At 42.3% G+C, this 72,089-nt stretch overlaps 1 long non-coding RNA gene across 1 annotated transcript; it reads left to right on the top strand.

Annotated features, from left to right (window-relative positions):
- The first annotated feature begins 17,650 nt into the window (after window positions 1-17,650).
- On the top strand, window positions 17,651-48,251 carry LOC145879500 (uncharacterized). Its single transcript, XR_014392293.1, has 2 exons — window positions 17,651-17,963; window positions 43,372-48,251. It is a non-coding gene; the product is annotated as an uncharacterized LOC145879500 (long non-coding RNA).
- Window positions 48,252-72,089: the final 23,838 nt, after the last annotated feature.

The raw sequence follows: 72,089 nt of genomic DNA, 5'->3' as shown, positions 1-72,089 counted from the left end.
ATGACTTGCCCACACTGAGCTTTTACTTTTTTTTTTAACAAACATCGATTCTTGATACACATCCTGGAGAGTCCACTGTTTTGTTATCTCTAAATGATTTATTGGCTTTGAGACATTTTAAAACACACAGGAAGACTCCTATCATATGCTGGTGATGAGACACTCACGGTCTTCTGGGAAAATACAGAAAGATATGTTTTTTTAAATTAAGTTAACAAAGCGTATTCACCGTCCCTGTTTTGCTAAAAAGCTACGGGATGGGGCAGGTGAAATGTAACCACTCTGAAATTCATAGACAGAGCTATGGATGTAAGGACTGACCATCCATGATATCAAATGTATGGTTTTAAACATGTTTTGAGGCTATATAGTGTTTATTTACATTTACGTTGTAACAAAAGTGGCTTGTAAAATAAGATTTTATTCTGGGTTCTAATAGGGCATGACAGTTGAACTAAGCTCAAGAGACATTTCAAAGTTATATTCTTCAAGAATCAATGGGTATGCAGCATATCATTAATATATAAGTAAGTAAAAAAAAGGATGTAGCAACTAAGGATTCTAACTTTAACTTTTCAATTGGATAAATGTATAAATAAGGTGCAAGAAACACAGCGGAATCTGTCCAAACATCTTGATGTTTCACGGGTTGTCTCTCACACAGCTCAAGGCTGTGGAACCCATATGCTGTAGTAGAGGTAGACACGATATGTTGAAATATATCAACTCCAACAGACTCCAACTGATTCAAAATCAGTTAAAACACTCAAAGCAAACATGTCAGCTTCGTCTCTAATGGCTTTGAACACTCACTGACTATAACAGTTGCCTCAAAGCTGACAGAATACTTTTCGGGAATGCCTCAAAAGCCTTGTTCACACTTGCATTTTGAAATGACTCAGATCATTGTTTTGGGCATATCCGTTTCGAATCTGTTCTTTTCCTGCTGTCTGAAAGGCCAAAAAGCTCATGTTATCAAATATTTCAATCCACATTTCAAACCTGGTTTGAAATCAGATACAAATCTGATTCCTGGCCATGCGACTTGTGTCTGAACAGTGAAATTGTCACATCTGCTTCTGCAACGTCCTGTACTGCTCATCCTGTGTCTCCTTGACCTGCTGCCACTCCCCCAGTACTCTCTCCCTCTCCCTCTCTCTCTCTGTGTGTGTGTGATTGTGTGGGCGGAGACAGGTGTGCTGGAGTCAGAGCAGATCCCCACCAGCTGCAACCTGTTCCATAATCAAGACCTCTACAAATACTCAGCCCTGCCACTTCCACACTGCCAGATTGTAATCTCTGCTCATTCTGCCCGCTCTGACTCTGGTCCCACGTCTCCAGTCCCACGTCTCGTCATCCTGCTACTCTGTCCTGGATTCCCCACTCTACTACTCCCTTGGATTCCCCTCTGGACCTGCTTACCCTGTCTCAACCCCTCTCGCTCCAGCCTCAGCCTCCGCACCTGGTTTCCAGCAGCCCGCCCGAGCTACTCCTGATCTCCCCCCTGTGTTTCAATAAATATCTTAGTTACTTCATCCCAGTCTCCTCGTCTGAGTCTGCTCTTGGGTTCCCCTGTTTCACAAAATAGATTTATTTGCCCTCAAGTGGTTTTTAGACTGTTATTTGGCTGGCTAGCTACTCTGTTTGACAATAACATGTGGTAGATAACTAGCTTGTTAATTGTTTACAAACAAATTAGTAATGTGCTTAAAAGCTAAACCGCTACCTAGCAAGCTAGTTGACTCCTGTGGCTAGCCAAAAATGACTTATTTTGAAAGTTGGATTATCTTATCCTTTGGAAGTTTTAAAAGCCTTCTTACACTATCATTTTGAACATTCAAAGCTGGGAACTGTCCATGGCAGGCATTGTTGTCACCTTAGCTTACTACATAGCTTCTGAGTGATAGGAAGCACAAGCACCACCAGCAATCAGCCTACACCACTGAACACACACCAGTGGTTACTATGACAACTAGTTTAGCCATGTCAGCAAATGACTGCTGTCTGAACACACACGGATTCGGTCACTTGTAACTTTCTGTTTGGTGACAGTCAGTATTCCAAAACAGATTTGAAAAACAAACTGATTTGAGCATTACGGCTTGCAGTGTGAACAAGGCTTTAGATAAGAAGTTGTTTAATCCACTCCTCATCCACTCCAACCAACACACAGTAATCGTTACCTCAGAGGAAGTAGAGGGGTAAGACCTACACTATCAATATGCATTGGCCAAGGTCCAATCCAGTCTATGTAATATGCCAGATCTAGCTACAACAGATTGCTTTATGAAATGACAGTAGATCAGAGTATTAGTGATTTCCAATGATCTTGATAATACAGTGAGTGCCAAAAGTTTTGGGACAGTGAGTGGCACATGATACAATGACTGAGGTTAAAGTGCAGACTCAGCGTTCATTTGAGGGTATTTTCATCCATATCAGCTAAACCGTTTAGAAATTATAGCTCTTTGTTCATAGTCCCCCCATTTTAGGGGACCAAAATTATTGAGACAAATGAACTTACACTGAGTGTAAAAAACATAAGGAATACCTTCCTAATATTGAGTTGCACCCCCTTTTGCCCTCATAACAGCTTCAATTCATCGGGGCATGGATGATACAAAGTGTCAAAACCATTTTGACTCCAATGCTGACTCCAATATTGACACCAATGCTTCCCACAGTTGTGTCAAGTTGGCTGGCTGTACTTTGGGTGGTGGACCATTATTGATACACACGGGAAACTGTTGAGAGTGAAAAACCCAGCAGTGTTACAGTTCTTGACACACTCAAACCGGTGCACCTGGGACCTACAACCATACCCTGTTCAAAGACACTTAAATATTTTGTCTTGCCCATTCACCCTCTGATTGGCACAAATACACACTCCATGTCTCAATTGTCTCAAGCCTTAAAAATCCTTCTTTAACCTGTATCCTCCCCTTCAGCTACACTGATTGAAGGGAATTTCACCTGGATTCATCTGGTCAGTCTATGTCACGGAAGAGCAGGTGTTCCTAATATTTTGTACACTCAGTGTATGTGTATTAAAGTAGTATAACGTTAATTATTTGGTCCCATATTCCTAGCACGCAATGACTAGAATGGCGATACCATTTTAACTGTATTGGAATGCTAGTCTCTGGGAATGACAGTATGGGCATATTGTGTAATCATCAGAGCAGTATTGCACCTCAAATCAAACTGAGCATGCTGTAATTAGCACTTAAAGAGACATTTTGCACTCCTGGCTAAGATTAGGCTATGACATTAGAACGACTGCTACACACCAAAGATTGGATGGGTCTCAAACCAAGACCAACAGATTCTTCTATGAGCTGTCATTCATAGATTACAATATACTGTACAGACATGTTGAAGTAAATAGACCTTATTTCGGTCTAATATTTCGGTCTAATATAAACATAATGTATTGTGGGGAATACACATTTTTTCATGCTGATAGCTTGAGGTGTATAGAAAACCCCACATTTTTATCTGGGCCCATATTTTCTCAACCCATTTTCTGAGAAGATGTCAAAATGTTAGTCACAAGTCCATTAAGGAAATGAAATGTTCACGCTTTCAAGTTGTACCACGTTAGGAAGTTCATTGGGTGACAGATTGATGGTGCTGCATGCCTTTGCATTGTTGTAATACATTTACATTTACATTTACGTAATTTAGCAGACGCTCTTATCCAGAGCGACTTACAAATTGGTGCATTCACCTTATGATATCCAGTGGAACAACCACTTTACAATAGTACATCTATATCTTATTTTTTTGGGGGGGGGGGGAGGGTGGGGGGGGTTAGAAGGATTACTTTATACTATCCCAGGTATTCCTTAAAGAGGTGGGGTTTCAGGTGTCTACAGAAGGTGGTGATTGACTCCGCTGTCCTGGCATTGTGAGGGAGCTTGTTCCACCATTGGGGTGCCAGAGCAGCGAACAGTTTTGACTGGGCTGAGCGGGAACTGTGCTTCCGCAGAGGTAGGGGGGCCAGCAGGCCAGAGGTGGATGAACGCAGTGCCCTTGTTTGGGTGTAGGGCCTGATCAGAGCCTGAAGGTACGGAGGTGCCGTTCCCCTCACAGCTCCGTAGGCAAGCACCATGGTCTTGTAGCAGATGCGAGCTTCAACTGGAAGCCTGTGGAGTGTGCGGAGGAGCGGGGTGATGTGAGAGAACTTGGGAAGGTTGAACACCAGACGGGCTGCGGTGTTCTGGATGAGTTGTAGGGGTTTAATGGCACAGGCAGGGAGCCCCGCCAACAGGGAGTTGCAGTAATCCAGACGGGAGATGACAAGTGTCTGGATTAGGACCTGCGCCGCTTCCTGTGTAAGGCAGGGTCGTACTCTGCGAATGTTGTATAGCATGAACCTACAGGATCGGGTCACCGCCTTGATGTTAGCGGAGAACAACAGGGTGTTGTCCAGGGTCACGCCGAGGCTCTTAGCACTCTGGGAGGAGGACACAATGGAGTTGTCCACCGTGATGGCGAGATCATGGAAAGGGCAGTCCTTCCCCGGGAGGAAGAGCAGCTCCGTCTTGGCGAGGTTCAGCTTGAGGTGGTGATCCGTCATCCACACTGATATGTCTGCCAGACATGCAGAGATGCGATTTGCCACCTGGTTATCAGAAGGGGGAAAGGAGAAGAGTAATTGTGTGTCGTCTGCGTAGCAATGATAGGAGAGACCATGTGAGGATATGACAGAGCCAAGTGACTTGGTGTATAGCGAGAATAGGAGAGGGCCTAGAACTGAGCCCTGGGGGACACCAGTGGTGAGAGCACGTGGTGCGGAGACGGATTCTCGCCACGCCACCTGGTAGGAGCGACCTGTCAGGTAGGACGCAATCCAAGAGTGAGCCGCGCCGGAGATACCCAACTCGGAGAGGGTGGAGAGGAGGATCTAATGGTTCACAGTATCAAAGGCAGCAGATAGGTCTAGAAGGATGAGAGCAGAGGATAGAGAGTTAGCTTTAGCAGTGCAGAGAGCTTCCGTGACACAGAGAAGAGCAGTCTCAGTTGAATGACCAGCCTTGAAACCTGACTGATTTGGATCAAGAAGGTCATTCTGAGAGAGATAGCCGGAGAGCTGGCCAAGGACGGCACATTCAAGAGTTTTGGAGAGAAAAGAAAGAAGGGATACTGGTCTGTAGTTGTTGACATCGGAGGGATCGAGTGTAGGTTTTTTGAGAAGGGGTGCAACTCTCGCTCTCTTGAAGTCAGAAGGGACGTAGCCAGCGGTCAAGGATGAGTTGATGAGTGAGGTGAGGTAAGGGAGAAGGTCTCCGGAAATGGTCCGGAGAAGAGAGGAGGGGATAGGGTCAAGCGGGCAGGTTGTTGGGCGGCCGGCCGTCACAAGACGCAAGATTTCATCTGGAGAGAGAGGGGAGAAAGAGGTCAAAGCATAGGGTAGGGCAATGTGAGCAGGACCAGCGGTGTCGTTTGACTTAACAAACGAGGATCGGATGTAATACCTACATTTCTGTGTGTTAGATAGGGCTGACTGATCTGTATGTATGGCCAATGCTGTGATCCACAGTTCCAATCTTTGTGTGAAAGAGAAGGATAATATCCATTACCTAGTAATTAGTCTAGTTGTCAATGGTGAGCCTTGACAGTGAATCTTCCAACCTAGGCTCCATTGTTTTAGTCATCATTCTTGAATGACGCCTTTTGTTGGTTGTATTGGCTCTCAATCCCATATACGGTACTTTTCATCGTAAGATGATATTTGCCAAACTGTTTAATTTTATTAAGAGAAAATTACAATGTGCAGTTCAGTGATAGGTTACCCCGCCCATGTTAGCTCACACAAATATGTTCTTTGGCACTTTAAAAGATTGTAAATATTGGTCTAAATCGGTCATAGCAAGTTGATATTATCTGCTTGTTCCAACTTCAATAGCAATAGCAGTGACAGATGAATAGGAACAGGCCAGCTCTATTGGAATTCCATTCAACACAATCACTGAGACAACAATAGTGCCAGTTGGTCAATAGTGCCAGTTGGTCAATGGTGCCAGTTGGTCATTCCGGACACACACACCATTGAATTACATATACACTGAACAAAAATATCAATGCAACATGCAAAAATGTCTCAGATATTACTGAGTTACAGTTCATGTAAGGAAATCAGCCAATTGAAAAAATTCATTAGGCCCTAATCTATATATTTCACATGACTAGGATTACAGATATACATCTGCTGGTCACAGATACAAAAAAAGTAAGGGCGTGGATCAGAAAACCAGTCAGTATCTGGTGTGACCACCATTTGCCTCATGCAGTGCAACACAATGGCTGTGCGAAGTTGCTGGATATTCGTGGGAACTGGAACACGCTGTCATACACGTCGATCCAGAGCATCCCAAACATGTTCATTGGGTGACATGTCTCATGAGTATGCAGGCCATGGAAGAACTGGGACATTTTCAGCTTCCAAGAATTGTGTACAGATCCTTGCGACATGGGGCCGTGCATTATCATCCTGAAACATGAGGTGATGGCGGTGACTGAATGGCACGACAATGAGCCTCAGGATCTCATCACCGTATCTCTGTGCATTCAAATTGCGTTGATAAATTCAATTGTGCTCGTTGTCTGTAGCTTATGCCTGCCCATACCATAACCCACTGCCATCATGAGGTGCTCTGTTCACAACGCTGACATCAGCAAACCGCTCGCCCACATGACGCTATACACGCTGTCTGCCATCTACCCGGTACAGTTGAAGCCAGGGTTCATCCTTGAAGAGCACACTTTTCCAGTGTGCCAGGGGCCATTAAAGGTGAACATTTGCCCACTGAAGTCGGTTACAACGTCGAACTTCAGTCAGGTCAAGACTCTGGTGAGGATGATGAGCCCGCAGATGAGCTTCCCTGAGACGGTTTCTTAAAGTTTGTGCAGAAATTCTTCGGTTGTGCAAACCCACAGTTTCATCAGCTGTCCGGGTGGCTGGTCTCAGATCATCCTACAGATGTAGAAGCCAGATGTGGAGGTCCTGGGCTGGCATGGTTACACGTGGTCTCTGATTGTGAGGCCTGTTGGACGAACTGCCAAATTCTCTAGAATGACGTTGAAGCGGCTTATGGTAGAGAAATTAACATTAAACTCTCTGGCAACAGCTCTAGTGAACATTCCTGCAGACAGCATGCCAATTGCACGCTCCCTCAAAACTTGAAACATCTGTGGCACTGTGTTGTGTAACACAACAGCACATTATAGAGTGGCCTTTTATTGTCCCCGGCACAAGGTGCACCTTTGTAATGATCATGCTGTTTAATCAGCTTCTTGATAAGCCACACCTGTCATGTTGATGGATTCTCTTGGCAAAAGGAAAAAATGCTCACTAACAGGGATGTAAACAAATTTGTGCACAACATTTTAGAGAAATAAGCTTTTTGTGCGTATGGAACATTTCTAGGATCTTTTATTTCAACTCATAAAACACGGGACCAACACTTTTCATGTTGCGTTTATATTTTTCTTCAGTTTAGAATCCCAGGATCTGTAACAGGATCAATAAGATGATAAGATGGGATAGGTACTGTAGGGCTGCAGTCCTAAGATGTCCATGAAAGTAGGGTTTGTGTGTGGAATGGGTAGTATCAATACGACATAAATAGATTTTCTCATATGTATGGCTGGTTTTTGGCCCTTACCTGTTTTACATTCAAAGCTGGCTCATCCTCTAATAATATTTTAGCATAATGCAGTTTATTCTGTTATTTTTGATTAGTTTACAGTAATGGTAGCCCTCTAACTGTTCAATCAATTTATATCTTATGACTATTAGCTTGCCTCCAACAAAGTTCACAACCAGGGATGGATGTTGACGTTTGTTATTTGTTCATTAATGGACATCTGGCATGAAGTACTGACTAGCATCTGAGAATAGCTTTAGACATCCTGAGCCAGAAGAGACAAATGTGACGAGCAGTGAGGCATAGAACCAAGCTCCGTCATGATTGATACAGGTGCCAACATGAGAGGTCAGATTCATGACTCAAAACCAAGGGCCATTGATTTCCCTGCCCTTTAAACAAACAAAGGGACATCCCTCCACCAGGCCTCCTCTTCACTGCTTTAAGCTTTGACTTCTACCAACCCCAATGACATTACTACAAATGTCCAACTTCAGTGCAGAACCTGAGGCCTCATGTCCACTACTATGTAAAGAGACAGCTAACTACTGCAGCTAACTAGACAGCTAACTACTGCAACTAACTAGAGATCAAAATCGAATCAAATGTTATTTGCCACATGTTTCATAAACAACAGGTACAGGCTAACAGTGAAATGCTTACTGCATTGTTGGGCACTTCCCAACAATACAGAGAGAAAGAAAATAGAGAAATAATAGAAAAGGAAACACGTAATAACGAATACACAATGAGTAATGATAACTTGGTACATGAGGTACCAGTACTGAGTCGATGTGCAGGGTCCCAAGGTAATCGAGGTAGATATTTACATACAGGAATAAAGTGATAGATAATAAAATGGTAGCAGCAGTGTATGTGATGATTCACAAAAGTTAGTGTAAAAAGAGTCAATGCAGATAGTCTGAATCGCTACTTGGTTAACTATTTAACTAGCTATTTAGCAGTCTTATGGCTTGGGGGTGGAAACTTTTCAGGGTCCTGTTGGTTCTAGACTTGGTGCATTGGTGCAGCTATGTATTGGGTGGCTGGAGTCTTTGACAATTTTTAGGGCCTTTCTCTGACACTGCCTGGTATAGAGGTCCTAGATGACAGCGAGCTCAGCCCCAGTGATGTAGTGGGACATATGCACTAGAAAGCTGTAGAACTTTTTGATGATCTCAGGGCCCATGCTAAATCTTTTCAGGCTCCTGAGGGGGAAGTTGTGCCTTCACGACTGTATTGATATGTGTTAACCATGATAGATCCTTAGTGATGTGGACACCGATGAACTTGAAGGACCCGCTCCACTTTAGCCCCATTGATGTGAATGGGAGGTAAGGGAGACGTTGTTGTCCTGGCACCACACTGCCAGGTCTCTGACCTCCCTACAGGCTGTTTCATTATTGTTGGTGATCAGACATACGACCGTTGTGTCGTCAGCAAACTTAATGATGGTGTTGGAGTCATGAGCAGCCACAGAGTCGTGGGTGAACAGGGAGTACAGGAGGGGACGAAGCACACTGTTGAGGGTCAGCGTGGTGGATGTGTTGTTGCCTACCCTCACCACTTGGGGGTGACCCATCAGGAAGTCCAGGATCCAGTTGCAGAGGGAAGTGTTCAGCCCCAGGGTTCTTAGCTTGGAATGCACTATGGTGTTGAACGTTGAGCTGTAGTCAATGAACAATATTCTCACATAGGTGCTCCTTTTGTCCAGGGGAGAAAGGGAAGTGTGCAGTGCAATAGAGATTGTGTCATCTGTGGATGTATTGGAACAGTACGCAAATTGGAGTGAGTACAGGGTGTCTGGAATGATGATGTTGATGTGAGCCATGACCAGCCATGCAAAGTGTTTCATGGCAACAGATGTGAGCGCTATGGGATGATAGTCAATTAGAAAGGTTTCCTTGGCGTTCTTGGGCACAGGCACTATGGTGGTCTTCTTGAAAGATGTAGGTATTACAGACTGGGTCAGGGAGAAGTTGAAAATGTCAGTGAAGACACTTGCCAGCAGGTCAGCGCATGTTTAAGTATGCATCCTGGTATTCCGTCTAGCCCTGTTGCCTTGTGAATGTTAACCTGTTTTAAAGGTCTTACTCACATTGGCTACGGAGAGCGTGATCATGCAGTCATCCGGAACAGCTGGTGCTGTCATGCATGGTTCAGTGTTGTTTGCCTCGAAGCGAGCATAGAAAGCATTTATCTCATATGGTAGGCTCGCGTCACTGGGCAGTTCTCGGCTAGGTTTCCCATTGTAATCTGTGTGGTTTACAAGCTCTGCCCCATCCGATGAGCATCAGAGCCGGTGTAGTAGGATTCGATCTTAGTCCTGTATTGGCACTTTGCCTGTTTGATGGTTCGTCGGAGGGCTTAGGGGTATTTCTTTTAAGCATTCGGATTAGTGTCCCGCACCTTGAAAGTGGCAGCACTAGCCTTTAGCTCATTGCGGATGTTGCAAGTAATCCATTGCTTCTGGTTGGGGTATGTACGTACGGTCACTGTGGGGATAACGTCATCAATTCACTTTTCAATGAAGCCAGTGACTGATGTGGTTAACTCCTCAATGCCATCAGATGAATCCAGGAACATATTACAGTCTGTGCTAGCGAAACAGTCCTGTAGCCTAGCATGCGCTTCATAGGACCACTTTCACCGGTACTTCCTGTTTGCGTTTATTTTGTAAGCAAGAATCAGGAGGAGAGTTATGGTCAAATTTGCCAAATGGAGGGTGAGGGAGAGCTTTCTTTGCGTTTCTGTGTGTGGAGTAAAGGTGATCTACTGTAGATTTTTTTTGCCTGTAGTTCCACAGGTGGTATGCTGGTAGAAATGAGGTAAAACGGATTTCATTTTCCCTGCATTAAAATCACTGGCCACAAAGAGCGCCGCCTCTGAATGTGCATTTTCTTGTTTTCTTATGGCCCTATACAACTCGTTGAGTGCGGTCAGTGCCAGCATCGGTTTGTGGTTGTAAATAGACAGCTACGAAGAATATAGATAAACTCTCATGGTAAATAGTATGATCTACAGCTTATTGTGAGGTATTTAACTCAGTCGAGCAGAACCTTGAGACTTCCTTAATATTAGAGATTGCGCACAAGCGGTTAACAAAGAGTACACACCTCCCCTTTAGCTTACCTGACACTGACGTTCTGTCCTGCTGATGCATAGAAAAACAAGCTAGATGTACACTGATTATACCAAACATTAGGAACACTTTCCTAATATTGAGTTGCACCATCTCAGAACAGCCTCAATTTGTCGGGACATGGACTCTACAAGGCTTCAAAATCATTCCACAGGGATGCTGGACCATGTTGACTCCAATGCTTCCCATAGTTGTGCCAAGTTGGCTGGATGTCCTTTGGGTGGTGGACCATTCTTGATACACACTGGAAACTGTTGAGTGTGAAACACCCAGCAGCGTTGCAGTTCTTGACACAAAGCGGAGCACCTGGCATCTACTACCAAACCCCATTCAAAGGCACTTAAATTGTTTGTCTTGTCCATTTACCCTCTGAATTGTCTCCTCCCCTTCATCTACACCAGTGGTTCCCAAACTTTTTATAGTCCCGTACCCCTTCAAACATTCAACCTTTAGCTGCGTACCCCCTCTGGCACCAGGGTCAGCGCACTCTGAAATGTTGTTTTTTGACACCATTGTAAGCCTGCCACACACGTTATACAATACATTTATTAAACATAAGAATGAGTGAGAGTCTTTGTCACAACCCGGCTCGTGCAAAGTGACAAAGAGCTCTCATAGGACCAGGGCACAAATAATAATAATCAATAATTTTGCTCTTTATTTAGCCATCTTACATATAAAACTTTATTTGTTCATTGAAAATTGTGAATAACTCACCACAAGTTAATGAGAAGGGTGTGCTTGAAAGGATGCACATAATTCTGCAATGTTGGGTTGTATTGGAGAGAGTCTCAGTCTTAAATCATTTTCCACACACAGTCTGTGCTTGTATTTAGTTTTCATGCTAGTGAGGGCTGAGAATCCACTCTCACATAGGTACGTGCTTGCAAAGCGTATCAGTGTCATAACAGCGCGATTTGCCAAGCCAGGATACTCTGAGCGCAGCCCAATACAGAAATCTGGCAGTGGCTTCTGATTATGTCACTGTATAGTTTTTTTGGCCTTTTCTCCCAGCCATATCCGGGACAGCAAGCAGAATTACAGTGGCAAGAAAAAGTATGTGAACCCTTTGGAATTACCTGGATTTCTGCAAAAATTGGTCATATAACTTGATCTGATCTTCATCTAAGTCACAACAATAGACAAACACAGTCTGTTTAAACTAATAACACACTAACAATTATAGGTTTTCATGTCTTTATTGAACACACAGTGTAAACATTCACAGTGCGGGGTGAAAAAATAATGTGAACCCTTAGATTTAATAACTGGTTGACCCTCCTTTGGCAGCAATAACCACAACCAAACATTTTCTGTAGTTGCCGATCAGACCTGCACAACGGTCATGAGGAATTTTGTACCATTCCTCTTTACAAAAAACTGTTTCAGTTCAGCAATATTCTTGGGATGTCTGGTGTGAACCACTCTAGAGGTCATGCCACAGCATCTCAATCGGGTTGAGGTCAGGACTCTGACTGGGCCACTCCAGATGTCGTATTTTCTTCTGTTGAAGCCATTCTGTTGTTGATTTACTTCTGTGTTTTGGGTCGTTGTCCTTTTTGCATCACCCATCTTCTGTTGAGCTTCAATTGGCGGATAGATAGCTTTACATTCTCCAGCAAAATGTATTGAATAACTTGGGAATTCATTTTTCCGTTGATGATAGCAAGCTGTCCAGGCCCTGAGGCAGCAAAGCAGCCCCAAACCATGATGCTTCCTTCACCATACTTTACAGTTGGGATGAGGTTTTGATGTTGGTGCTGTGAATTTTTTTCTCCACACATAGTGTTGTGTGTTCCTTCTAAACAACTCATCTTTAGTTTAATCTGTCCACAGAATATTTTGCCAGTAGCGCTGTGAAACATCCAGGTGCTCTTTTGCGAACATCAGATGTGCAGCAATGTTTTTTTTGGACAGCAGTGGCTTCTTCCGTGGTGTCCTCCCATGAACACCATTCTTGTTTAGTGGTTTACGTATCGTAAACTCGTCAACAGAGATGTTAGCATGTTCCAGAGATTTCTGGAAGTCTTTAGCTGACACTCTAGGATTCTTCTTAACCTCATTGAGAATTCTGCGCTGTGCTCTTGCAGTCATCTTTGCAGAACGGCCACTCCTAGGGAGAGTAGCAACAGTGCTGAACTTTCTCCATTTATAGACAATTTGTCTTACCGTGGACTGATGAACATCAAGGTTTTTAGAAATACTTTTGTATCCCTTTCCAGCTTTATGCATGTCAACAATTTCTAATCTTAGGTCTTCTGAGATCTCTTTTTGAGACATGGTTCACATCAGGCAATGCTTCTTGTGAATAGCAAACTCAAATTTTGTATAGGGCAGGGCAGCTCTAACCAACATCTCCAATCTCGTCTCATTGATTGGACCCCAGGTTAGCAGACTCCTGGCTCCAATTAGCTTTTGGAGAAGTCATTAGCCTAGGGGTTCACATGCTTTTTCCAACCTACAATGTGAATGTTTAAATGATGTATTCAATATAGACAAGAAAAATAAACTAATAACACACCAATTATTGTAAGCACACAGTGTTTGTCTATTGTTGTGACTTAGATGAAGATCAGATCAAATTTTATGACCAATTTATGCAGAAATCCAGGTAATTCCAAAGGGTTCACATTATTTTTCTTGCCACTGTAAGGCCTCCATAATAGTATGGGTCTTGCCTGTCCTAGCTACTCGGTAGCTCACCATATAAGACACTTCTAGCCCCTTCTTATTAATGGTATCTGTTGCTTTTATACATGTCTTATTACTCGAAAGTCGTCTTAATCCTCACTCAAAAAACTACAGTGGCTTATTTTTCAAATTGGCACATTTTGTTTCTAAATGTCTGAGCAAGAGTGAAGGTTTCATCGAGTTGTGAGATAGTACTTTTGCACATATAACACACTGTGGCTGAGGAAAGGCACTACTCCCAATATAAGTGAACCCCAAATCAATGTAGTTCTCATCATATTTGCGCCTCTTCGATGGTCCAACGTCCCCGTCTGTTGTTCGGTGCTTTCCCAGGTAAGGGGACAATAGCTTGTTGGCTGCATCAGATTCACAACTGTCAGTGTCCATGCTAGCTGGGCTAATAACAAATGTAGAATTACTGATTCTAGCATTGGATGTGCTCGTGGAAGCAGAACAACTTGTGTCGTCGACAGGTGCCGGTGTAGTACTGCTGGTAGTATGTGTCTTTATGGACGCGGGCCTTACATTTTTTTTAACCATTTATCCATTTTCAAGCAAACTGAATGAGCAGCAGCTACGTTTGGCTACATACGGACCGTCAGTGGAATTCCCACGAGAGAGTAACGGTTAATGTGATTGGATGTTAATTATTTGGCTAGGTTACCTGTATTTGACATTGTGTTGTTATTTCGCTGAACACTAGATTGTTGAATTTTATTTTTGGCAGTGAAACGAGGCTACTCAGGCGAGAAAAAAAACTCACCCAAATGTATAGCCCCGTTGAAAAATCTAAATGGAATGTTTGAAAATGTGAATAACTTATATATATTTTTTTATAAATTGATAAAAACAAATGTGAATCACATTTTTATTTGGCGTACCCCCGACGGCATTGTGCGTACCCCTGGGGGTATGCATATCCCAGTTTGGGAATACCTGATCTACACTGATTGTAGTGGATTTAACAAATGACATCAATAAGGAATCATAGCTTTCACGTCGATTCACCAGGTCAGTCTGTCATGGAAAGAGCAGTGTATAATTGTCCTTGTTCAGCCACGACTCCGAGAAAACATAGGACACTACAGTTCTTCAAGTCCCGTTGATAGGATAGTCTTGAACGGCACTCGTCCAGTTTGGCGGTGTATGTACTTGTCGATGTAGTTTTGTCAGGCAGGCCCGCATATTGGCCTCTCTTATGCAGCCTTTTTCTCTGGGATTAGGGCCTGGTCCACGGTGAGCAGTGTGTCCTGCGCCTCCGACTCGTTGAAGTAGAAGTCCTCATCCAAATCGAGATTAGTGATTGCTGTTCTGATGTCCAAAAGCTATTGAGATCAGCTAAAAAAACACTAAATGATCAGGAGAATTGGTCAGGAGCCCATGAAACGGCTGCTATCCATTGCAGCACCATTTTTATTAGACACAGCTAACTACTGCAACTATCTAGAGACAGCTAACTACTGCAGCTAAGTAGAGACAGCTAACTACTGCAACTAACTAGAGACATCAACTTAACTTTGAAGTCAACCTCATTGTCACCACTTGTGCTATGTTATTTTTTCAGTCATGTGATTCTCAGTCTACATTTTCATTTGTTTCTCTTTCCTGTGATAATGCAGTTTTTTTCCCCTGTGATAATGCTGTTGAAAGTCACTGGGGTGTTGCTGAAATCTATTCCCCTCCTGCTATGGCAGCTGTTTAGAGGCAGACTAATAAGAAAGAACTGTGAAGTCTTGAGGGAGAGAAAAGGAAATGGCATGTGGAGTGAAGCCTCCAGCTGAGGGGTGTGGAATCAGAGTAAACACGTCATGGCAGAGAAGCCCAAATTAAACCGGGCACATTGGAGGAGGAGTGTGTAAAACTAATCTCCAAGTCCCACAATTGCTCTATGAAAAATGAGGCCTATCATCTGTCACATTGTACCAATGTGTGTACGATACATGGAAAAATACATTTACAGCAAGAGTATTCTGTTTTATGAGGTATTGGGTGCGTATTTGTCATCTTTATATAGAGGAGGAGTGTCAGACAGCTAAACCCCATGGGTAAGTGGCCACCCAAATAAGTTGTTGGCTGCTGTAAAGGTCAAGACAGAATAAGGAGGGGAAAGACATTTGCCACTTAAAAAAAAAATTCCTCACAGTACTGCACGGTTCTTAGGACAGTTCTGCTTCTCACTTCATAAATCCATAGCACAATGGAACTTCCTGTTCTCAGAACAGTTCTAAGAACTGTTCTGCTTTCCAAGGTCCCCTTCAGCCTCCCTGTGGTTATAACTTCTGTTTACACCAGATTACCCCAAACATGGAGAACCAAAACATTAAATATCGTTTCCTTTTTGTCTTAAATCAAGTTCATGAGAACAAACTGGATTGGAAATATGTGGGTCTTGGTTGTGGTCATGTCTATTTGTTTAGAAAACGACATATGGCTCATGCTTGTTTGCGCATTGATGTTTGGTTTCTAAACCATTGTATTGTTTTTAGGATAATTAAACCTACAAAAAGATGAACTGGACCAGTTTAATTCCCTTTTAGTCTAGACCGGGAAATGTCTGATAACTGTGACTGTAAGTTTACGCCTTGTAGTGTAATTGCCCATATTGGTTGCAGCCCACATGGCAAAGTCTATACAAAACAGATTGGCTGGCATGACAGGTCAATAATTAAGCTGTCAAAAAGCACATAGTATTATTCCACCAGCTTTCCTAAACATTTAGTGCACCTATCTTTGTCACGTTGTGAACCAATAAGGCCTGATCCAGGACAGAGGTCGGGTTTAATAATAAAAATAACCCTTCTAACACTAGTCATAAAAATATGTGCCCTGCCTTGATGGTTTTATTATAAAGCCATGTTGACAGTTGGTAATGGGACCGAAGTGCAGCATTCGTTCATATTACAACTGCCCTGGTATTTCAACCCCGGTTCATCAAACATTAATTGGACGTGATTTATTGTTCATGATTAGATTTGCACTATTTATTCAAAATCTAATAAAGTAATTGAGGAGATAAATGCAACGTCTTCTCATCATGCCCTGGACATGGCCCTGTGTGGAAATCGACATACTATTTTAATAAGATTACCTACGCCCTTTAAATTCCACACTGTGTGGTCTATGGACTGTTAAGCTATAGAATTTCACCTTTCTAGGGAAACAATGAAAAAAAGAACATAACAACCACACATGGAACTGATGATAAAGGGCACTTATTGAGTTAGACATGTCCAGACCGTCTTACAGTGCAGCAGGGAAAAAAAGACATATTTTCCATAGTTCACAGTTCTATGACATAGTATCTGTAAACAGTGCTTTGTATGGTAAACACATACGTTTCTGGATATGTTGTAGTAAACAGAACCCAGACCTCTGTGGGGTGTATAACAGAACGATGTCAGACAAGGGTGCACTCTGTTTTTTATGCACAGAGAAGAAAGGAAATGATTGCCTGTTTTACACATTTTATTTTATTTTTGCAAAAGGAGTAGTGTGTAGTTCCAGTAGTTAGCTACACCAGTACATGCCAAAAAAGTAATGAACTACTGAAAACACTACCTAGATTGGGATTTAGTTAAACTACCACCAAGCTACTGCTAAATTAAATGTAATTATTAGTTGAACTACATGTAGTTGTCATGACGTTGGCCTGTGGGTAAGGTTTATGACCCCCCCCCCCCCCCCATAAATACCTTTCTCTCTTCCCCTCTCTGAATCTACTGAAGGACGTGAATAGCCTGTGTTAAATATAGAGAGTCTGGGAACATCAAACAAATGGGGAAAAGGAACCATATTTTGTTAATAAAACCAGTTGGAAATATGCTTGATAACGTAATGAGTATGGATTTCATTTCAGTTGTCATCTGAGACATTATGATTGATGACAGGACGACATAAACTGTACCTGGGAAAGTATCCACCCTCTAGTTATCAGAGTCACATGGAATTGTTATGCAATTGAAATGTTTGATATTGAAAATGTTTGTTAGGAGATGAAATGTAATTTTAGCTTCCAAACGAGAGAATTGGGTTTTCATAAGGAAAGTGCCCTGCTCGATCAGTGGCCCAACCCTATGAGAGACAGGGGTTATAAACGATGAAACACCTCCCTCCCCCTCTCCACTATATAATCCTTTGACGAAACACGTGAGTTCCAGTACGGGAGGTCTGCAGCCTCTACGTTAGAAGGACACACATGTCAAGGACAGAACTAAGCCAACCTCGGCGTGAGCTCTGGTATGAACTGGTATGAACTTTGAGCTTATTCACTACAGAAGTGCTACTTCCTAGCCGTTGAGTTAGCAGCGGCCGCTGCTAACGTGGGTTAGGAAAGGACGGACGACGGATCCAGTCTAACAACCAGACGAAGATACCACCACGTATCCAATGGACCACCATTGACATTCTTCCGAAAACAGGGAGATCTGTTGGCCAACCCGGCCAGCATCTACGACCAATCTACCGAAGCGCAGCTCAGAGTAAATATTTATTGCATTTTCCTTTTCCAAATGGGCGGTAATTTAGAATGCATAAGATAATGTATTTACGATAGCATAGCTGCTGTTTCTGTGTTCCTAAATCTTCCCGCTCTTTCATTCAAGCCCAACCCCCTTTCCTTTGTGTAACTAGCTTTCATACAGGTTCCGTCCACCAGGACGTTTTCTGTATGACATCATATGTATTCGGTGTATTTGTAATTCTGTGTGATTAGTTAGGTATTTAGTAAATAAATAATTAAACCCAATTTTGTATTGCTGATTCAACTTGTTAGCCAGGGTTCGTGAAGATAGCCAAGAATTTACAACTTTCATTATGAGACTGAAAATAAGACAAGGGTTAATATTGACTGCTATCGAGGTAAAATATTACAAAGTATTTTAAGAGTTTATTCGGAAGATAACAGCTCTATAAACGTTCTTCCGTGGTGCCCCGACTTTCTAGTTAATTACATTTACATGATTAGCTTAATCAGGTAATATTAATTACAGAGAAATCATTTTATAAGTTAGCATGTCATATCACTTAATCCGGCATAGCCAAAGACACGACATAGTTCACTACTATCCAACACTGGATGAGAGTAACATGTTATGAGAGTAACATGGATGAGAGTAACATGCCCCTAAAGCCCCTGAAAACTGCACACTGAAGAGGAAACAAAACATCCTCTTGCAAATCACACACAGGTCACTTTGCTCTTTTACCTCAGTTGTATCTTCTCTTATGACAAGCAATTATTTCACCCCATACACTTCACTGAAACACTATTTACGTAACCATCCTAAAAGGGATGAGCAAGAACACAACTGCACATTCCACAATGAGGCACCTTTAAAAAAAACTGACAGTAATTCGCCCATACATCTTCACAAACAGCTAATTCAACCAGAAAGTAACCCTATATTCAAGCCCTAAAAACGGGTAAGTGATTCACAGACAAGGACCATTGTGGTTGGAGTGAGTTAGTGTGAGGTAGCCAAACAGAAGAGAGGGATTTTGGAGGGAGTCTGAGAGAGTCTCCGAGGTTAATTGCTACAGTACAGACAGTAATTTGCTCTTTGTATTGGTAGTTATCTCTCCTCACAGTTGGTGTGTTTTGCCGAGTGGCCCGCCATTAATCAAACCTTTCTCCGGCAGGAAGTTTGGCCGATCAATCACGCTCGCTCTCCCCCTCCAGCTACAACTCCTGTCCCACCAATAGATAAACCCCCCTAATTTAACATAGCAACACCCAACCTTGAATATAATTTCAGAGTTTGCCGAGGCGTTTTTGAGAAATGTCTCTGGGTAATTGTTGTAGGAAATGTTTTGACCTGCCATTCAGGGAGGATAGCTTAGCACCTAACAGTTTCCTCTTGACTAGAATTACAATACTTCACAATAGACAATACATTAATCGTCCTGCTGTGACTGTGTACTTTTGTCAATTTCTTACTTCAAGCTCCTTGGATGAAAACAATATTGACAAAAACAAGACCCAAACTAAACCAGAGGTCAATCTTTGCCTAAATGCAAAGCTGTTCTACCACTCACTGCCAAATGTATATTACAACCTGCCTCACCCAGTCTTTCCCATGGGCTGATGTTTTCAGTTTATTGTGAATGTGATATGATACTTAAACATAGTTCAGTTACAGTTCAAAACTCTGAAGTTCTTCGTTCTTCAATGGTCTGGCTAACTTGCTTCCCATCAAACCCACCGATCGTAATGCTTAATCTCTCCTTGTCACTCTAGTATGTGTCCTGTTCTTGTGTATTCGTCCACTGTTTAACCCTGTCTTTTAGCCCATAAAGCTAGGGGTGATTGGGCAGCTTGCGTCAGCCCGTGGAGAACCCTCTAACTCCCCCTCTCAGACCCGGCTACCACTGAGGAATTCTCATCGGGTTTATGAGCTTCAGCCTTGCATCGTAAATAACCCAATCTAGCGAACACAATGCAAATGGGGCCTCCTGGGTCCGACTGCCCTCTGCACCAACACACAGTCAAATGAAAGAGCAACAGTAAAGGAACACAGAATTGAAACGTATTTGTGGAAGGCTAGTAGTCAGGCTTTAATGAGCTCTGTTACAGAAAGAGTAGAGCAGAGAACAGAGAGAAAGAGGAGTTAGTGCCAAGCGGCTGGCTGGCTGGCTGGCTGACTGGCTGACTGGCTGGCTGTGCCTATGGGTTGTAAAGAAAAAGGAAGCAAATTTTTGCGAGCAGAAACATGAGGCTCAAGCTGAGTAAAACAATGATTCAAGGTTGCCGTGATAAACGAGCATGTCTGTTCTGATAGCAGAAGGTCATGTGCATCAGCCCCCAGTGTGCTTCTGCCATCTAGCACGCAGTCAGGGTGCTCGGTTGGCACTCCCAGACACCAGAACAGAAAGCTGTTTTTAACTACGGCAAAAGGATCCCACAGAGCCTCAGTGTATACAACACCCACCCAAGAAACACGACTTCTTAGTCTTTCAGAACCAATCAACTCAAAAATAGGCTCCATTGAAAACGTGACAATGTTAATAGAGATCACTGCTTGTACTTACGTCTGGAAAAAAGTTGAGCTGTATGCCACAAATTCATTGAAGAGTTGTGATTCGGCACAGTAAGTATTGTAGCAAACATGTTATCAACGGGACATCATGGCTCACCCACAACTGTCTACTACTGTATTTGTATGAAGTTCACAATAGAAAGGTGTTCCCTGTTCTTATCCATGTCATGGTTGTATTCATTAGCCACCAAATGGAAGAAAACAGACTGAAACCTGCCTGGACTTATGGCTTGCTGTAGAATTATTTTTCATCACGACCCGGTGCTTCTGTGTGTCAGCCCAGTGTAGTGACTTAGGGTCCCCCCTATAGGATTTAATCACAGTGAGTGAATGAAAGAGCAAACCGCCACTCGATTCACATGTCAGAACCAGCCAGGGTCATTCACTCTCTCCCTCTCACTCTCTCCCTCTCTCTTTTCCTCTCACCCTCTCCCTCCACCTCTTTTCCCCAAAGACAAGCTCCACTGTTTTGACAAGAGCTTCACCACTTCCAGCTTTCCTTACACAAACAGGTCAGGACAAAAATCAATAATGTGCCTCGATAGGCTCTTATCTCTGTCCAAAGGGGGCCTTATCAACGCCGCTTAAATGGTGTTTTATGAAAATTCCTTGAACCCAAGTTCCCCCATATGGAATTCAAAGAGGAAAAAATACATTCTTTCAAGATATAAAATGCACCAACGCCTATAAAATAAGCTTCACTTATCTGTTGCCTGTGTGCATATGTACACTGGTGCTGAACTACATTTGGAAAATACCACCAATCTAAAAAAAAAATGTGCTTGTTCTTGAGTTTTTCTGATGAATGCACCGAGGGTACGATTAAATAAATATGGCTTGTATTTATTCTGAGTGCAGTCATTTTAGGGAGATTTAAACCTGGGCGAGGCGTGGCATTTTGAGAGCTTCTCTTTACTTGCAATATCGCCATGACTGTAAGTGTCCTTGCTGGAATGTCTGTTTTATGGTTCTGATTCTTCTAGGTCTCAAAGCATCTTCCTGTAAGGGTTTGTCTAACCCATCTATTCCACCATAAGTGTGTCACTGAAATTAATTGAGCATTTGGCCTCCCTTGATAAAAAAAAACCATATACAATAATAGCCAATCAGCGTTGAGCTAAACTGAGTGAGCTCAACTGTGAATGGTCCTGGTGCACCAAAATAAAAACATGTCAAGTGAAACAAGTTTGGATTTGGCTTCCAACCAATACAAACGACATTAACAGAAAACAAACTTGAATTGTTGCATCTTGTTGTGTTGTTGTCCTCTGGTGGCTAGCTAGCTAGCTAGCTAAAATGGGCCCTTTCCTAAATTATCCATGGACGGAGATAGGGATTTGGACTTGTGGTTCGACTTAATTCTCCATACTAGCCAATGATTATAACGGTGATTCTGAACCAACCATAAATTCATACATGGTGCCTCTGACTTGAGAGGATGGAAGTTCAATATGTAGCTAGATGTAGAACGCTAATGTTAACTAGCTGACTAATCGTTGCCCATGAAAGGAAGTTAGGTTAGCGAGCAAGACTTTTAGCCAGGTAGCCTAGGACCACAAAAACTAAAAGCATGTACTGTATGACAGGCTCATAGACCGTTTGGCAATATGAAATAGAGTATGGCATTGGCGTTTCTCTACAAGTAGTTTGAGTCAACATGTTTTTTCCACACACACACACACACACACACACACACACACACACACACACACACACACACACACACACACACACACACACACACACACACACACACACACACACACCCCCCCCCCCCCCCGAAATCCTTACCATGGACAGCCGCATGACATTTAGCTGACGTTGATTGGACTAAATAGTTTTTGTTATCGTTAAGAAACATTAACTTGCTGTAGGTCATGTTTGTTACATGTGATATGTTTTGTGGACTCCACTGGACAGATGTTGCTCTCCGGTTTTGTGATGAAACAAATATGTGGTTGAATATATTCTTATTGTCTCGGCCTTAGGCCTATATGTCATGGTGGCAGGGCATATAAACTAACTAACAGGTTATAGAGCAAACAATGCAATTATCACAACACACAAGTTGTAATACAACATTTTTTCTGATTCGGCTTCCACAGTGATTCTACTCATGCACCGCTACTGTACAGCAAATAGTATGTTATTAATTGTGATGATAGTATTCATACAGCATATAGTATGTTTAATAGTGGTGATAGTATTTATACAGCATATAGTATGTATAGTGGTAATACTATTTGATATTTACAGCATAACTCATCTTGATTGAATCAGATTCAATAAGAAAATTCAATATTCGATTACATAGGAAAGCATATAATTACATTGGGTAGAAATGATTATCGATTATTGATTATACACTCTGGGCTCCAGAGTGGCGCAGCGGTCTAAGGCACTGCATCTCAGTGCTAGAGGTGTCACTACAGACCCTGGTTTGTTTCCAGGCTGTATCACAACCGGCTGTGATTGTGTGTCCCATAAGGCGGCGCACAATTGTCCCAGCGTTGTCCGTGTTAGGGTTTGGCCGGCGTAGGCCGTCATTCTAAATAAGAATTTGTTCTTAACTGAGTTTCCTAGTTAAATAAAGGTAAAATAAATAAATAAAAATACCAGATTTGTTTTGGGGCCACAGCTTCAAGATGAGTATCGGTCTCCCTCTGCTGTCAGACTGAAGATCAGCAGGAGACAATCATAAATTGAGATGGACTGTACTACTTACTTGTTGTTAAATAAATTAGATATATTCTTTGTACAATACACTTTTTTGTAAATTGTACATTAAAACGTGAAAGTCACCACTCACCACTCACACACACACACACACACAACCAAGAGGCTGGAAGCAGCAGGTTCAGCCACAGAGCAGCGCCCCTGGAGCAGGTTAGAGGTTAAGTGCCTTGCAAAAGGGCCAAATGACAGGTAAAAAGTTGAGCTGTTTGATGATAACTGACTGGAAAGTGTGATATCTTGTTGTCCTTTCCAGGTGGACATAAACAAACACTATAGTGCTATGCAAGATGGTGTTCTATATAGTAAACAGCAGCCGTACTCAACAGGCAGACCAAGATGGTGTTCTACTATATAGTGAACAGTAGCCATACTCAACAGGCAGACCAAGATGGTGTTCTACTATATAGTAAACAGCAGCCGTACTCAACAGGCAGACCAAGATGGTGTTCTACTATATAGTAAACAGCAGCCGTACTCAACAGGCAGACCAAGATGGTGTTCTACTATATAGTGAACAGTAGCCGTACTCAACAGGCAGACCAAGATGGTGTTCTACTATATAGTGAACAGTAGCCATACTCAACAGGCGGACCGGGGTCCCAATCCAGACACTGAAAAGGGTCAATACATTTGCATCTTTGCTCAAAATGCATGTAATGGCAGACAATTCCAGAAATGCATGGCTATAACATATAGTCTATATATATAGTCCACACACATATAGTCCACGCTTCAAGATTGCTTCGATCACATGGACTGGGATATGTTCCGCATTGCTGCGAACAACAACATTGACGAATACGTTGACTCGGTGAGCGAGTTCATTAACAAGTGCATCGGTGATGTCGTACCAACAGCATCTATTAAAACATTCCCCAACCAGAAACCGTGGATTGATGGCAGCATTCGCGCAAAACTGAACGTGCAAACCACTGCTTTTAATCAGGGCAAAGTGACCGGAAACATGACCGAATATAAACAGTGTAGCTATTCCCTCCGCAAGGTAATCAAACAAGTTCAGCGTCAGTACAGAGACAAAGTGGAGTCGCAATTCAACGGCTCAGACACGAGAGGTATGTGGCAGGGTCGACAGTCAATCACGGACTACAAAAGAAAAATCAGCACCGTCGCGGATCACGATGCCTTGCTCCCAGACAGACTAAACCATTTTTTGGCTCGCTTTGAGGACAATACAGTGCCACTAACACGGCCCGCTACCAAAACCTGCGGGCTCTCCTTCACTGCAGCCAACGTGAGTAAAACATTTAAATGTGTTAACCCTCGCAAGGCTGCAGGCCCAGACGGCATCCCCGGCCGCGTCCTCAGAGCATGCGCAGACCAGCTGGCTGGTGTGTTTACAGACATATTCAATCAATCCTTATCCCAGTCTGCTGTCCCACATGCTTCAAGAGGGCCACCATTGTTCCTGTTCACAACAAAGCTAAGGTAACTGAGCTAAATGACTACCGCCCTGTAGCACTCACTTCCGTCATCATGAAGTGCTTTGAGAAACGAGTCAAGGACCATATCACCTCCACCCAACCTGACACCCTAGACCCACTCCAATTTGCGTACCGACCCAATAGGTCCACAGACGACGCAATCGCCATCACACTGCACACTGCCCTAACCCATCTGGACAAGAGGAATACCTATGTAAGAATGCTGTTCATCGATTACAGCTCAGCATTTAACACCATAGAACCCTCCAAACTCGTCATTAAGCTCGAGACCCTGGGTCTCGACCCCGCCCTGTGCAACTGGGTCCTGGACTTCCTGACGGGCCGCCCCCAGGTGGTGAGGGTAGGTAACAACATCTCCAACCCGCTGATCCTCAACACTGGGTCCCCACAAGGGTGCGTTCTCAGCCCTCTTCTGTACTCCCTGTTCACTCATGACTGCGTGGCCATGCACGCATCCAACTCAATCATCAAGTTTGCAGACGACACTACAGTGGTAGGCTTGATTACCAACAACGACGAGACGGCCTACAGGGAGGAGCTGAGGACCCTCGGAGTGTGGTGTCAGGAAAATAACCTCGCACTCAATGTCAACAAAACAAAATAGATGATCGTGGACTTCAGGAAACAGCAGAGGGAGCAGCCCCCTATCTATAGTAGTGGAGAGGGTGGAGAGTTTTAAGTTCCTCAGCATACACATCACAGACAAACTGAAATGGTCCAACCACACAGACAGCGTGGTGAAGAAGGCCTCTTTGTCACCAAAAACACTCACAAACTTTTACAGATGCACAATCGAGAGCATCCTGTCGGGCTGTATCACCGCCTGGTACGGCAGCTGCTCCGCCCATAACCGGAAGGCTCTCCAGAGGGTAGTGAGGTCTGCACAACGCATCACCGGGGGCAAACTACCTGCCCTCCAGGACACCTACACCACCCGATGTCACAGGAAGGCCAAAAAGATCATCAAGGACAGCAACCACCCGAGACACTGCCTGTTCACCCCGCTAACATCCAGAAGGCGAGGTCAGTACAGGTGCATCAAAGCTGGAACCGAGAGACTGAAAAACAGCTTCTATCTCAAGGCCATCAGACTGTTAAACAGCCATCACTAACATTGAGTGGCTGCTGCCAACATACTGACTCAACTCAAGCCACTTTAATAATGGGAAATTGATGTAATCAATTTATCACTTGCCTCTTTATATTATTTATATTAGATAATGTTTACATAACCTACATTATTCATCTCATATGTATATACTGTACTCTATACCATCTACTGCATCTTGCCATCCTGATGTAATGTATCACTAGCCACCTTAAACAATGCTGCTTTATATGTTTTCATACCCTACAATACTCATCTCATATGTATATACTGTACTCCATACCATCTATTACATCTTGCCTATGCCGTTCGGCCATCACTCACTTATATATTTGTATGTACATATTCGTATTCATTCCTTTACACTTGTGTGTACAAGGTAGTTGTTGTAGAATTGGTAGATTACTTGTTAGATATTACTGCATGGTCGGAACTAGAAGCACAAGCATTTCGCTACACTTGCATTAACACCTGCTAACCATGTGTATGTGACAAATACATTTGATCTGATTTGATTTGATATAGGGTGGCCAAAGTGGATCCTAATTTGGCACATGACATAGTTACATAGCCGTCTTAAACTTATTAACTTAATGAAAACTTTGGCAGTGATATAATTGAAATTGTTAATTTTAGCATAAATGTTAAATTTCATAAAAAACAAGTTTTCCCTTGTCAAGAGGTTAGATAAATAAAAATTACTAGTTGTTACGCCTACTCCTGCTCCTTCCCTCCGGCGCTCGACGCCGCCGGTCTACTAACCACCGGTCCTGGCAACCCACATTGTGCACACCTGGCGACCATCATTGCGCACACCTGGCTACCATCAATGCACGCACCAGCCCCCCATTGTTATGCACACCTGGACTTCACTTAGTACGTGTCTCATGTTTTGTATTTTCTTTATGTTTATTATTATTATTAGCTCACCTTCTGCTTCCTGACTCCCTGCGAATACGTTACAATAGTAAGTGCTCGACAATATATCATGTTTGTAGTACTTTTGTAGTAATTTAAATGCATTTTATTGCTTTTGGTATGTTTCAAGTACAATAAAAATACATTTTGACAAAAATATAGTGTTGCTCCGGCAGCTCTCTTTGGACCACCCATGGGAGGAAAGTATCATCCAGCTCATGTCTTATGTTGTACACTACCACTTTTGCAGTTTTAATGAGACTAACATAAGTGCATGTGCTAAGACAGTCAACATTTCATTGCAAAACGAATATGCCAATTTATATACACTGCTCAAAAAAATAAAGGGAACACTTAAACAACACAATGTAACTCCAAGTCAATCACACTTCTGTGAAATCAAATTGTCCACTTAGGAAGCATCACTGATTGACAATACATTTCACATGCTGTTGTGCAAATGGAATAGACAACAGGTGGAAATTATAGGCAATTAGCAAGACACCCCCAATAAAGGAGTGGTTCTGCAGGTGGGGACCACAGACCACTTCTCAGTTCCTATGCTTCCTGGCTGATGTTTTGGTCACTTTTGAATGCTGGCGGTGCTTTCACTCTAGTGGTAGCATGAGACGGAGTCTACAACCCACACAAGTGGCTCAGGTAGTGCAGCTCATCCAGGATGGCACATCAATGCGAGCTGTGGCAAGAAGGTTTGCTGTGTCTGTCAGCGTAGTGTCCAGAGCATGGAGATGCTACCAGGAGACAGGCCAGTACATCAGGAGACGTGGAGGAGGCCGTAGGAGGGCAACAACCCAGCAGCAGGACCGCTACCTCCGCCTTTGTGCAAGGAGGAGCAGGTGGAGCACTGCCAGAGCCCTGCAAAATGACCTCCAGCAGGCCACAAATGTGCATGTGTCTGCTCAAACGGTCAGAAACAGACTCCATGAGGGTGGTATGAGGGCCCGACGTCCACAGGTGGGGGTTGTGTTTACAGCCCAACACCGTGCAGGACGTTTGGCATTTGCCAGAGAACACCAAGATTGGCAAATTCGCCACTGGCGCCCTGTGCTCTTCACAGATGAAAGCAGGTTCACACTGAGCACGTGACAGACGTGAGTCTGGAGACGCCGTGGAGAACGTTCTGCTGCCTGCAATATCCTCCAGCATGACCGGTTTGGCGGTGGGTCAGTCATGGTGTGGGGTGGCATTTCTTTGGGGGGCCGCACAGCCCTCCATGTGCTCGCCTGAGGTAGCCTGACTGCCATTAGGTACCGAGATGAGATCCTCAGACCCCTTGTGAGACCATATGCTGGTGCGGTTGGCCCTGGGTTCCTCCTAATGCAAGACAATGCTAGACCTCATGTGGCTGGAGTGTGTCAGCAGTTCCTGCAAGAGGAAGGCATTGATGCTATGGACTGGCCCGCCCGTTCCCCAGACCTGAATCCAATTGAGCACATCTGGGACATCATGTCTCGCTCCATCCACCAACGCCACGTTGCACCACAGACTGTCCAGGAGTTGGCGGATGCTTTAGTCCAGGTCTGGGAGGAGATCCCTCAGGAGACCATCCGCCACCTCATCAGGAGCATGCCCAGGCGTTGTAGGGAGGTTATACAGGCACGTGGAGGCCACACACACTACTGAGCCTCATTTTGACTTGTTTTAAGGACATTACATCAAAGTTGGATCAGCCTGTAGTGTGGTTTTCCACTTTAATTTTGAGTGTGACTCCAAATCCAGACCTCCATGGGTTGATAAATTGGATTTCCATTGATTATTTTTGTGTGATTTTGTTGTCAGCACATTCAACTATGTAAAGAAAAAAGTAGCTTGTTGAGAGAATGCCAAGAGTGTGCGAACCTGTCATCAAGGCAAAGGGTGGCTACTTTGAAGAATCTCAAATATAAAATTAGTTTAACACTTTTTTAGTTACTACATGATTCCATGTTTTATTTCACAGTTTTGATGTCTTCGCTATTATCCTACAATGTAGAAAATAGTAAAGATAAAGAAAAACCCTTGAATGAGTAGGTGTGTCAAGTTTTGACTGGTACTGTATATTTAAACTTTTTTCCTTATGGGTGACTCAGACTTTCAACTTACTGCTGTTGAGAGTTGTAATAGTAGAATGCTTAAACTGCCATTTCGAAATTTGGTAGTCAATGGAAGTTCTCCTCTTAGTGAGCGAGGACATCTATAACCCGTCAGAAATGTCTAGTTGATCAACTAGCCCATGTTACCTAGGTAGGAGCCAGGTTAGGTGCCCAGTGGCCTCGACCTGTCCATCACTCAAATTCCACTCACATGTATTACTCTAGGACCTGTATCTGTCTAAAACATACAAAACACTTTGGCCCCATCTTGTGGTTTGAGCAGTACTCTACAAATGTAACCTGGGCAACATGTAGGTATACTGTTGCTGTGTTTATTAGGTTCAGGATGGATTGATATGTAGGATTCTTGATACATTTGTAAGGTAAAAGAAATACTTGAAACCCTAACCCATAACTCTATGGTTACATCTATTTGGATAGGCCCTATAGATCAGGGGTGTCAAACTCATTCCACTGAGGGCCCAGCGTCTGCGGGTTTTTGTTTTTTCCTTTCAATTAAGAACTATACAACCAGGTGAGGCGAGTTCGTTACTAATTAGTGACCTAGTTCATCAATCAAGTACAAGTGTGGATCTAAAATCTCAAACAACTCGGCCCTCCAAGGAATGAGTTTGACACATACTATAGACGACCTGCAGATACTAAACAATCAACAAACTATCAACTGCAACAGCTTGCTGGTATAAGGGTTAGGGAAAAGGGTAGGTTAAGGGTTATCTATTAATATCTGTCCAGTAACCCCTTTAACCCCAGTAGTTCAGCATATACCCAGTTCATACAACAGTCCAAGCAAAATAAATGAATAAATACAAATTAGGTACATTTACTTTAAATGAGATGAAGTATTCAAATCCAGTGATAGCCAATGAGACATCACCATTTTGTTGATAGGGTCAGATACAGTTAGCAAAACCTATGATTCCTCTTTCGTAGAGGTGCAGTACAGCACTACTACTGTACAATAGGTTAGTGTAACAACAAAAAACACTATCATGGTATTTTGTATATGTACAGTATTAGAAACAACACACTCAAATAATTATTTATTATTTTGATCAAGTCAACAGTTCCTCCAATGTCAGTGCAGTTTAGAGATTGGACTTTGACTCTTTACCCATAATGCCTCTAGAAATACCCTGCTTTGTAAATTATAGCCTTAACCAATCCCACTTTCCCCTCTAATGTTTTGGCTAGAACATGACCACACAGAGCTTGGACTACGTCAAATCTTTCAGCATTCAGTTTCGCTTACTCTGTTAACAAAGACTTGGAGCTCCTTTGAAAGAAAACACTATTAGCACAGGCAACTGAGAGGGTCTCCTCTTGCCCATGCACTGTAAGCATTCCACTTTGAAAAAGATAATATTTGCTCCTTGAAAAAGTGAGGTAATGCGTGGCAGCAGAGTTGATCCGCGAACGATTGCAGTGAAACTTTAACGCCATACATCACCGGGTTCATTTATCACAGTGCTTTCTAAAGTGATCTATCAACACGACACGCTGTTTGGCACCCTCCTGTTATTTCAGCTGATTACTAAATCAAGACTCAATTCAATGGCCAAATCTCTCCTTCTGCTGTGTTGACGACTGACTCTTCTGTAAACCATTGAGGCTGTTAGTGGTTTGTCAAGACTCAAGACCAGTTAAGTCATGATGTGTCACAGTGACCCAACAGATATATCCTTTCTGATGCTCCATTAATATTAACAATGCCCCAATTTTCATCAGAATATCAAAATTTCATCAAAATATCATCAGTCATCACAGTTTTTCTTAAGGGGCTGACTTTGACATAGTTGAAACATTACCATACACAAATCATCCAGTACATAACATAGCACTGATTGGTGTAATTTAAGGGGCACTAGGGAGTCAAACAACAACAAACTGGATTACCCTGCGACACTTTTTGGAAAACAGGGGGCTGCAAAAATGTAACCACTTTCAAATTCATATACAGAGCTATGGATGCAAGCATTGACCATCCATGAGATCAAAATGAGTCAAAACATGTATTTAACAAACCCACATTGCCCCTTTAAAAAAACATATATGTTGTGGGAATTGTTTACTCACCAACTTTACGAAAGATGGCAACTGGTTGGATATTATATGTTACTGTTCAGGTTATTTGCAGACTTCCTCAGTCTACGGTTGCGATAAGAAGCTAGCATTTTCATGTTGACTTAAAGAAGCTATGCTACTGAGCATAGGAAGAACGATAAGCTCTCCATACCTGTGCATTTCCACTACCTGGTCACCTGTGCGCCAATGTACAGTACATGTGATAAGTGACCCATGACCCAACAGATAGTGCACTCTAGTGTACAAATGAAGTGGAATATACAAAGACAGACAAGCTACAGACTACACAACCGCCACATAACCAGGCCAAAATGGCTCTTACACATCACAACCACCACATAACCAGCCCAAAATGGCTCCTACACATCAACAAGACCAAAATGGCTCATATGTAATACAACCACTACACTACCAGGCCAAAATGGCTCCTACAAAACACAACCTCTACACAACCAGGCCAAAATGGCTCCTACACAACACAACCACTACACAACCAGGCCAAAATGGCTCCTACACAACACAACCTCTACACAACCAGGCCAAAATGGCTTCTACACAACACAACCTCTACACAACCAGGCCAAAATGGCTCCTACACAACACAACCACTACACAACCAGGCCAAAATGGCTTCTACACAACACAACCACTACACAACCAGGCCAAAATGGCTTCTACACAACACAACCACCACACAACCAGGCCAAAATGGCTCCTACACAACACAACCTCTACACAACCAGGCCAAAATGGCTCCTACACAACACAACCACCACATAACCAGGCCAAAATGGCTTCTACACAACACAAACACTACACAACCAGGCCAAAATGGCTCCTACACAACACAACCACTACACAACCAGGCCAAAATGGCTTCTACACAACACAACCTCTACACAACCAGGCCAAAATGGCTCCTACACAACACAACCACCACATAACTAGGCCAAAATGGCTTCTACACAACACAACCACTACACAACCAGGCCAAAATGGCTCCTACACAACACAACCACTACACAACCAGGCCAAAATGGCTTCTACACAACACAACCACCACATAACCAGGCCAAAATGGCTTCTAGACAACACAACCACCACACAACCAGGCCAAAATGGCTTCTACACAACACAACCACTACACAACCAGGCCAAAATGGCTTCTACACAACACAACCACCACATAACCAGGCCAAAATGGCTTCTAGACAACACAACCACCACACAACCAGGCCAAAATGGCTTCTACACAACACAACCACCACATAACCAGGCCAAAATGGCTTCTACACAACACAACCACTACACAACCAGGCCAAAATGGCTTCTACACAACACAACCTCTACACAACCAGGCCAAAATGGCTTCTACACAACACAACCACTACACAACCAGGCCAAAATGGCTTCTACACAACACAACCACCACACAACCAGGCCAAAATGGCTCCTACACAACACCACCACTACACAACCAGGCCAAAATGGCTCCTACACAACACAAGCACCACATAACCAGGCCAAAATGGCTTCTACACAACACAAACACTACACAACCAGGCCAAAATGGCTCCTACACAACACAACCACTACACAACCAGGCCAAAATGGATTCTACACAACACAACCTCTACACAACCAGGCCAAAATGGCTCCTACATAACACAACCAGGCCAAAATGGCTTCTACACAACACAACCATCACACAACAGGCCAAAATGGCTCCTACACAACACAACCACCACATAACCATACCAAAATGGCTCCTACACAACACAACCACCACATAACCAGGCCAAAATGGCTCCTACACATCCCAACCACCACACAACAAGGCCAAAATAGCTCCAACACAACAAAAACGCTACACAACCAGGCCAAAATGGCTCCTACACGACACAACCATGCCAAAATGGCTCCGACACAACACAACCACTACATAACCAGGCCAAAATGGCTCCTATACAACACAACCATCACACAACCAGGCCAAAAGGGCTCCTACACAACACAATCACTACACAACAAGGCCAAAATGGCTCCTACACAACACAACCAGGCCAAAATGGCTTCTACACAACCGCCACAAAACCATGCCAAAATGGCTCCTACACAACACAACCACCATATAACCAGGCCAAAATGGCTCCTAAAGAAATGTCTCCATCAATTTACAGTTAATTCATTCTCAGCTTACTGCATTCTCCTAGCCATGGAGGATTTCGCCATTTTGCATTTATTAACAAAAAATCACACATTTACTTGTATGACAGTATGTAGATCTTTCAAGGAACTATCTTTAGATTATACATCAGAGAATCCTGGATAGAATAGAACATTATTGTTCATCGAAAAGGAAATGTGTTTATTTTCTGTCAACACATACAAAAGCAGCAGAGGTTTAGCAACAGAGCAGAGTGCCTTCAGCAGGTTAAGGGTTAAGTGCCTTACTAAAAGGTACAACACTTCTGATGCCAGCAACCCTCTGGTTGCCTGCTCACACCCACTAGATTTTCCCTATCAGCCCTGGGATTTGAATTGGCAACCTTCAGGTAACTGACTGCCTCTCCAACCTCAAGGCTACTGCCACCCCTAATCCTGCAGCGATGACACTTGTTCCCGTAAATGTCTGCTAAAGAGCAATATTTGGAAACCACCATGATCTCTGGGACATGAACCAAATACTCATATCATATTCCATCCGAGCGCTACAGACAAAGGATTAAGCCACTTAGCATCTCCACTCTAAGCATTCCTTCTCCTCTGCAGCTCTACAGGCGATGCAGTGTGAAGGGTTACACAAGTTCACCACCAACACAACACTGCTGGATTAGGAGCAATGGAGCTCGCAAAACGACTCCCATATCACCATCTGTTATCGCTCTAGATGTGTTGGTGTGTTGGTGTGCTGGCTCTCTTGCTGCAGTTTAGCGCAGTGTGGAGGGAGCCAGCTGTGTGGTATTTGGTGGGTGGTATTCAAGTGCAATGACTCCGACCACTGTGCAATGACTCTGACCACTATGACGGCATCTCTCAATGCAGCCGTCTCCCCCTTAACCCCTTTCCAGAACGAAGCACTCAGCTGGTTGAGTCCAAATCAGTATCTGCCCTGGGATTTTGGGGGGAGGATTTAACTTTTTCCATGTTGAGAACAATGTAAAATGTTAACACAGCCGTCCCACAGGGAATAGACATCAGTTGAATGTTTAGATTTTCTTTATATTATATTGAATGGGTATGGGTAAAAGTTGGGTAAAACAAAAATTGAAATGCGTGTAGATTGATGACATTGCAAATCTAATAATTTTTCCACATTAATCCACGTTTTTCTTTAAATGAATGACGTGGAAATAGCGTTGATTCAAACAGACTGTGCCCAGTGCGATCTTTGGCTTATCGTTCACTCTCAGGGGAACAACAGATGTGTTCTTTTTGATGAATGTGTTTGCATAAAAACACACAACACAACCACTACACAACCAGCCCAAAATGGCTCCTACACAACACAACCACTACACAACCAGGTCAAAATGGCTCCTACACAACACAACCACCACATAACCAGGCCAAAATGGCTCCTACACAACACAACCACCATATAACCAGGCCAAAATGGCTCTCAATTTGCATATAACCTTCTAATTCCTCTGCCCCATTTCACAATTTGTGCCACTGATAAGTGAGAAACCTATATGCCAACAATAGACCATATTGTGCAAACCTAAAGGTTATAGAAAATATCTATCTATCTATGTGTCTATCTCTACCTAACTACCTACCTACCTACCTACATTAAGGTTATGAAAAATTGCTATTTTAGTGTTTCTCCAGTAGGTTTCCTCAGGGAGAAAGCCGACACTTCTAAAAAGTTTTAGAACACCTACTCATCTAAGGGTTTTTCTTTATTTTTACTATTTGCTAGATTGCAGAATAATAGTGAAAACATCAACACTATGAAATAACACATTTGGAATCATGTAGTAACCAAAAAAGTGTTAAACACATTCTTCAAATAGCCACCCTTTGCCTTGATGACAGCTTTGCACACTCTTGGCATTCTCTCAACCAGCTTCACCTGGAATGCTTTTCCAACAGTCTGGAAGGAGCTCCTACATACCATGAGCACTTGTTGGCTGCTTTTCCTTCAATGTGCAGTCCGACTCACACCAAACCATCTCAATTTGGTTGAGGTCAGGGGATTGTGGCCAGGTCATCTGATGCTGCACTCCATCACTCTCCTTCTTGGTAAAATAGCCCTTACACCGTCTGCAGGTGTGTTAGGTCATTGTCCTGTTGAAAATATGGGAGGATGTATCCTTGCGGAATGCTGTGGTAGCCATGCTGGTTAAGTGTGCCTTGAATTCTAAATAAATCACAGACAGTGTCACCAGCAAAGCAACCCCACACCATAACATCTCTTCCTCCATGCTTTATGGTGGGAAATACAAATGCGGAGATCATTCGTTCACCCACACCGTGTCTCACAAAGACACGGCGGTTGCAACCAAAAATCTCAAATTTGGACTCATCAGACCAAAGGACCAATTTCTACCGGTCTAATGTCCATTGCTCATGTTTCTTGGCCCAAGCAAGTCTCTTCTTATTATTGGTGTCCTTTAGTAGTGGTTTCTTTGCAGCAATTCAACCATGAAGTCCTGATTCACACAGTCTCCTCTGAACAGTTGATGTTGAGATGTGTCTGTTACTCGAACTCTGTGAAGCATTTATTTGGGCTGCAATTTCTGAGGCTGGTAACTCTAATCAACTTATCCTCTGCAGCAGAGGTAACTCTGGGTCTTCCATTCCTGTGGCGGTCCTCATGAGAGTCAGTTCCATCATAGCGCATGATGGTTTTGCGACTGCACTTGAAAAAACATTCAAAGTTCTTGAAATGTTCCGTATTGACTGACATTCATGTCTTAAAGTAATGATGGACTGTCGTTTCTCTTTGTTTATTTGAGCTGTTCTTGCCATAATATGGACTTGGTCTTTTACCAAATAGGGCTGTCTTCTGTATACCCCCCTACCTTGTCACAACACAACTGATTGGCTCAAACACATTAAGGAAAGAAATTCCACAAATGAACTTTTAAGAAGGCACACCTGTTAATTGAAATGCATTCCAGGTGACTACCTCATGAAGCTGGTTGAGAGAATGCCAAGAATGTGCAAAACTGTCATCAAGGCAAAGGGTGTCTTTTTGAAGAATCTCAAATATAAAATATGTTTTGATTTGTTTAACGCTTTTTTGGTTACTACATGATTCCATATGTGTTATTTCCTTGTTTTCATGTCTTCATATTATTCTACAATTTTAAAAATAAAGAAAAACCCTTGAATGAGTAGGTGTTCTAAAACTTTTGACCGGTAGTGTATGTCAAAGATAATAAAACAGAAATACTATAGTAAATACTACAGTAATGTCTGTAAAAACGCCAAAGTAAATAATCCAGTCTAAAAAAAAACATTACAGTAAATACTACAGTATACTACAATCCTTAAAAACACAACATAAATTACTATCATAGTGGCTGTAGTGTTTTTGCGGACTTTAGTCCACAAAAACGCAACAGTGAATACTGTAGTATTTATACCATAGTATACCATAGTATTTTGTCATGTGGGTAAGTCATGATTTAGGAAAACCTCATTAATATGTGTGATAAGGTTGACAGGTTTGGTGACAGTTTCCACACGTTGTTCCGTACTGATACACAGAACGTTTGATACAACCACTCTGATAAATGCTTCGTACATCCGTTTGTTCACCTGAGTGTGGACTAACTAAGCGGCTATTGTGCTCCCATGAGCTTCTGACATTGGGTATAACAAGGAACGATGCCCAAACCAACATGTTTCCCTGGGATCTTCTTTTCTCTTGGTGCTGACAGACAGGGTAAAGGTCAAAGGGCAGTGATTTGTGTCCTAAAAAATACCATCAGGTTTGTGTCATGGCATTGTAGATAACATCCATAATCAACATACAGTACTTTCATTCAAGTCAGCATCAACGCATAACTAAGTGAAAATTCAAACTAAGATGTATTATTTGTGTTTGTTAATATGTATGCCAAGTTCTCTATTGTACAAATTAACTTGTAGTAGATGAGGTAAGGATAATCTGGGCACTTGTTAAATTCTACTTTCTTTTCACATTTTCCAGCAGTTACAGTAAGAGGTGTGGTCCCCCCCCCCCCCCCCCCCCCCCCCAAAAAAAAATGTGCCCCTATAATTCAACTCCTTCAGTTCCTCTTGGATGAATGAATGGGCTAGTTTGAAAAAGGGTGCAGTGAGACATTGAGCATAAATAGCTTATTTAAGTAGGGTATGTTATAGCGGCTGTGGGCTACTTTGTCTATAGAGACAAACACCCTGCAATGATTTAGTGGCTCTACATCATACCTCAGCCAAGATGGAAAACAAGGTGACTTAAAGAGTTCAGCCCTCACTGTCTTTGATCTTACAGAACACATAACGCTCCAACTTCCAGGACAGAGCCCAATTGACAAATTCATAGGTGTGAAAACTGTCTGTTTCTTGAGCCCGATTCACGGCAGATGCCTTCTGAAGTGCTCTTATTCAAATGTATCATTGCCAAGACTTTATCCCAAATCCTATCTTCTGGAAGATGATCCCTGTCTTTGCTGAAACCTGTTCAGCACAGAGCCAGTGATGTTGACATTAAAAACAAGGGGTGAATTTTAACCTTCACCTTGAGCACTGATTTACAGTAATGTCTTATGATTCAACGGTTACTGACTAATCTTTTCAATTCAATGGAATAGTTTTATGAGACAGCGGACCAAGGAAGACATCTTGAATAAACTCACATTAGAGCTTGAATAAATAAATGTATAATAAAAGAATGTCAGTCTTCTGACGTCTACTCCGACATTTATGGGTGAGAAACAGAGAAACTTCACCCTCATTCCCCCTTTCTCCTTTCAGCTTTATTTATTTCCAGCTGACTGTCTCTCTGCACCTGCTTTTAAAGGTCTCCCAGCTTGTGTCTTTATGAACCCGTATAAAAATACACTATGATTTGCTTAATCATCAGACAGCCAATGGAGAAGATCCACTCTTGTGTGTGGTCTTCAGGTCAGTGTCTGAGAGCCCTAGCTTCCCTCAACCCTGGAGAACAGTCATCTCTCTGTGTGGTCTTCAGGTCAGTGTCTGAGAGCCCCAGCCCCAACTCCAGAGAACAGTCATATCCCTGACGGCCACACCTCAGTGCATTTTAAATCACTTTCCTCCACATGGCGCAACAACACATTTCATTCTGGCTGACTCTTGTAGGAGCATTCTCTAGACCCTCCTCACTCGCCAAAGTGTTTGTTTTTTATGTGACTGTTTATGGAGTGTTTTTGCATCCCTTGTGTGTATGTGTGTGTGTGTGTCTGTGCGCGCATGCATGCAAGCATGAGGGTGTATATTACTGCATGTGAGTGAGAGAGTGAGAGAGACTGTTCCCATATCTGTGAGCACATGGTGCTCATTTTGTCTCAATCACTTTTATTAAGGGTTTGTCCAGGCATCTCCATCACAGTTTGGATTAAGACACCTCCCTGCTAGCTGACATTCGAACGAAGTACCAGTTAGGAATTCATGCAGAAATCAGGAACATTCCAGCCTGTCCTTGACTCTGTCTCCATTGGATTTCATTGATCGCGGCTCATAAATTAGCAACGACGTGCATCTGCGGGTGTGGTTTGTATGTCTTTATGACCATAAGTGGGCAGCTCTAATACACATGCCTTGCATGCACCACACATACTGAGAAGATTTGCCAAGCCACGGCAAAAGTCCGTCAGAATCCCTTTGTATGGCCGCAATGGCAAATGCATTGGCACCTTCGCTTGCATGTACAAGCACAAGAAACAGGCAATTGTGGTGTTATGCGGGTCCCATATTCCGAAATACCTCCATTGAATGACAGATTTGTGTTTTAGGATTCGGCAGATATAATATCTGTGTTGGCATTGAGAGGGGGCCAGTTCTTAGAGTGATGCTCCAGAGGTTCAGATGTCTTTAACGAAACATCTGATACCCGTTGTGTTGACAGAGGGGCTAGACTAATTTATCCACTCAAACAATCAGTTCTTGTCACCAGGCCCTTGAAATAGTCATTGAGGTGCTGCTTCATTGACAAAGGTATGTTATCACCTTTTATATAAAATAAAACAGAACTGTTAAAACCTGAAGGTTCTACCACCTTTCAAATCAAAATGTCAAATGTACTCTCTCTTCTTTAATAATAAACTATCCGTGATACATCTGCACCTCTACCGATATGGAAGAGAACATTGCCTTATTCAGTGAGTTGCAGTGTTTCTAACACTGCAGATAGGAATAGAGCTAACCGGATTCCCTATTTTGCAAGATGGGGTAACGTTACTTCAGGTCGCTAACGTTACTTCAGGTCGCTAACGTTACTTCAGGTCGCTAACATTACTTCAGGTCGCTAACATTACTTCAGGTCGCTAACGTTACTTCAGGTTGCTAACATTACTTCAGTTTGCTAATGTTACTTCAGGTTGAGAAGCCAATCTAATATAACAGTTGCCACTACGTCATATTATTATTTTCAGGATTTTCTGATTGACTGATTAACAACTCAATCACATAATCAGCAAGGATGTCATGACATAAATTTTGTTTTTCATATTGAAGCACGCACACATTGCTAGCTAGCCTGCAGTTGTTGCCAGCCTAACAGTCTATAGCTTGCTGAAAGTACCAAAATCCAATTATATATAAATAAAGCCACAATGTTATTGTAAAACTAAGATGGCCAATGAGAATAAGCACAAAACAACATAGTGAGTTTGAAGTTACTTGTCATTAAACATTGCATGTTATCACCATGCCTTGTTTGATAGCAACAATGCTAAGAACAAGCTAAGTACGAGTGGTAGGTAGCCTAGAGGTTAAGAGCGTTGGGACAAATCAAAATAACTTTATTGGTTGCCCACACATATTTAGGAGATGTTATCGCAGGTGTAGCGAAATACTTATGTTTCTAGCTCCAACAGTGCAGTAATACCTAACAATACAAAACAATACACACAAATCCCAAGAAGTTTATGAAAGAAATAAAAAAATATCAGAATGAGCAATGTCAGAGTCTGGAATATATACACTGAGTCTACAAAACTTTAAGAACACCTGCTCTTTTTATGACATAACCTGACCAGGTGAATCCAGGTGAAAGCTATGATTCCTTATTGATGTCACTTGTTAAATCCACTTCAAATCAGTTTAGATGAAGGAGAGGAAACAGGTTAAAGAAGTATTTTTAAGCCATGAGACAATTGAGACATGGATTGTGTGCCGTTGAATTGGCAAGACAAAAAAAATTTAAGTGCTTTTGAACAGGGTATGGTAGCAGGTGCCAGGCACACCGGTTTGTGTCAAGAACCGCAAGGCTGCTAGGTTTTTCAAGCTCAATACTTTCCTGTATCAATCAAGAATGGTCCACCACCCAATGGACATCCAGCCAACTTGACACAACTGTGGGAAGCATTGGAGTCACCATGGGCCAGCATCCCTGTGGAACACTTTCAACACTTTGTAGAGTCCATGCCCCGATGATTTGAGGCTGTTCTGAGGGCAAAAGAAGGGGAGGTGTTCCTAATGTTTGGTATACTCTGTGTATGTACACTTATCGTTCAAAAGTTTGAGGTCACTTAGAAATGTCCTTGTTTTTGAAAGAAAAGCAATTTTTTTGTCCATTGGAAATAACATCAAATTGATCAGAAATACAGTGTATTGTCAATGACTATTATAGCTGGAAACAGCAGATTTTTTATGGACTATCTACATAGACGTACAGAGGCCCAATATCAGCAACCATCACTCCTGTGTTCTAATGGCCCGTTGTGTTAGCTAATCCGAGTTTATCATTTTAAAAGGGTAATTGATCAATGTATATATTCCATAAAAAATCAGCTGTTTCCAGCTACAATAGTCATTTACAACATTAACAATGTCTTCACTGTATTTCTGATAAATTTTATGTTGTTTTAATGGACAAAGAAATGTGCTTTTCTTTCAAAAACAAGGACATTTCTAAGTGACCGCAAACTTTCGAACGGTGCAATTGCCATACCAGGCGGTGATACAGCCCGACAGCATGTTCTCAATGGTGTATCTGTAGAAGTTTGTGAGGGTCTTAGAGGCCAAGCCAAATTTCTTCAGCCTCCTGGTTGAATAGGCACTGTTGCACCTTCTTCCCCACACTGTCTGTGTGGGTGGCGAATTTCAGATTGTCAGTGATGTGTACGCCATGGAACTTTAAGCTTTTCACCTTCTCCACTCCGTCCTCGTCGATGTGGATGTGGGCGTGCCTCCTCTGCTGTATCCTGAAGTCCACGATCAGCTCCTTCGTTTTGTTGACATTAAGGGAGAGGTTATTTTCCTAGTACCACTCCGACAGGGTCTTAGGGCAGTGCTTAGGCAGTGCTCTTAGGTACCGGAACGCATGAGAAAAAAACTGACAAACACAACGTAGCAGCGCAGCAACCTAAGTAAACAGCCAAGTAGCCTACTATCTATGGTGGTTTAATGGACAACACTCTCCAAGTAGCCTGCTACCTATGGTGGTGAAATAGACAGCACTCTCCAAGTAGCCTACTATCTATGGTGGTGAAATGGACAGCACTCTCCTAGTAGCCTACTACCTATGGTGGTGAAATGGACAGCACTCTCCAAATAGCCTACTATCTATGGTGGTGAAATAGACAGCACTCTCCAAATAGCCTACTATCTATGGTGGTGAAATAGACAGCACTCTCCAAATAGCCTACTATCTATGGTGGTGAAATAGACAGCACTCTCCAAATAGCCTACTATCTATGGTGGTGAAATAGACAGCACTCTCCAAGTAGCCTACTATCTATGGTGGTGAAATAGACAGCACTCTCCTAGTAGCCTACTATCTATGGTGGTGAAACGGACAGCACTCTCCTAGTAGCCTACTATCTATGGTGGTGAAACGGACAGCACTCTCCAAGTAGCCTACTATCTATGGTGGTGAAACGGACAGCACTCTCCTAGTAGCCTACTATCTATGGTGGTGAAATGGACAGCACTCTCCAAGTAGCCTACTATCTATGGTGGTGAAATGGACAGCACTCTTCTAGTAGCCTACTATCTATGGTGATGAAACGGACAGCACTGTCCAAGGTTCTGATTAATTCAACACATCATATCCTATAGTATGCCCACATACTCAAATGTGGCTGTGGGGCTTGCACAAGTTTGAATTTCTTATAGCCTAGTTTTCAAGACATCAATGTACAGCAACATTTTTAGAGGTCACTGCAGAACACCTGCCATATGCATATGCACATATACTCAGCTATGGGGCTTACAAGACTCAAATGTCATATAATTTTCAAGGCATCAATGGAATAGCAGTAGAACAAACATATAAAAATATCGGAATATAACTTCAAATAAAATAAATGTCGGCTACAGCAGAACGCATATGAGAATATATAAGGGAAAGGGAGATACCTAATCAGTTGTACAACTGAGTGCAATCAACTGAAATGTGTCTTCCGCATTTAACCCAACCTCTGAATCAGAGAGGTGTGTGGGCTGCCATAATCGACACCCACGTCTTCGGCGCCCGGGGAACAGGCCTCCTGCCTATGTGATGATATGAATCGCATATTTAGATTAACTTCACAGTACAGAACAAGTTTGTAAAGGAAAAATATGTTCCTACCTTAGTTTTCCAAAACCTCCCACAACACAGCCATTTCCTTGTGTGTATTCTCCCCCCTATTTCTTGTTTTGCTCCTGGTGTCTGTGACACATTTGTGTCCATTAGCAGTTCATGATCTCACATAGGGGACTAGGTTGAATTTGTTCAGGGGTGGGCAAACAAGGTTTGGAAAGAGTAGTCCTGATATGGTCTCCACTGGGATTCTCTGCCTCTACCCCTATTACAGGGGCTGAGTCACTGGCTTACTGGTGTTCTTCCATGCCGTCCCTGGGAGGGGTGCGTCACTTGAGTGGGTTGAGTCACTGATGTGGTCTTCCTGTCTAGGTTGGCGCCCCCCCCTTGGGTTGTGCCGTGGCGGAGATCTTTGTCGGCTATACTCGGCCTTGTCTCGGGATGGTGAATTGGTGGTTGTAAATATCCCTCCAGTGGTGTGGGGGCTGTGCTTTGGCAAAGTGGGTGGGGTTATATCCTACCTGTTTGGCCCTGTCCGGGGGTTTCATCGGATGGGGCCACAGTGTCTCCTGACCCCTCCTGTCTCAGCCTCCAGTATTTATGCTGCAGTAGTTTGTGTCGGGGGGCTAGGGTCAGTCTGTCACATCTGGAGTATTTCTCTTGTCTTTTCCGGTGTCCTGTGTGAATTAAATATGATCTCTCTAATTTTCTCTTTCTCTCTTTCTTTCTTTCTCTCTCTCAGAGGACCTGAGCCCTAGGACCATGCCTCAGGACTACCTGGCTTGATGACTCCTTTCTGTCCCCAGTTCACCTGGCCGTGCTGCTGCTCCAGTTCCAACTGTTCTGCCTGCGGCTATGGAACCCTGACCTGTTCACCGGACGTGCTACCTGTCCCAGATCTGCTGTCCTAGACCTGCTGGAACCCTGACCTGTTCACCGGACGTGCTACCTGTCCCAGACCTGCTGTTTTCAACTCTCTAGAGACAGCAGGAGCGGTAGAGATACTCTCAAAGATCGGCTATGAAAAAGCCAACTGACACTTACTCTTGTGTTACTTGTTGCACCTTCGACAACTACTATGATTATTATTATTTGACCATGCTGGTCATTTATGAACATTTGAACATCTTGGCCATGTGCTGTTATAATCTCCACCCGGCACAGCCAGAAGAGGACTGGCCACCCCTCATAGCCTAGGTTTTGGCCTTTCTAGGGAGTTTTTCCTAGCCACCGTGCTTCTACACCTGCATTGCTTGCTGTTTGGGGTTTTAGGCTGGGTTTCTGCACAGCACTTTGAGATATCAGCTGATGTAAGAAGGGCTATATAAATAAATGTGATTTGATTTGATTTGATGGTGGAGGTATGCAGGGAGGTGCGGGTTGCAGTGTAAATTGGATTCATTTGAGAAAATCCCTGCTGGCATTCTACAATGGAGATGGGGATGGTGCTGACCACCACCAACAGCTTTTTAATTCCATCTGGAATGTCTCTTTTACCATTGGTGTCCTTGTAATGCCTGTAGGCCCGTATGACCGTACGTGGACTGTCAATGCCAAACTGCTGACAGAGAGATTCTATCTCTGTTTCTCTGTGCAGTGCTCCTGTGTCCTCCGGACAGTATTGCACCTTCAGCTCCTCGATGAACTGGCTGTATCCTTTTTGTCCACTGCCGTCCTCCTTGAGAGAACATTCTAGCCTCTATGTTCCTTGCCAAGCTCTTGAAAAACTCCCACTGATTAAGGACGCTGGGTCTTCCACCATTCAGTTTGACGCCTTGGAAAGAGTGCTGAATCTCTCTCTGGCTGACTTGTGTGTGTTGGCCTGGCTGCTCTGCCATTGCACTGAATACCCTCGCTTCCCTGAAGTCTGCCCTGTTTGCAGTGATAATTGCGCATTCTTTCCTTTGGAGCTTGAGTGACAATTCAGATAGTTTTTGAAGTGCATCACACACAAGGCCTAGATTGTCAACAAACGCATGCGAGGATATGAGCATGGCAAGGACACTATAGCTCTGATGGGTCAAGCCATCGCGGGAGGCATCCTCAGCTGCTGCCATGAAATGCTTTTGAAGAGCTGGGTTATTTTTCCACACACACTCTACAGTTCTAAAACTAGATGCCACCCAGCTAGTGTCCAAGATCCTGCCGATTTCAAACAGCTGAATGTCTAAACTCTAAACTTTAAATATGTTGCTGTATGTTGGAGCAAGCAACATTGGAATGGAGAATTCTCACAATGTCAAGTCCATTTAACTCCTGACAGTCAATTTCTTGCTCAAAACCATGTGACGTTTAGCCTCCTTGTAAGCTGTTCGGAATACTCCGGCTGTAGTGTCAATGTTTTTATTTTGAGCGTTAACTACAACCTGTGTTAAGGTGTCCTCTTTAGCCTTGTCTACAATGCTTGCTTCCGCTAAATGGGCTTTGGTTCGGGGATGTTCAAAAATCTTTTTTTCAGAGGGCTCTTTCTTGTTTTTCTACGTCGGAGGAAGAGTACGTTACTGTACATTCCACACACTCTTTTTCTAGTTTCATCCCTCCAGTCTTTTCTGAGCCCAAGCTACCTTACTTTTTGCATGTTGTACAGCCCAGCTTTGAATTTTGCATGACAAGCCAAGGGTTATAGGTTTACTTGTTCTTGTTCTTACTTGGCTCTCCGTCTGCCTCTCTAGTAGGCTGGTGATGGTGAACTGGTGGGATTAGCAGTGCTGCTAGCTAAGGCATCGCCATCAGGAATAGTTTGCCCCTCACTCCTCTCATCCGGCACTGACAGTACTCTGGCTTGTTTCTAGTTTGATTCACCATCTTTCTCTGGATTTTTGGACTTGAAAAATGTCAAACTCGATTGCCTTTTCTCATTCATTTTTGATTTGGCTTTCCCATGTTTCAAATTCAGTAGGGAGATGACTAGCCTAGGCTGTGGGATGTGATAATGTAGGGACCTCTTCACTAGCTGACCAGTACTGCCAAGACCTGTTTCAAGATCAGGTACTTACCTCTCCAGCCTGCCCCATAACCTCTTGTACAAATAAGAGAGCAGGTCTGGAATCAGTGTGGAAGGATAGAATGATTACACAGAAGGACCACCACGCTTTTACGTGATGGTTTTTCTGGGGGGGGGGATAAATAACGAGGAGGCAACTTGATTTAACTCTGAATGCTTTTATAAGAATGTTTACTATGCAAACAGTGACATTTTTTTTTATAAATCATCCCGAGAGCAGAGCAAATAGGTGCCAGAATGAACAAAGTCAAATCTGAGAAGTGCCAGATCCTGTTCCGGTAGGATCCAGCTCAGATTAAACACTGGTTTTAGGGACCTATTTATTCAGCCTCCGAGATTGAAGAGGCGCTCTCACCGCTCTGTATGTTTGAATGGACCATTTCACGTTGGTAGTGATTTGCACACCGAGGAACTGGAAGCTTTTCATTCTCTCCACTGCGGCCCCGTCGATGTGGATGCGGGCATGCTCTCTCTGCTGTTTTCTGAAGTCCACGATCAGCTCCTTTGTTTTGTTGATGTTGAGGGAGAGGTCATTTTTCTGGCACCACTCCGCCAGGGCCCTCACCTCCTCCCTTTTGGAGGTGTTGGTAATCAGGCTTACATTGTTGTGTCGTCGGCAAAATTGCTGATTGAGTTGTAGACTTGCGTGGCACGCAGTCATGGGTGAACAGGGACTACAGAAGGGAGCTGAGCACTCACCCTTGTTGAAGATCAACATGGTGGAGGTGTTGTTGCCTAACTTTACCACCTGGGGTTGGCCCGTCAGGAAGTCCAGGATACAGTTGCATAGGGCGGGGTTCAGAACCAGGGCCCCGAGCCAGTGGTGGAAAAAGTACCCAAGGGTCATACTTGAGGTAAAGTAAAGATACCTTAATAGAAAATGACTCAAGTAAAAGTGAAAGTCACCCAGTAAAATGCTACTTGAGTAAAAGTCTAAAAGTATTTGGTTTTAAATATACTTAAGTATCGAAAGTAAATGTAATTGCTCAAATATACTTAAGTATCAAAAGTAAAAGTAAAAGTATAAATCCTTTCAAATTCCTTATTTTAAGCAAACCAGACAAGCGAAGCATTTGTGTTTATATCAGAGGCAGCAGGAATGCCCAGGTATGTTCTCTTGATACATGCATGAATTGGCCCATTTTACTGTCCTGCTAAGCATTCAAATTGTAACAAGTACTTTTGGGTGTCAGGGGAAATGTATGGAGTAAAAAGTACATTATTTTCTTTAGGGATGTAGTGAAGTAAAAGTAAAAGTAGTCAAAAATATAAATAGTAAAGTATACATACCAAATAAAAATACTTAAGTAGTACTTTACACCACTGCCCTGAGATTAGTGATGAGCTTGGATGGAACTTTGGTGTTGAAGGCTGAGCTGTGGTCGATGAACAGCATTCTTACATAGGTTTTCCTCTTGTCCAGATAGGGCTGGCAGCCTTGCGAGGGTTACCACGCTTAAATGTCTTACTCACGTTGGTCACGTGGAACGAGAGCTCACAGTTCTTGTGAGCAGCGGTGGCCCTCATCAGCAGCTTTGTGTTTTCCCCGAAGCGGGCAAAGAAGGTGTTTAGCTTGTCCGGGAGCGAGGCATCGGTGTCCACGACCTGGCTGTCTTTCTCTTTATTATCTGTGATTGTCTGGAGTCCCTGCCACATATGTTCTAATTGTCATAGTGGGACTCAGTCACTGAGTCAGTGTATACATTGATACTATTTTCAGAGGCAACCCGGAACATGTCCCAGTCTACGTGATCAAAACAATCTTGAAGCATAGATTCCGATTGAACACACCAACGTTGAACACACCACGGGTACTTCCTGTTTAAGTTTCTGCTTATAGGAGGGGAGGAGAAAAATTGAGGCGTGATCTGATTTGCTGAAGGGAGGGTGAGGGAGGGCATTGTAGCCATCCCGGAAGGGGGAGTAGCAATGGTCAAGAGGGCTCAATGCGCGAGTAGCACAGGAGATGTGTTGATAGAACTTCGGTAGCATTTTCCTCAGATTTGCTTTATTACAGTCCCCAGCTGCAATAAATGCTGCCTCAGGATATGCGGTTTCCAGTTTGCACAAAGTCCAGTGTAATTCCTTGAGGGCCAGTAACCAAAAGGTTGCTGGTTCGAATCACTGAGCCGAATAGGTGAAAAATCTGGCAATGTGCCTTTGAGCAAAGCACTTAACCCTAATTGCTCCTATAAGTCCCTCTGCATAAGACTGTCTGCTAAATGACCAAAAAATGTAATGTAAAATTCACTAGACTGGATGGCAGTAGTACTATGGTTGAGAGAAAAAGTGACCCTTCTAATGAATGACTGTTATTGAAACATTACAAACATGTATTCTTCATGGCTTGAATATTGCATTTGGTAACAGAATGTTCTCTCTAGCTAGCTACTAAGCTAACTTATGGAATGGTTTCAAGATGGTCATACCAATGATCATTTAGCTATTTGATTTTGAATTTTAGGACCCCTGTACAGTATGTATCCCCCCAAAATATTTTTTGATTATTTGATAAAATATTGAATTTGGCTTTTACTATTATAGCCCATAAAAACACATTGAATAACACATTCATAAATGGCAAAAAAGACAGTAAAACAATAAATCATAAGGAATAAGGTTTTGAAGTGTTTGTCTATCTAGGAGATATAAGAAAGCTCAGGAAATATACCATTTTTTGGGACATATTTAACCTTTTGTTTGTTGGCACAAAACTACCTCCATACAGTACTTCCATTAATGTGTATGGGTTACCTTCCTGTGACACTTGTGGGGGTCATAGAGTAAAACAGAGAACACCATCGTGTTCGGGAGTCTCATCTTTCCATAGAGTGGTCAAACCTTTTGTACACTACACACGTTTCAGACACTACAGATTTTTTCATTATGTTAATTACATTGAGGCACAGGTGCGTCTCTTAAGTATTCAACTCACACTTGGAAAAATGATCTGGGCTGTGCCATAAAAGCCAACCAACCCACTGGGCACAAACTGGTTGAATCAACGTTGTTTCCACACCATTTTTCATGAAACCTTTAACATTAATCCAATGACATAGTTCAAATGTTTGTTGATTTCATGTTAAATTCACGTAAGTTGACAACTCAATCAAACGTAAATCAAACTAAATGTTGAACTGACGTCTGTGTCCACAGCTTGCCACGATGAACTCAATTAACTATTGATGCATTATACTGTGAGTGTTTCGAGGAATCATGGCGGTGGTCATAGTGCTAAATGATGTGAAACTGTAGCTGCATGTCCACTCTGACTCCCTCCTGAAAAATACCATCCAGCAATTATGTCAGAGGGATGGAGCAGGAGTAGTAGGAACAATATTGCCCAACAGAGGGCACAATTTAGGAAACGGAACCACACAACTTCAGCATTTTCACATTTGTGAGTGTGGGGTTGTTTATGTTGCTTACGTCATGTTGTCTTTATTTTTTATTCAACGTCTAATCGTTATTATGAATCAGAATGTGAGTAATAACTGCTGACACACCGTTCAGAGAGAGAGAGAGAGAGAGAGAGAGAGAGAGAGAGAGAGAGAGAGAGAAGAGAGAGAGAGAGAGAGAGAGAGAGAGAAAGAGAGAGACAGTCACACTGGAGTATCGGTTGTTATATCCCTCCTTTTCCTCAGTGTGTGTGGCATGGGTTTGACCATGAAGAATAGCAGCAAACGGCGTGGAACTGGAATACAGTACGCGTCCGGACTCCCAGTACTGCTGCCATGGGCAGGCCAAGCTACAGCTGAGTACATAAAAACCCTCCTGAAGATATCCAAAACAATGACATTCCCCACGGCGAGTGTTTAGTCTCTCCCCGAGCTGGCCCCGACTTATCTGTTTCTTCACATCACTTGACCCTGAAGCGGGAGAGCCCATCTGGGTGTCCGGGGGGGGAGAGAGGGGCCGGGGCATAGCAGAGTTCCTTTAGGTTTACACTATAGGGAGGCAGGATGGACCAGGTTAGATCTGGGCCAGACCAGGGTCAGAAAGGGGGGTCCTCTTACTCTCTCTGCGTACCGTTCTAAAAACATGGTGGGCTGTTTGTTCCACAACACTGTGACTGAGGGTGCAGCCTCATTATAATGTATCTTATTTAATATCTTACCCAGTGTTGAGTGCAGGTCTTGTGAGAACCCAAACATCATGTTTATGCATCATGCACTCTTCCACTTAGAGAGTGGCCTGATGGGGGCCCAATGTTTTGTGACCGTTTGTAATGTAAACAGTATAATATGTGTGTGTTTTTGGTTTTACTATCCTTGTGGGGACCTGAAGTCCTCAAAGGGATAGTAAACAAGGAAAATGCAGACAAGTGGGGACATTTCGCCGGTCCTCACAAGGAAGAATTCTATTTTTTGCTTTACTGTTTGGTTTAGGGTTAGGGTTAGAATTAGGGTTAACGTTAGGGTTAGGTTTAGGTTTAGGGGTTTGGGAAAATAGGATTTTGAATGGGAATCAATTATTTGGTCAACACAAGGATAGTAAAAGAAAAGTGTGTGTGTGTGTGTGTGTGTGTGTGTGTGTGTGTGTGTGTGTGTGTGTGTGTGTGTGTGTGTGTGTGTGTGTGTGTGTGTGTGTGTGTGTGTGTGTGTGTGTGTGTGTGTGTGAGAATGACAGTATTGATGGATTTCCTCTTCACGTTCCATTAGCTCTGTCCATGAAGAACACTGGAGCAATACAATCATTCAGTCCAAGGAATGTTTTCATGATGAAATATAACCTAATCTCTCTCTCCCTCTCCTTTTCCCCTTCTCTCTCTCTCTCCCTCTCCTTTCCCCCTTCTCTCTCTCTCTCCCTCTCCTTTTCCCCTTCTCTCTCTGTCTCGCTCTCCTTCTCCCCTTCTCTCACCCTCCCTCTCTCTTTTTGTCTCTCTCTATCTCTCTCCCTCTCCTTCTCCCCTTCTCTCTCCCCCTCCCCCTCTCCCTCTCCCTCTCTCCCTCTCTCTCTCCCCCTCTCCCCCTCTCTTTCTCTCCCCCCTCTCTCTCCCTCTCCTTCTCCCCTTCTCTCTCTCTCCCTCTCCTTTCCCCCTTCTCTCTCTCTCCCTCTCCTTTCCCCCATCTCTCGCTCTCCTTCTCGTTTCCCCCTTATCTCTCTCTCCCTCTCTCTCTTTGTCCACCTCTTCATTTTAGGGGTTTAATTAACGGCCAATTTATTTCCATGCGGTAGACAATGTAAGTTATTTTGGGGAATTCCTCTCTGGTCATGTCATTCACTTTCACTGGAGCTTGGAAACGCACGACCTGACAGATGAAGTATTGATTACTAGATATTGATAGATGTGGAGAGGATAGTAACATGGTTTTGGACACAACAGACACATGTACTGTAGCCACTAAACCCAAAATGTGATACTGTAAAGACATGTTTGTGAGTGTCAACTATGGCCTTGACACACACTAGCTAAATACAGTTGTCTGGTCCTTCCCTTCCCACTGGGAACCTTGGCCTTCAGTGAGTGGTTCTGTGGGTGAGTGGGGCGTGACAGGGAGGACCCTTTTCACTGCTGCACCCAGGCCAGCCAACACAACTCAACTCTATCTTTCAGCAATTTGGAGGCATTGTGCAGATGTGAATAGGCGGTTGTTGTTTCTTGTTGGGCTGCCCTGCGTCTACCTTGCTCTTTCACACATCCCGAGGTGTTCCGGGACGCTGTTTATGTGTTGAGTGCAGCACTCCGTGGAGCTTAGGGCCTAATGGAGTGTGAGAGAGGGGCCTGGGCTTCTTCAGCTTGTGTTCAGCTGTACAAACACACCACACTGGGGCCCTCTAGCTCTTTCTTTCTTTCTCTCTCACTCTCTCTCCTCTACCTTTCAACCCCCCCATCTCTCCATTCAACTCTTTCCTTCAGCCCTCTCTGTCAAATAGTTATTATGCCCCTATCAACTTGCTCTCCTCGCCCTCTTTCCATCTCATCATCTGTCTCACCCCTGTTCTCTACCCTTACCTGTCACACCTACAGTCTCTCTCTTTCTCAGTCTGTCCTTAATCACTTTTAGTCTATTGTCCCCATCCATTGTCTTCCAGTTTGTTACTTTCCTCTTCATCGCTCATCTCCTCTATACCTACCGTCTCTTACTCGTTCTTTCTCTTTTTCATTCATTAATTCCAGCCCTGCAGCCTGTCGCTCTCTCGTTCTCCCTTTCTCTCTGTCTCTTTCTCTCTGTTTCTTTCTCTCTTACTTTCTGTCTGTCTGTCTGCCTCTATCAATTTCTCTCTCTCTCTCTCTTTCTCTCTCTCTCCTGCCCTCTTTCTCTTTACCTCCCGTAAGAGGTTGCTTGACACTCCCCAGGCTGACTGCACTAAACACACCCTCTCCATGAGAAGGAACCTACTACTGTATCCCATCCGCTAGGTTTATGTTCCTCTATCCCCCATGCAGCCAGATGGAAAACTACACATAGGGGTGGCTGGGTAGACAACAGCAACAACAGTGTCATTTCCCCCTGCCCCTGTCACGCTGCTTTGTGAGTAGGAATGTTTACTCTGCTGAGAGAGTTCAGTGGCACAATTGTTTGTTTGAAAGGCATCTTTATTTCTTTGAAGTTCACATGAAAAGTGAGGCTTAAGATGGAGTGAGAGAGAGAGAGAGAGAGAGAGAGAGAGAGAGAGAGAGAGAGAGAGAGAGAACTGTAATGCATATCTGTTCGAAAACGTCACGTGGGTCAGGTGTTATGTAGAAAATGTAGGCCTATATTTCAGTTTCGGAGGATCTTGCTTGAGGATGCCCCGCCCCTGTCATCACTCAGTGGCCACTCCCACACTCCCAAACATCAAACAAACACATGTATTTATTCGTCTCATATTTGGATAATAAGCCATTGTTAAAGGTCAATAGAGTGCATTAGTAAAGATTATAATAAAGCTAACATATGGAAGCAACACAGACATCAATACATGCAGATGGAAAAGAGAGCATCTGACAGGGTGAACCATCAATGTAAAGCCCATCTCAAGCCTCACTGAGTCCCTTCTTGATGACATCATAGGTGTTAACGAGCATCTATACAGTAAACGAGGAGACCATGAGTGGCTACGCAATGGGAACAAGCGTCTCCTCCGCCACAGTGCGTCAGCGTCAACGAAGCGTGCCATGATTAATTCCTGCAGCATTATCCACAATCCATCGCTAAACTCGCCGACACACCACCTTCCCTTTCCAGCACTGCCTGCTTCAGCTTGGCTCTGGCTCCGGTGCTTCTACGTGGAAACCTCCAAGGTTGCGGCTCAACGTCCTCCAAAGTACCAGCACCTGAAAAAACAAGTTTGCCTCGGCTGACTTCTCCAAGCAGAAACACTGTCTGGTTATATATAGATATAATATCCCTCCTGTTCTGTGGAATCCAAACAAATTAAAGATGTCTTTCTTGGAGGAGGGCTAACATGGACAATGATAATAAAATAGAAGTGAGCTGTGTATAGTTCACCACTGTTTGGGAAAGGCATCTCTCACTCACACAAGTGGACACTGGCCTAATAAAAAAGTAGCCCTTTTTCATGTTTTTACCAGAGATTCATTTCAATGCTAATTAGCTTTGATGCATTGAGGCCTGAGATGATTGACAGGTGTAATAACTCCGAAAGATGCAAGACAAGCAGAATGTTTTCACTGGAGCACTTAGTGGGTAACCAGGGGAGCTGGCTTTTAGTCGCATGGCAGACAGATTTGGCAACAGTAGTGCTGTTCAACATCCAGTCAAACCTCAATGAATGAACCAACACAAAAAACTCACAGTGGAACAAACAGGCACAGCCCATTATAGAGACAAATGAACCCATGGAGTAAACACATACAGGTCAACGACAACCAGACACTTGCACATTTATGTAAGCACACAAAACGTGAACTGAGACACACACACAAACACACACACACAGAAACGCACCCACAAATACGCACATACACACATACAAGTACAGCTACAAGTATACACAGACATTCATATAACAACACTGAGATAGTGGGGCCAGAGTTACTGTGCTTTTAGTAGTGCGCCCAGAGAGCCCAGTGTCTTGTGCCTTTCTTTGTGCTAAGTTGGATGTCTTTTCCTCCAGATCCTGCCTGTACGGTATTAGGATAACTTCACAGTCACAACGGAATTGATGCCAGTCACTCATACTTGTCAGTGTCATAATGAGTTAGTGTCAGGCTGTCCTAATAAGGGCACCGTATGTCAGAGCATCAGCCTCCCACAGGATCCTTCCTGCAACGGTCAGCATGCTGCTCTATTCTCGACCAAACCATGATAATCAATTTAATGTATGATCCAGCATTAGAAGGGTTCTCTACAGCATAATTACAGCTGTACTGCTGTTTATAACCACTGGCTACATGGTATCAGATAGACCACTATGAGAGAATACTGACTTGGCAGTCTGTGGTGTGTGTCCTCTGATGGAATTGCTTCCCTCTCATAGTCTTATCTAAACCTAAAATAAGGATTTGATGAAGTAATAATGTCACATAACCAAAATGTTGTGCTGCATCTTCAAATTAATAGAGTAGAAGTGAAACAAACGCTGAACAAACACTCAGCTTTGAACTGAGCTTTGAATAGATTGCATTGAAAATGAAATAACAATTTTATGGAACAAAAAATTATGCAAACTGACATTCTGATCTAATGTTACCTAGGCCTTTCCTGATGATGTCACAGCAACAAGCCAGCACTGTTACTTGATATCGGTTCAAAATCCACAAAGAACATGATCATATCTACGATTGACCTACCTGCTGCACAGACTCCAGTCTTGTATCTGATGCCCCATGCTTATTTTAAACAACATTATATGGAAGCATGGGTAGGTACCTAGATACATAATCTAGCAAACAGCTGCAGTGTGGCTAGCCTGCTGCTAGCGAGGTAGTCCGTACAACTACATAGACCGCATACTATTTGCGATGCCAACTTGGTGACTATAGCATATGGAATCGGCCGCTGACAGATTCATTACTTCATAATGATGATGCGTCTCAAAGAAAAACACTTTTTGAAGTTTCATGACCATTAATCCTCTATATGCATGTGAGTCATTTCAAAGCGAAACCATCCAAAAATATATTTCACTCCCAATATGGCGCAAAGTGGTGTAATTTATGAAAAAAATGTGGTCCTCATTAAATATTTTCCATTTTGCGTGTGATTTGATTTTTCAAACTTCATATCTTAGAAATGTTTTGCTAGGATTGCATGCAGCAGAGGCTGAAATTAATGTTTTGTGAAATGGAATTTTATTAAGCACATGACATCTTTATGAGAAATTAAACCAGGGTGTCCCTTTAAGATGCTGAACAGCAGTCATAAAATAGTCCCAACAGTCTATTAAGATTCTCTAAAATGATCAAGAATATTATTGGTTAGTACCAGAAAGAGAGACCTATTCCAAAGAAGAACCTGCTTGTCATGAGTGATGTTTCCAGGGAAGTCACGTTGAGATTGTTATCTCGTTTTCAAGTAAGCAGTGGAAATTAAAGCTATGGAGGGTTTTTGCTTCAACCTGTACAAACAGCAAGATTACCTATACGCATGTGTAGTTAAAAAGACAGTTAAACCTAGTTGAGCCATAATGTATTGTTATGTTTCCAACCTTTACCATGGAGGACCACTTAGAAAATTAGTGTTTTCAGTAATGCTTTCATGTACTATCCTCTGGGATCAAATACACATCTTATTAAAATAAATAAAACCCAATCCAATCTGCTTCTTAGGTAATCAGAATGTGAGTGCTTTACAAAAACTAGGGTGCAGTTTATGCATATAACAAATATTTAATTCTAATAAATTGCAGCTACTGCACAGCAACATGTAATTTCAATAATACATGTTAATAATGCAATTCAACATAAAAAAATGGTTTATGAATCTGCACAATTAATTGATGATTTCACTTGATTTTATCTTCACAGGTTCTCAAATCTCAAAAAGATAGAGCAGTCTTTCCTGCTTCCTTTTGTGTGGGACACCATTTTTACATATCATTTCCCCAGAAGCCCATGTGTGTGTGGAAATGACCAGCATATGTACTGTGAGGGGTTGGGGGCTGAGCACTAGCTTTGTGGGTCACTGGAGGCCATTTCTCTGGTCACCTGGTTGTGCAGCCACTTAAAACCATTTGGAGAAGTAATATTCTGCTCCATTTAAGAGTGGAGTTGTCTCCCTTTTGGGACAGCTGTCTGGAAAATGTGCCCGCTCTTTTGTTGAACACAGTCGGAATATTAGCAACTTTTGAATCAATGTTATCTTTGCCAGTTCGGGAGTTTTGTCGTCGCTGGAGCGAAACTGTGCTCGTGGAGACTGCTGGCTGTGGAAGAACGGGTACAGAATGTTGAGGATCATAGGCAGGGAGGTCAGAGGAGAGTACGGCAAAATAGCCGGGCCCTTATTTCCAAATGTCATTTTTTTTTTAATGTCAGGATCTCAGTAATAACATACATTATTTACTACCCAGTGCAAAACTCTAATGCCAAAACTCAACATGAGACTTCTTTAACTGCATATACATGTGTTCCCTCAACGCTGTTTGTCCAGGTTGAAGCAAAAACCCTCCGTAACTTTCCCAGACCACACACAAAACGTACCCATGTCAGACAACAATATGAATGGTTAATGTGGCAATGGAGAAATTGCAATATGTGATGTTAAAATGTTTATTCTATTCTACCGAGCCATTTACTTTATGTTCATATTATTATATTTTATTATTTCTTATTGTTGTTCCATTGTCGAAAGGAACCTGCAAGGAAGCATTTCGTTGGACGATGTATACCATACGTACACACATGCGTGTCCCCTACATACTAATACAATCTTGGAATTTGAAATGTGTCATGATCATTGAAGAAACCTGCATTTTTATAACAGTATAAAACCTACTACACCATCTTAATGTGTTGCTACCTTGCTTCAAATAAAGGCTTTACACATATTCTCACAATCATCTGTTCAGTTGACTAATTATGTATGGGTGTGTGTGTATGCTGCATGTGTGTAGGTGTGTCCTTTAAGTTCGGGTACATAAGGTGTATACGTGAGCAAGACAGAGAGAGGATGTAACTGGACACTGGATGTTATTAAAGAATGTGTAAACGCGTAACACATGGCCTGTTAATGCCAGCTTGCTGTGCAGGATACAGGGCTCACCAGTAATACAGGGAAAACAACCACAGCACCCATCATAACGTGCCAAGCCAAAATAATAACTCTTTCTTTGGCCATTGTCTTAAAAGGGATTTAACAATGCTGTTACGGTGATTCTCTTGAGTTGAATTAAAGAAGCAGTTCTGATCCTGAGCTGCTGAGCAGCACAGATCATCTCTAGGGTTCCAGAAACTGCATATGAAGAGTTTATTTCCTAAATCACAAATCCACAATATTTTTCACATTTGTGTTTTTTCATCAGAAATGATTGCTTATGGGTACCTTCATGTGTGTGTAAAATATTACTGTTCTCAGATTTTTTATTCATAGATTTTAGTATGAAAATGTTTCGTTTTTTTGCAAAACGCTATATATCCATTGTTTAGCTAGAATGGAATGTCCGTATCCTGTATATTTGACTGTGATATGTGGTCTTCTTACCTAGCTATTTTAAGATGAATGCACTTACTGTAAGTCGGTCTGGTTAAGAGCGTCTGATTAAAATGTCAAATGTAAATGTTTTACATACAGATCTCATATGAATGTATTTCATTATTTTTTTGAATTAAAAAAAAATAATTGATGCCACAAAGGTATCATTTGTACAGTTCTTTATAAAGAAAATGGTTAGTCGCTACAACCTAGTTGCTAAAACCTTGAAGTGCTACTTATTGATCTGAGAGGGAGGCAGATATATTGCATTTAGCAACAAAAAAAATGAAATAAAACCAAGTGATAGATTTTAAACCAATACATGTCAGTCATTGAACAAACCCAATGCTTTGATTGGATAGTGAAAAAACACACTAATCTCTTTCATAATTTCTTTAAACAATAAAAGCTAATTTCCCAACATTTCTGAAAATGGATATATAGTGTTTTGCAAAAAAACTCATATTCATATTATAGTACCTTTGAATAGCAACTGATGAGCAATTGCCCTGATGAGTTTCCACATAAATAAATGAAAATGACAAAATCACATATCAGTGAATTAAAGTATATCAGTGGTTGTTTTTTAATTCTATTTCAACTTGGTAGGTTTGCAGTGTACGGAATGTTCATGTTAATTAAGTAAGGTGTTATTTGCTACATGCAATGAAGCATTACAGGGAATCTGGAAGGAACATTACCCAGACATCTTGTTTAGCAATACCCCCAGCAGAGGGCACTAGGTCTCTGTTGATACAGAGAGTTGAAAAAAGTCTCTCTCTCTCTCTCTCTCTCTCTCTCTCTCTCTCTCTCTCTCTCTCTCTCTCTCTCTCTCTCTCTCTCTCTCGCTCTCTCTCGCTCTCTCACACACACACAGAGAGAGAGAGAATCAGTATGACAAGTTTACACAGACCATCTGTACACCTCCCTTGAATCATAAAAGCACGGCCCACAAATCTCTACAATCCTACTTCCTTTATTGACCTGAAGAAAGGATTTACACAGCTAATGGTGGAACCAACATTACATTATTGATGATCAATATGATCATAAGCGGGTAGTCCGTTTATTTTTCGTACAGTCTCATAAATATAGTTTTTTTTACAGTTGAAACAATGTATTATGTTCTACCATCAGATAATTTACTGTTTACAAATATTAAAACTAGTGTCGATAAACAGTATGTCTGTGAAAAAGGGATATACTTTGCAAAAAGAACAATGACAGAAGAAAGCATTTTAATTGAAACAAAAACAATAGATACTGACCTATATTAAAACATTGCTACACTTTGCAATCAACCTTCCCCCTTTCTAAGATGAATGCTCAAGATGAGATACAATTGATGGACAACCACAGTGAACCAACATTTATTTCAACAGCAAGCTGACACAGGGCTGACAATTTCTGGGAAACCAAACAGAAAAGGATATTCTCATTGTGAAATGAAGAACCCCACCCACCATGATGATACACAGTGGGATTGACTGTGCTTGGCAGTGGTGGCCCATGACTGCCCGTGGAGGCCGTGGCTCTGTATTCTGAAGCCCCTGGGCTCAGTCAGTGTGTCGATGAACAGGCACTTGTCATCTGGAATGTGAAGCGGCCAGGGTTATCCTCAGAGACACAGCGGGGTGAAGTGGGTGACCATGTTTGAGGTCCACCCAGCTGTTATTGCCCCTAATACTCAACAGATGTCTCCAGGCTGGCGCACTAAGTCCTCGCACATGCCGGCCCGGGGAAATCAAATCAATGAGCAGTCGGCCGGCTGCACAGCACACACACACACACACACACACACACACACACACACACACACACACACACACACACACACACACACACACACACACACACACACACACACACACACTCTTCCCTGAAGGGATAATCACCGTATTCATTAAACATTTAGCCAAAATGATGGGGGGCAATTAGGATCATTCTTAATGTTCAGTGGATGTCTCAGGGGATGTCACGCCCTGCCTTGATTTATGTCAACAACTGTGTTCTCATTCATAGGGTGACTAACCCAAAGCTCTTGGATTGATACCAGTGTCCAAAGCCAGGTGTCAAGACAAGAATTATCATACTGTAGGAAGACCACTCATTTACTGTCACCTGGTTCTCATCATTAATTATAGTTACAATTTGTTTTGATTCTTATGACAGTCAAAATGATTGCGCTAACAAAATTAGGCACCATACATATTTTTCATTTTCAATTTTTTATGTATTAGTACTGGCCTTGTTTTGTTAGCTAAATATGAATATGATATGAATATAATATTTTGTTAAAACCTAAATAAAAACTGAATATAAAAACAATAATTGTGTTGAATTAATGTGGTACTATTTGGTGTCATAGTAATAGTTGTCATGATATTGTTATGGAATTAAACGATTATGTATTGTAGGTTTTAGGAGTCAGGCATAAGAGGCTGTGCTGTTTTGTCAATATGATCACAGTTAAATGGGGTTATTATGATCGCAGTTAAAGGGTGTTATTATGATCACAGTTAAATGGTGTTATTATGATCACAGTTAAATGGTGTTATTATGATCACAGTTAAATGGTGTTATTATGATCACAGTTAAATGGTGTTATTATGATCACAGTTAAATGGTGTTATTATGATCACAGTTAAATGGTGTTATTATGATCACAGTTAAAGGGTGTTATTATGATCACAGTTAAATGGTGTTATTATGATCACAGTTAAATGGTGTTATTATGATCACAGTTAAATGGTGTTATTATGATCACAGTTAAATGGTGTTATTATGATCACAGTTAAATGGTGTTATTATGATCACAGTTAAAGGGTGTTATTATGATCACAGTTAAAGGGTGTTATTATAATCACAGTTAAATGGTGTTATTATGATCACAGTTAAAGGGTGTTATTATAATCACAGTTAAATGGTGTTACTATGATCACAGTTAAAGTGTGTTATTATAATCACAGTTAAATGGTGTTATTATGATCACAGTTAAAGGGTGTTATTAGGCCAACAAATAATCTTAAACTTAAAAAACATTCAGTGGTGGGGAATAACTGTTTCTGTACAAATTGTACACTGTTGATTTCCCACAACCCCTTCATTTTATCAGTCAACTAAAAACCTCCATCTTCATGTGTTTGCGATGGCAGAGCCGCTTAGGAAAATATTTGTTACACTTTACCTGTTTATCATACTAAAAATATTGCCCCCTGTTTTAATTATGTCAAACCTTCGCAGAGTGAAACTCGACGCGTTCAAACATGCAAACGCAAATCGAGGTTTAATAAAAAGCGCCACTGTGTTCAAACACAGAATCCATGCGAAGGCTCTCATTTGAGGGCGAAAAAAAGAAAGTGGAGAGTTGCTTTGCTCCAAGTGGTCACAAGGGGGTTGAGCATTTCGGCCCTTGCTCAGGCTGCTCGCTTACTTTGGAGAGCGCTTTGGAGAAGGCAACATTAGATATAATGAAACAGTCAGTGAACCCCCCCCCCCCCCCCGCACCCCTCCCCCTCCCTCTTTCCAACCTCCTCTCTCTCATTCTCTTCCACTGTAGAGAATACTATGCCATCCAGGAGAAACCTTCCAGAGCATTTTGCAATATTTGATTGCCCATCCATGGTATTTAGTTAAGTACCTAAACTGAAAATGCTTAATTGTAAAATAAAAATATATCTAATTAGACTCCATTAGACTTGTTTGGGTTTCTTGCATATTCATTATTTCAATCCACATAAACTGTGTGGGGATCTTCTTAAATGCACACATTAAAGAGACGTCTTACAATATGTAGCAATTTCGTGATTGTCAAACAAAAGAACAGCACAGGGTATGTGTCATCTCCCAGGGGTAGTAAGACCCCCTTTCTGGGTATAAGTGCCCGTTGGCCCTGAAAAAAGGAGAATGACAAGGGTTGCCATAGAGAAGAAAATAAACTAGAACGATGTCATTCACACAAGGTAAGACATCTGCTTTGAACATTGTGACAGGCAGGGGACTATGTATAGAATCATATTCAAAGTGGAAATAATTCATAGATTGATCATTCTGTTCCAACACTCAGAGTCTCCAAGCCTGGTCGACCCTCAGTGTTAGCTACACCTTTGAAGTGATTAAGTGTTACAGTAAACCATATTGTTTCTACTTGTGTTGAAACTCAGATAGATTTTTTAGATAGAGTTGGTCTCTTACATAGTTTATGGTTAGTTTTTACTGCCATTGCGGTGACTTTGTCACATTTGTCCAACCTTCATGTTAGTGATGGCGTTAGCCATGGAGGCAGTCCCAAGTATGAACAGCCTCACTAGCCTGACACCAGTGAATTCTTACCCAAATATCCAGTAAAAAGATATTTCCACAAATCATAAGTAACTTATAACAAGCTTTTTTTTTTGCATTTGAAAGATTATTTTCAAGATTTGGGGATTTTTTATGAGGGTGATGGCAGGTTGAAACTAGACCTCATAAATCATCAGCAGCGGAAGGCCAAGCTAAATAGAACAGCAGAAATATATCTCTAGACCTGTGGTCTCCAAGGCATTCCTAGTCGATCACCAAACATTTCTGTAAAGAACCCAACGATAAAGCCTTGTGTTCCTATTTTTTTTATTGGCATTTCTTCTCCCTGTCTGTAGAAATATGAGGAAAAGGAGGAGTGACATTATAGAAAGGGTGATATTACTAGACATTGTGATGTACTGTCTTATTAGTTTGACTTCATTTATTCTTGCTCACAGATAAAACTGAAGAAATGCAGAATTTACATTACTAATAATTGCAAAACACTCACTTAAAATACATAACACATAATAAGTGACATTAATAGAATACAGAACACTTGAAACATTACAGGACATTTTTCATGAAGGAAATTGAAATTTAAGAATGTGATAATTTTGGGGAAAACCGTTTAAGAGCTAGAGTTATTATACAGTCTGACAGCAGTGGGTAGAGTGGCGTTTCGCAGGCGGTTTGTACGGGCAGTTACAGTAATCACCTTTGGTCCCTTCGGAGGTGTTTACAATGCCTGATGGGCATAGCAGCGTAGGTCAGCACCAGTCCCCTCTCGTCACAGATACTGGTCATGAAGGAGCCCGACAGGTTTTTATACATTTTTGCTAATTTATTATAACAAAAAAACTGAAATATCTTATGTACATATGTATTCAGACCCTTTCCTGTGAGACTCGAAATTGAGCTTATGTGCATCCTGTTTCCATTGATCATCCTTGAGAGTTTATAAATCTTGATTGGAGTCCACCTGTAGTAAATTCAATTGATTGGACATGATTTGGAAAGGCACACACCTGTCTATATAAGGTCCCACAGTTGACAGTGCATGTCAGAGCAAAAAACAAGCCATAAGGTCGAAGGAATTCTCCGTAGAGCTCCAAGACAGGATTGTGTTCGAGGCACAGATCTGGGGAAGGGTACCAAAAAACATTCTGGGGCATTGAAGGTCCCCAAGAACACAGTGGCTTCCATAATTCTTAAATGGAAGACGTTTGGAACCACCAAGACTCTTCCTAGAGCTATCCGCCTGGGAAAACGCAGAAATCGGGGGAGAAGGGCCTTGGTCAGGGAGGTGGCCAAGAACCCAATGGTCACTTTGACAGAGCTCCATATCTCCTCTGTGGAGAAGGGAGAACCTTCCAGAAGGACAACCATCTCTGCAGCACTCCCCCAATCAGGCCTTTATGGTAAAGTGACCAGACGGAAGCCACTCCTCAGTATAAAGGCACATGACAGCCCGCTTGGAGTTTGCCAAAAGGCACCTAAATGACTCTCAGACCATGAGAAACACAATTCTCTGGTTTGATGATACCAAGATTGAACACTTTGACCTGAATGCCAAGCGTCACGTCTGGAGAAAGCCTTGCACCATCCCTATGGTGAAGCATGGTGGTGGCAGCATCATGCTGTGCGGATGTTTTTCAGCAGCAGAGACTGGGAGACTTGTCAGGATTGAGGGAAAGATGAACGAAGCAAAGTACAAAGTGATCCTTGATGAAAACCTGCTCCAGAGTGCTCAGGACCTCAGACTGGGGTTAAGGTTCACCTTCCAACAGGACAACAACCCTAAGTACACAGCCAAGACAACGCAGGAGTGGCTTCGGGACAAGTCTCTGAATGTCCTTGAGTGGCCCAGCCAGAGGCCGGACTTGAACCTGATCGAACATCTCTGGAGAGACCTGAAAATAGCTGTGCAGCAACGCTCCCCATCCAACCTGACAGAGCTTGAGAGGATCTGCAGAGAAGAATGGGAGAAACTCCCCAAATACAGGTGTTCCAAGCTTGTAGCGTCATAACCAAGAAGATTTGAGGCTGTAATCGCAGCCAAAGGTGCTTCAACAAAGCACTGAGTAAAGGGTCTGAAAACGTATGCAAATGTGATATTTCATTTTTATTTATTTTTATCTGCAAACATGAACTTTTTTTGCTTTGTCATTATGGGGTATTATTTGTAGATTGATGAGGGAAAAACTATTTGATCCATTTTAGAATAAGGCTGTAACGTAACAAAATGTGGAAAAAGTAAAGGGGTCTGAATACTTTCCAAATGCATTGTACACACAGCACTGATTACATTATCAATAGGGATTTGGTGAATTCCAGGACAGATATTATTTTAAACATTGACCAGATCAAATGTGACCAAACTGATTCAAGTGTCCTCCATTTCTCTGAAGCAGGACTGGTGTCTGGCCAGTGCCTCAGCCTTCTGTAACATCTCTTGATATGGTTGGGGGGTTCCCATGACACCAGCCTGTGCAGCCACCAGTGAGCTTTATGCATCTCCACTATAGTCTGGGCTTTTTGTATACAGCCAGTAATACACTTGTGCCCACCTGCGAATGGTTTGTACATAAATCATTCTCCATTCAGGTTCAAAGGCTTCCAGCTTGCGTTGTTATTATTAGCGGCTTGTGTCTTTTTTAATATTGAGGAATGTTTCACCTTCTCTTGTCATAGAGTAACAACATGAATTGGTGCATGAGGCAGAAATAATGCAGTGTGACTTGAGTTTTGCCATCAGCTGGAAGACTGTCACCTTTTCTCAGTGGAGGGAGGGAGAGCGGAAGGACAGTGTCTGTGAGCCAGCCTCAGTCCAGTAAAAAAAGGCAAATTATTCTGCTCACACAGCTGTGCCTCACAGGCAGTGTCGATTTTAGCATGTAAATCTTGGTGGGGAGAAAAATTATGTATTAGATGCATGCCAGCAAAGCCACTACAGAGCACAGCACTACACAATACATGAATTGCACTCTAATGGTGACAAACGGTGCCCACAAACTGTTAGGGCCTACATAAAGCTATTCCAACAGCAGAGTCCCAACAGCTTACCACTGCTACACCTGGCTATCAGCGGAACCTTCTCTGGTAGCGAAACAGTTCATTCAGCCTAATTTACTGTCTTTTAAAAAAACATAGCTGATATGGCTGACTTCCTTAAACAAATTTGGTTTCTACTGACAATTGAGATGTACAAAAAATGGCATAACGGGACGATGACCGGATAAGAGGCAATTCGTAATTTCGTTTAAAACATTAATGAGCGAACTGGGATTGATGTAGTCAATATAATTATTTGTTCAGCACTTTTGAAATGTACAGCGACAGAATTCAGAACATGGGCCGTTCTTACAGTATACTCCCTGTACACAAAGTCAGAACAGTAGGAGAAATAAAGGGGGCATATAAACAGACAATGAAAGCTCAATATTCGATGATGACATTTCTCTTAAACGGGCTATAGGCTACATGTGCACCACCAAGTCAGAACAGCAAGTTATGAGGGGGAAAGGGACTCAATTATTAGGGTGAGGCACATGGGCTACTAACAGCTTACTATACATATTTCTCTGGCATATTACATAATTTATACAGCAGCATACGATACATTTTTGGACTCTCCTTGTTGTGCTGTGCTCACCTGAACAGGAAAGTGGCGTGGCGGTCCTTTTTGTCATCAAATTTGTCATCAAAGTCTGGTATTCTCTGGATTTATGGTGCTTTCAAGACTGGGAACTCAGAAAAAAAGCAAGGTTGAATAATGGCGTCAGTAATCTTCAGGTCGGAGCTCTAGAAAGAGGCCCGAGTTACGGACTTGGAATTCCGAGTTGGATGACCGTTCAAAACGTATTTTCCAAGTCGGAGCTTCCCAGTTGTCTTAAAGTCATTGAAGTCTGAGATTTCCCAGTTCTGAGTTTCCAGTTGTATTGAATACAGGTGAAGTCATGCTGGATTGACAGCATGGCCAATGTTGAATGTTTATCCTGTTAAGCTTGGAAAAGAGACCCTTGAACCCAGATTTGGACCACACACACTCCACTAAACATAAGGTTAGTGATTGCTTTGCAATGCTTGCAGTTAGCCACTGATTCCTTCAAAACTACTCATTGTTGAATTTGCGATTTCCAACATGTTGTTTAATGTTTATGTCCAGTGGTAGATGAGCACTTGATACTTTTTATCTGTAATTTCTCTTCATATGACAAGGATTGAAAATGATTTGCCAGTAGATTGTTGACTTGATTCATGATGATGACTGCTAGCCTGTTGAGGACAGACATTCCGCTAGCGGAACGCCTCGCCAATATCCAATGGTAGAGCGTGGCGCGAAATACAAAAACCTAAAAAATGCTATAATTACCCACCCCTGGTACACCCTATCAACAGCAGGTGAAATATCAAGGGCGCCAAATTTGAAAACAATTAAATGTCATAATTCAAATTTCTCAAACATACAACTATCTTACACCCTTTGAAAGATAAACATCTCCTTAATCTAACCACGTTGTCCGATTTCAAAAAGGCTTTACGGCGAAAGCATAAAGTTAGATTATGTTAGGACAGTACATTGAAAATAGCTGTGTGTAATGTTTTGTCAATGCAAAGACAGGCGTCACCAAAAGCAGAAAACCAGCTAAAATTATGCACTAACCTTTGACAATCTTCATCAGATGACACTCCTAGGACATTATGTTAGACAATACATGCATTTTTTGTTCTATCAAGTTCATATTTATATCCAAAAACAGCGTTTTACTATGGCGTTGATGTTGAGGAAATATTTTCCCTCCAATACCGCCAGTCAATCAGCACAACAAATTAAATAATTACTATTCGAAAACATTGGTAAAATATTATATTGTCATTCAAAGAATTATAGATTAATCTAACCACATTGTCCGATTTCAAAAAGGCTTTACAGTGAAAGCAAACCATTTGATTATGTTAGGAGAGTACACAGCCAAAAATAATCACACAGCCATTTTCAAAGCAAGCATATATGTCACATAAACCCAAAACACAGCTAAATGAAGCACTAACCTTTGATGATCTTCATCAGATGACCCTCCTAGGACATTATGTTATACAATACATGCATGTTTTATTCAATCAAGTTCATATTTATATCCAAAAACAGCTTTTTACATTAGCATGTGATGTTCAGAACATGCATTCCCACCCAAAACTTCCGGTGAATTTACTAAATTACTCATCATAAACGTTGACAAAATACATAACAATTATTTTAAGAATTATAGATACAGAACTCCTTTATGCAATCGCTATGTCAGATTTTAAAATAGCTTTTCGGCGAAAGCACATTTTGCAATATTCTGAGTACATAGCTCAGCCATCACGGCTAGCTAGTTTGAAACCCGCCAAGTTCGGGGCTCACTAAACTCAGAATTACTATTAGAAAATTTGTATTACCTTTGTTGATCTTTGTCAGAATGCACTCCCAGGACTGCTACTTCCACAACAAATTTTTGTTCCAAATAATCCATAGTTATGTCCAAATACCTCCGTTTTGTTAGTGCGTTCAGGTCACTATCCAAAGGGTAACGCGCGAGCACATTTCGAGACAAACAAATTCAAAATGTGCCTTTACCGTACTTAGAAGCATGTCAAACGCTGTTTAAAATCAATTTTTATGGTATTTTTCTCGTAAAATAGCGATAATATTCCAACCGGACAGTAGTGTATTCATTCAAAGAGGAAAAGAAAAAACAGCATGGTCGCGGGACCGCGCATCTCCAATCTTTTTGTCACCAGGCAGACCACTGACAAACTGTGCTAGTATACTCTGCCCAGAGACAGGAGACGCCTCAACCCGCTTTCTGAAGGCTTTAGAGAGCCAATGGAAACCTTAGAAAGTGCTTCGTAACAGCTCAGATACTGTAGTTTTAATAGAGAACCAAAAGAAGAACTACAATTTCACAGACAGGCCACTTCCGGCTTGGAATCTTATCAGGTGTTTGCCTGCCATATGAGTTCTGTTATACTCACAGACACCATTCAAACAGTTTTAAGAAACTTCAGAGTGTTTTCTATCCAAATCTACTAATAATATGCATATTCTCGTTTCTGGGCAAGAGAAGTAACCAGTTTAAATTGGGTACGTTTTTTTCATCCGGCCGTGAAAATACTGCCCCCTATCCCAAACAGGCTAGCTTGCAAGCTAAGATTTTGAAAGTATGAGCTTGACATGATCAAACCAATCAAAGCTAAGGTAGATATAATGCAATTTGACATCATTTTATCTGTGGTCATTGACCTTGAGACTTATTGGATGGCACCTCTAATGTAGATCTATGGCAGCACCCAAGGGGCTTTAATTTTGAGCTCTGCTCGTAGATTTTGCTGTGATGTAGTGTCCTCATGAGTGACAGAGCACTGAGCTAATCACGGCGCAACTAGAGAACATTACCAACCCCTACGCTCCGTATTTTTGTCTGGCTGTCCCACCACAACAGAAAGCACTGCGCTAGGCTGAAACACCTGAATTTTGGAGCTGCCTTTCTCAAGAAAGCAAAAAAAAGACCATGTTTGTATGCGGCTTAAATAACTCAATGATTTTTTTTTACATTGTTTGCAAACTGATATGTGACACGTATTAATGCCAAAATAACATGCAAAACAGTCCAAAAAAATACAATTATGTATATTTACTGTATACAGTACCAGTGAAAAGTTTGGACACACCTACTCATTCAAGGGTTGTTCTTTATTTTTACTATTTTCTACATTGTATAATATAAGTGAAGATATCAAAACTATGAAATAACACAAATGGAATCATGTAGTAACCAAAAAAGTGTTAACTTCTCTAGGGCCGGCGGGACGAAATCGTCCCACCTACGTAACAGCCAGTGGAATCCTGTGGCGCGTTATTCAAATACCTTAGAAATGCTATTACTTCAATTTCTCAAACATATGACTATTTTACACCATTTTAAAGACAATACTCTCGTTAATCTAACCACACTGTCCGATTTCAAAAAGGCTTTACAACGAAAGCAAAACATTAGATTATGTCAGCAGAGTACCCAGCCAGAAATAATCAGACACCCATTTTTCAAGCTACCATATAATGTCACAAAAACCCAGAAGACAGCTAAATGCAGCACTAACCTTTGATGATCTTCATCAGATGACACACCTAGGACATTATGTTATACAATACATGCATGTTTTGTTCAATCAAGTTCATATTTATATCAAAAACCAGCTTTTTACATTAGCATGTGACGTTCAGAACTAGCATACCCCCCGCAAACTTCCGGTGAATTTACTAAATTACTCACGATAAACGTTCACAAAAAGCATAACAATTATTTTAAGAATTATAGATACAGAACTCCTCTATGCACTCGATATGTCCAATTTTAAAATAGCTTTTCGGTGAAAGCACATTTTGCAATATTCTCAGTAGATAGCCCGGCATCACAGGGCTAGCTATTTAGACACCCAGCAAGTTTAGCACTCACAAAAGTCAGATTTACTATAAGAAAAATGTTATTACCTTTGGTGTTCTTCGTCAGAATGCACTCCCAGGACTTCTACTTCAATAACGAATGTTGGTTTGGTCCCAAATAATCCATAGTTATATCCAAATAGCGGCGTTTTGTTCATGCGTTCAAGACACTATCCGAAAGGGTAAATAAGGGTTACGAGCATGGCGCACTTCGTGACAAAAAAATGCTAAATATTCCATTACCGTACTTCGAAGCATGTCAACCGCTGTTTAAATCCATTTTTATGCCATTTTTCTCGTAAAAAAGCGATAATATTCCGACCGGGAATCTGCATTTAGGTAAACAGACGAAAGAAAATAAAGCATGGGGTCGACTCGGGCACGCGCCTAAGCCCATAGTACTCTGATCGGCCACTTGCCAAAAGCGATAATGTGTTTCAGCCAGAGGCTGCCTCGATATCGTTCAGCTTTTTCCCGGGCTCTGGGAGCCTATGGGAGCCGTAGGAAGTGTCACGTTAGAGCAAAGATCCTCAGTCTTCAATAAAAAGAGCCCAGATGAACAACAACTTGTCAGACAGGCCACTTCCCATATAGAATCCTCTCAGGTTTTTGACTGCCATATGAGTTCTGTTATACTCACAGACACCATTCAAACAGTTTTAGAAACTTTAGGGTGTTTTCTATCCAAAGCCAATAATTATATGCATATTCTAGTTACTGGGCAGGAGTAGTAACCAGATTAAATCGGGTACGTTTTTTATCCGGCCGTGTCAATACTGCCCCCTACCCCCAACAGGTTAAACAAATCAAAACATATTTTACATTTTGAGATTCTTCAAAATAGCCACCCTTTGCCTTGATGACAGCTTTGGGCACTCTTGGCATTCTCTCAACCAGCTTCACCTGGAATTATTTTTCAATAGTCTTGAAGGAGTTCCCACATATGCTGAGCACTTGTTGGCTGCTTTTCCTTCACTTTGCGTTCCAACTCATGCCAAACCATCGCAATTGGGTTGAGGTCGGATGATTGTGGAGGCCAGATCATCTAATGCTGCACTCCATCACTCTCCTTCACGGGTAAAATAGCCCTTACACAGCCTGGAGGTTTATTGGGTCATTGTCCTGTTGAAAAGCAAATGATAGTCCCACTAAGCGTATACCAGATGAGATGGCATATCACTGCAGATTGCTGTGGTAGCCATGCTGGTTAAGTGTGCCTTGAATTCTAAATAAATTACTGATGTCACCAGCAAAGCACCCCCACACCTCCTCCTCCATGCTTCACGGTGGGAACCACACATGCGAAGATCATCCGTTCACCTACTTTGCATCTCACGAAGACACAGCAGTTGGACTTAAAAATCTCAAATTTGGACTCATCAGACCAAAGGACAGATTTCCACCGGTCTAATATCCATTGCTCGTTTTTTTGGCCCTAGCAAGTCTCTTCTTATTATTTGTGCCCTTTAGTAGTGGTTTCTTTGCAGCAATTCAACCATGAAGGCCTGATTCACGCAGTGTCCTCTGAACAGTTGATGTAACTTGAACTCTGTGAAGCATTTATTTGGGCAGCAATTTCTGAGGCTGGTAACTCTAATGAACTTATTCTCTGCAGCAGAGGTAACTCTGGGTCTTCCTTTCCTGTGGTGGTCCTCATGAGAGTCAGTGATCATACTTTCATAATAGCGCTTGATGGTTTTTGCGACTGCACAAATTTTTCGGATTGACTGACATTCATGTCTTAAAGTAATGATGGACTGTCGTTTCCCTTTGCTTATTTGAGCTGTTCTTGCCATAATATGGATTTGGACTTTTATCAAATGGGGCTATCTTCTGTATACCAGCCCTACCTTGTCACAACACAACTGATTGGCTCAAACACATTAAGAAGGAAATACATTTAAAAAAAACACTTTTAACAAGGCACACCTGTTAATTGAAATGTATTCCAGGTGACTACCTCATGAAGCTGGTTGAGAGAATGCCAAGAGCATGCAAAGCTGTCATCAATTTAAAATATACTTTGATTGTTTTAACAATTTTTACAGTGCATTCGGAAAGTATTTAGACCCCTAGACTTTTTCCACGTTTTGACACTTCGCAGCCTTATTCTAAAATGGATTAAATATTTTTTTCCACCTCATCAATCTACACACACATAATGACAAAGCATAAAAGTTTTTTGATATTTTTGCAAATGTATTAAAAGTATTCAGACTCTTTACTCAGTACTTTGTTGAAGCACCTTTGTCAGCGATTACAGCCCCGAGTCTTCATGGGTATGACACTACAAGCTTGGCACACCTGTATTTGGGGAGTTTCTCTCATTCTTCTCTGCAGATCCTCTCAAGCACAGCTATTTTCAGGTCTCTCCAGAGATGTTCGATTGGGTTCAAGTCTGGCCTCTGGCTGGGCCACTCAAGGACATTCAGAGACTTCTGTGTTGTCTTGGCTGTGTGCTTAGGGTCATTGTCCTGTTGGAAGGTTAACCTTCATCCCAGTCTGAGGTCCTGAGAGTCTTGAAGCAGGTTATCAACAAGGCTCTCTCTGTACTTTGCATTGTTTATCTTTCTCTCGATCCTGATAAGTCTCCCAGTCCCTGCAGCTGAAAAACATCCCCACAGCATGATGCTGCCACCACAATGCTTCACCGTAGGGATGGTGCCAGGTTTCTTCCAGACGTGATGCTTGGCATTGAGTTCAATCTTGGTTTCATCAGACCAGAGAATCTTGTTTGTCATGGTCTGAAAGTCCTTTAGATGCCTTTTGGCAAACTCAAAGCAGGCTGTCATGTGCCTTTTCCTGAGGAGTGGCTTCCATCTGGCCACTCTACAATAAAGGCCTGATTGGTGGAGTGCTGCAGAGATGGTTGTCCTTCTGGAAGGTTCTCCCTTCTCCACAGAGGAATTCTGGAGTTCTGTCAGAGTGACCATTGGGTTCTTGGCCACCTCCCTGACCTTCTCCCCCAATGGCTCAGTTTGGCCCGGAGGGCCAACTGTAGTAAGAGTCTTTGTGGTTCAACGTTTCTTCCATTTAAGAATTATGGAGGCCACTGTTTTCTTGGGGACCTTCAATGCTGTAGAAATTATTTTGTACCCTTCCCCAGA

This window comes from Salmo salar, chromosome 05, assembly GCF_965601325.2.
Source record: "Salmo salar chromosome 05, fSalSal1, whole genome shotgun sequence".
NCBI lineage: Eukaryota > Metazoa > Chordata > Actinopteri > Salmoniformes > Salmonidae > Salmo > Salmo salar.
The sequence above is the reverse complement of the archived record's forward strand: the minus strand, read 5'-3'. Positions and strand labels throughout refer to the sequence as shown.